Source organism: Lytechinus variegatus, chromosome 4, assembly GCF_018143015.1.
Source record: "Lytechinus variegatus isolate NC3 chromosome 4, Lvar_3.0, whole genome shotgun sequence".
Classification (NCBI taxonomy): domain Eukaryota; kingdom Metazoa; phylum Echinodermata; class Echinoidea; order Temnopleuroida; family Toxopneustidae; genus Lytechinus; species Lytechinus variegatus.
Window position 1 is genome coordinate 25819495 of NC_054743.1, and position 52140 is coordinate 25871634.

The window sequence follows — 52140 nt, forward strand, 5'->3', positions numbered from 1 at the left end:
AACTTTAGAATTTAGAGTTCCCTTTAACCTGCATGTGTATTACTCGTTCTCCTTGGATAAACTTACTTTACCTGTTGATAGTTTTCAAATGCTATGTTCCAAAGTAGGTTCGCAGACCGGCCGTGCAGTGTGTGGGCTTATCAGAAAAAATAGATGAGTAATCATGAAAATATGCAATGGCGACTTGACGGATCCAAAGAATATTTGAGTAAATCCACGCATCAATTTTCAAATCGGTCTGCATTAGGATTTGTGGTGTAAACTTCTTGAGAGAGTATGGATCGTACTGCTGTAATGTTTTTGCAGTAGAAAGATAGCTTCATTATGATTAACGCTTACTTATTTAGATGTTATCGTTTGGATCATCGTTCTATTAGATACAAGTGTCAGTGTAGATGACAGTCGTAGATGGGATGACATACATAGTCATGTATATTAAAGCATTTTAAGCAAACATGAAAATTATGCACTCAGTCGTCGTATCTATATTACGATATCTCATCTTAGATCGTTATATATAATAATTATTAATCTTCGATAATAGCTTTAGATTCTTCAGATTTAATATTTTATTAATATTTTTTTTATAAGATCACATCATTAGCAATTATGATGAAAGATCTCATCAAAGAATAATAATTGAAAAAAGTAAGATTATAAAAAATCTATTCTGTTCTGTGTCTCTGTTCGTTGCATTATCTATAGTATGTAGTCAAACCATATAAACATTATAATGGCAGCGTTATAGATTTGGTCATCTCCGACATTATCGTGTCAGTGTGTTGTGCGGGGGGGGGGGGGGGGCACTTTAGAAAAGAATCTAGCGTCGGTCGTTAACATGGTGCGAGTCCCCCCTCCAGGTCCGCGTCTGCGCTTGGAGTAAATTCCTTAGAAAAGACCATTAAAATATATCCTGTCTAGAAAACGGTCTTAAGGATTTGTTTTGTCTACCATGTAATTCTGCTATCGAGGGTAGATGTAGACAGAGTTTCACTTTCTCTCATAGGGAGAAGGGACTGAGAGTAGTGGAAAAGTGCATGATATGGACTGAAAGTAAATGAGGAAGAAATGAGATTTTAACAATTTATCTTGTAAGCAAACTTTCTCAAAATCTCCCATGTAATTTTGATATCTTCGGTAGATGTGAACAGAGTGTAATTTCAAAATTACACACACTTACATAAAACTTTGTTTTTGCGATCGTAACTGTTTTAAGAATCGTTTTCAGTAAGCAATATGACATAGGCGGACATAGAATAGAGCATAGAATTAGAAAGGAAAAAATCTTAGAATTTATCTTATCAGCAGGAAGCCTTCAAAGATATTTTCTTCAGACATGTAATTTTCTTTGATATATTGAAGATGTAGACATTTATCATGCATGTATTAGAAAAAAGAACTAAGAGACATAGGATTCAAATAAATGAGGTATGGAAAATTTAGCATATAAAAAAGCTCTCAAAATACTCTTCCATGAAACTTTGCTATCTTGAGTAGATGTGAACAGAGTTTCATTTTGGAATCATACACGCGTTCAAATGAAAAGCATTTTTTTCAATTTCAACTGCTTTAAGAGCCAGTTTTTGGTAAGATCGAAACCTAATTGTATAGGAATACCTTTTCATCTTCAACTGGTCCATCGCTATCTATGTTAGACATTAATATAGGTTGAAAGGAACGAGCACCGCTTGTGAATTTAGGAAACTATTTCTTCCAAGGTGACCATCGCTACATGTGATTGTATGACACGTCGCATGAAAAGAAGTGTATGAGATGATTTTTTTAATCCATATTCTAAATTGGGAACGATTCACTCTTAAAAAAAAACAACAAAAGCTTGTTTAGCTGTTAAAGAGCGCGTAGAATGACTGCACTTCGAGTGCTGATTTTTCTCGTTTGAATGTGAACTCATCACTATGAAGTGCAGTCTCTCTGCGCGCTCTTAAAGAGCTATATATTGGCTCTTCTTTTTATGAGTGTTGAAAGGAAAGCGCGTAGAGGCTAAATACTACATGGATTTCACAATCAACCCTGCTCGACAATATGGGAATTCTTTAACCGTATATATGAGTAATATTTGATATTTTCTGCACAGTAGATATACGGCGAAACCAAATAAAACCTTGAGATACTGTTTGAAGATTTAAACAAAGCTTTGGCATTCAAAAACATCAATATGCGATTTCAAATATCTTTATTGCGAGATGAACATTGTTTTTTAAGTTTTTAAATCATTCGTCTAAAGTTTATTTTCATTCTAAAGAACAGAAGTGAGCCCATGTGTGGTGATATACTACGAATCGTGGCTCTTTAACTCGCATACTTTGAGAGATTATAGCAATAATCTGGACCGATTGAAAGGACGAACTCTAATTCATTATACATGATTTATACTTAACCAGTCATAAATTTCTTTCGACGAATGAAATCATCATATCACTCATTTCGGTTCTTTCCTTCGTTTTGCATAGTCATGATCTCATTGTCGTCTACGTACATGTATTTAATAAACCAGATGAACTGCCACTATCTTAATACTAGTAGACCAAATAAATTACATGTGACAACTATGCATTCTTTTTCTTCTAAAAAGTCCATGTGAGCTTGGAATTTTCTTAATATAAAATGAGGTTCTTTCTTTTTATCGTTTTTTTGGGGGGAAAGGGGTGGTGTTAACATATTTTCTTGTTTTGTTTTGTAAGGAAAGACTTATGCGCGTCAAAGGCTTTCATTTTCTTTCGACCATCCGTTGACCAAAATTGCAATACATCGATGCCAAGAAGACACATTCTCTTTCTTTAAAAGAGGAAAAAGACCATTGGCAGACCATTTCCCGTAATTGACGAGTGTATAAGCTAAAATAAGTAACTATGTGTAATATTTATTAGACTAACGATACCTGCAATGGCTGATATTCAGATTTCCAAACGATCGACCTTGCAGCAATTACATTAAATATTTAAGAACTATTCCTCTCGTTTATTTCGTTAATGGAATTATATCGATTTTCGCCACAATACATGATGCCTTTTTACACACGAAGTAATAATATAAACCATCTCAATTATGAAATGTAAATTTGTGTTTTTTATTAGATTGGTATACAGCGGTAGAAATAAAAGATATAGATCTGCATAAAGAATACATTGTGCATTATGTGAAATGTTTTTTTTTAAATTGTAGAATTGTTTATGAATAATAAAATCCAAATGAAAGATGCATAGATTAATAGCTTCAATGATTGTCATCATACACTTAAGCTTCGCTTAGTTTTTTGTATCGTGCTTTTTCTAAAAGGAATAACTTGTAATTTAAGTGTGTGTTTGGGAAACAATAAAATTGTTAAAACAATAAAATTGTTAAAATGATGTAGAAATGATGTAAATGAGATTTAGTAGATCACGAGTAGGCTATATTATTAAGCAATCCTTTATGTGCCTGGTGGATGTTTCATAAAGCTGTTCGTAAAGTTACGCAAGACTTTACGCACGACTGGTGATCTTTCTTGTGCCACACTATCCCTATGTAGCTTACTTAGCACCTAAGATCCTGTTCCAGTCGTTCGTAAAGTTGTGCGTAAATTTACGAACAGCTTTATGAAACACCCACCAGGGGCCTGTTGCATGAAGCTTTTTACCTGAGAAAACTCAGGTATCTTTACCTGAGTTTTTGCCCTGTTTTAAAGTCAATGGCAGAAATCAGACTAGCCTTAGTTTTCAGTTTTTATACGGAGTTTTCTCAGGTAAATTTTTTTATGCGACAGGCTGCAGGGCTACGTAACACAAAGATTAGCGACCAATCGCTAAATGAACTGACCAATCAAGATCAATATTACATGCGCATTTGGCGCAAATACTGACCAGGAACCTATCAGAAGTGTCCTCTCATATTAGCTTTTTTCATCGCTAACCTTTTTCTTTAACGGCACCCCGGTGTCATAAGATCAATAAGGTCATCTCATCGGTGAATATTCAATACTGATTCCTTGAAGTAAAAGAACTACTTCCTGTTTTTGCTGAAGGCCCGGTGAATAACAAATTCACACAGTGTATACGAGTACAGGCCGATATTATGAGATGGAGGTCGTTCACTGCCATTCATTTTCCCGCCACGCATCAGATGCTACTTCTTATGACTTACGATGAGATGGGGCAGGATTAATAAGATTGGACACTGGGTGCAAGCGGGGGAATAGCGATTTAATGTTATCTACTTGAAGTGGGATGAGGGGAGGAAAGGGGGAGAACCGCTGTTCCCTCCTTAGGGATATGCTGTCGTTCGTATCACTATTGACTCTTTCTTATATTAACCCACTCTCTTATATTAGAATAATGAGTATACTCTAACAGTCCTAATCTAAGTGCATCATTAACGATGAAATAATATTTGTGATTTTCAATTTGAGTAATTGAGGAAATTGTCACAAATGGGGTACGACAGATTGCTCATAATGTAACCAAGAACTGGCGTTTGCTGAGTAGTAATATAATTGCAAAGACGTCCCCAAAACCAGTTCTTACAGAAATTCCCTTTACTTCATACTAACCATGTATATGACTACACACACATTGTAGGCCCAGCAGATTCAGCTGTTATTTTTATATTTTGAGTGTTGGAACGCTGGGAGAGCAACCCATTGGATTACACCAAATCATCCTCATATTCTTCCTAAATATAATGAAAAAAGTGTATTGCAACTCACACTGATTCTTTTCATTTTTACAACAGCTTTCATTTACCTTTAAGACATACAGGAAAGAACATCGTATATTCGAAATCACCAGGATGGCACCTGCCACATCATGTAATCGAGAAGCAAGTTATACATTAACAGCAGAAAAACCCGTCTGTGACACGGAATGTGATAGTAGGGACTTTTCGCTCCACGACGCACGACGAATTCAAGAACATAGAAGATATATTGGCCAACGCCCTTCACGACAAAAAAGCAACCAAGAAGTCTTTGTCGAAAATGGGTGAATCAACGCAGCAGTTTGGTCGTGGACTCTGGACCAACGACATAATTATTTGCACTTTTTCGTCAGCTCCTAGTTTTCAGGGTTTTAGGACGAAACTACTGTTCCGGTTCACGAATTTTCGACAAAGACCTCCCAGCTGTCCACTGTCACTTGACGGGCATTTTCAATACATTGACTGTGTTATTGACAGCATTCTGCGTCCCCGTGCAAAAACAAAATCCCTAACGTCATGGATTTGAGACATTGTGAAAGGTGAAAAGTGAAAATGCCGTGAAAGCATCCTTCATCTTTGTGAGTGAAAGCGATGTGTGCTTATAGAAAAAGAAACGAGTTCCTTGGAGCAATGGAAAATTGGGAATGTACACATTGATCACTATGGGGAGCTAGTAATTGGATTATAACTTACGGCAGGAAGAGAGAAAGCCAAAGGAAAGGTGAGCGGTATATATACCAGCACAAAAATTTGATTCGTGTCACGTAGTTCTATATCTTTTTGCTATCATGAGATCTGAAAATAATGCTAGCCGATGAATAAACGGAAATCGTAAAATTCCTGGTCATTATCGGACAACAGCACCAACAAATGAGACCAATTCCATCTTGGCATACTGCTACGTGCATGTTGTGATGATAACATCACCCTATAACGTTATATTTACGACGCGGCGTTTACGCCCTATATACGTGCGAGCAATGTTGTTTATTATTGCGAGGTGATTGGATTCGTGTATGTAATAATGATGATTATGGGCAGCCCGAATTGAGATAGATTGTGGCATATCGACTCGGGGCGAGTGATTAACATAGGTGCTGACACAAACAAAAGTGGAAACGGGGTATAGAGGAGAGGGGACGGGAGAGAGATGGGGAAAGGATGAGGGGGTAGGAGGAGGGCTCAATAATTCGGAAATAAAGAGAGGAAATATGTGTCATTGCTAGACCTAAAGCACTTTGGTTTCATCGCTTTGCACTTTTTATTTTACTTATAGAACTACCATTTCCTTACAATTGATAACGATAATAACATGAGGAACACTAAAAAAATATATAAATGATAATAGCAGTTCAATGTTTTCAGAAAAAACGTAATAATGATTAAAAAAATCAGTACAAATATTAACACTGTCAATACTAAGACTGCTTCTAACGATGATTAAAATGATGATGATGAGGTGATGAATAGTATTATGATGATTATTATTATTGTTGTTATATTATTATTATCATCGTCGTCATTACCATCATTATTATCCTCATCATCACCACCACCGTCATCATTGTCATCATAATTACCTAAAGTGTCATCATAGTAATCATGATTATGATAATTCAGATTTTATTGCAAACATGTGCTAAGAGCTCCCCCACCCCCACACACTCACACACACACTCTCTTACTCCCTCCCTTAATCTAGTGAATCTGTTTATAATGACGCACTTCAACGCATGATTATGAAGGAGTGACAATTTTTCTCCTCCATTTATTCTTTCATTCCATTAGGCTTCATTCAACCATCTATACAAGCGTATCTGGATGCCTTTTCGTCTAAATATTTTACATTCGACTTGGTAGCACTTCAAACTCTATCGATCTCTGACGCTGACCCGAACTCATTCGCACAAACACGAATGATTGTTGCTCGTTCATTTATGGCCTCAAATTCTTGTTTATCAATAGTGTAAACAACGTCAACTTTTAGGCCTGCTCGAGAGTGAAAGTCGGCCATGCTGACGTTTGGGCATGAAAGAAATGCTCCTGTTTGATTCTTTGCACAGTAAAAATAGAAGTCGATTGTGGATCACGTTGTCGTTGCGTCAAAGAAATAGGACTTGGAGTCTTTGAAGGGGGAAAGGGATATCAACCAGTGGCAGGAAATAGATGAAAAATGGATTTAACAAAGAGCATTTGAGACGTGGATAGATGCTGGTAGATCCATGGTACTTCATGGTGTTGGTTCTTCAGTCAGAAATCAAGAATGGAATAAAACTCGTTCCCTGAGGAGAATTGAGGGGAAGAGGGGAGAGAGGGCGAAATAAAGCAAAGTGAAGTGAGGCAGAGTGGAAAATGGAAATAAGGAAGGGAGAGAGGAAGACAGAGAGAGAAAGAGAGGGGTGAAAGTTAGAATGAGAGGGTAGAGAGAGAAAGGGGGAAGGATGGAAAAGAGGCACATAGAAATACACAAAGCTTTGCGGAAGTGTATGACGTCACCCCCGAAGCATCGTCTGCTTTTGCATCGCGAAGCGGCGCTGGCGAGAATAACTCGATAAGTTCGACTTAAACGATGACGACGATGACGTCAAAGATATTTACAAGCGATGATAGACATGCACATCAATTAGGATGACGACTGAATGGAACGAGTGCGTGGTCGACAAATATTCGGGCGAGGAAAGTCGAGAAGTGGGTGGGAATAGGAGCAGGTCTATTTGCACTCCGTGTTTCTTGATACTAGCAACAAGATATATACATCTTCTTTCTTCATTATATGATGTTGATTGATTTGTTGAAGTAAACAGATATTCTATTGCTGATAGATAAATGCGAAGATGTTACTTTGCTTCTTATAGCGGGTTTATTGAAGTTCTGTTTTAACTCTTCGATGATAGTGAGCGAGTATGATTCAAATGTCACCTATGTCAGGTTTGTTTTCCCTTGTCGTCGAAAATGCTGAAGAGTTATTGTTTAGGTTCGCAGAAGATTGATGTTAATAGAAATAAGTTTAAAACCTTCGAGATAGATGATGAAATTATGTCAAGAATCTATTGAGGTATGACGTTTTGCATGATAATTACGGGTATAGTGATTTCCGCAAACATTGCAGAAGAATTATGGTGTCGTTGCTGCCTCTGTTGATTTCTTTTCAAGATTACTATCAAAACTACCATCTTCACTAAGTAGATTGGTCGTAACTCGCGCACCATTTCTAAATCAGTACTACTCAAACTTAGTCTATCTTTCAATTCACTTCTGAAAAATTAGCAACATTTGAGGATATTAATTACATACTGCATATTTATCAAGACTGCACATTATATGATCGCGTTTGCAAAACAAATGACACTTCGTTGTAACGAAGAGCTATAAGAGGTATCCCGCTCTTTTATCGCGTTAATACACGTTTACTTTTGGAGCCATAAGACACTACCTCTCAAACCTGAGTAGCTTTACAATTTTAAATGTTTGTAAATGTACCTGGATGTACCGTTTGCTCCACCAGCATCAGCCTCTTCCTTCCGTTGATACCCTCCAGAATAACGTAATATATTTTTATAGAAAAGCAAAAAGTACCAACACCCTTAGCCCTTAAGTCATCCCTCCATCTCTTCATATATTCACCATTTTCTCGTACTAATGAACGCTCTCCCCGAAAAGGAGTTAATTAGCACCGACCAGGGAATGCAATTAAAAAAGGGACCGTCGGTAATTTTCAAACCATCAGCAAAGCGAACTTGCCTTTAGGCAAAAGCTCTAAAAATTAGATGTTCTCGCCAAATGCAACACGGTTTTATTGTCACGTGTTTTTCAGAATATTCCACTGCCACCGTAGCGAGGAAGTCCGAGCAGCAAAATGATTTTGTTTTTGTCGGATAAATAATCATTCGTAAATTATTTGATTAATTACTTATTTATATATACTTTTAATCAAAGATGTTTTTATTAAATTTGCATTATCAATGTTCGTACATGTATCTGGTTCTCATTTTCTGTCAGACTTTTTCTCTCTGCTGCTCTCTTTCTACCTCTCTATCTCTTCCTCTTTTTTCACCCATCCTCTCTGCTCAGTTTCACCATCCCCTCTCTCTACCTTTAGACTGAAAAAAATATCAATTACTACACTATAAAACTTCGGTGTTAATTCAACATCGACCGGTATACAGAGCAACACTAGGAAAATGTTGATATATAGTCCCAGATTGTATTTAAGCTTGCACCAGACAACACCAGTCATTGGTGAAATAACATTTATTCGATTCTAAACTGGTGTTGCTTCTAGATATCAGTTCTAGGTTCACAAACACCAGCGGTTTTGGAGAATGGGGATTGCATCCATTATGTACAATATTATCTAGCACCACTGTCATGACTATTCCACTATCCATCCAATAATCCGATTTGGGACTCGTCTGCACCCCCATATCTATTCCTCATTGAACTACGTCCTAATCATCCCCGATATCCAACCTGCATAAATATTGACTCGTCACTCTCTCCTTGGCCTCGGGTCTTGACAATCGGTCTACACACCCCAACGTTCTCCAGGAAAGATACCCTCTCTTGTAAATAAAGCACTGGCTTTCGAAAGAATCCGCTTTTCATTAGCTAACGGAGCTCCCTTAAGCTGTTGATAAACCCCATGCTTTTGTAAGATGCTCATGTAGACACACCCTCAACGATATTTTATTTTATACATGTTGCACAACTCTTCTTCTTCTTCCCCTCTTCCTCTGTTTCACGCGAGATCTCCTACGCTACTATGTCTGCAGGCCGAAATCTTTCTAGCTCAATTATCTTGGAGAGGTTTTGAGGAGATCCTTATTTACTGAATCCTCTCTGACTGTACCTCACGAGGGCGATACGCGTGTTTAAAAATTCATTTGAAAGCGCCTTTGCGTTTGTTTACACCAATCCATTTGGGAAAATGAAGAAAATAGGAACGAGAGGCCTGGGGGAGAGAGAGGGAGAGGGGGGATGCGAGCAAGATTGAAAGACTAAGCAATAAGGTGCAAGAAAGTCATTTCATGAACTAGCAGTATATTTTTGTCTTAAATGATCAATTTATATCACTGCATTCCTGTTCAGTGAAAAAAACCAAGGCATTTCATGGATTTGCTGGCTGCAATAATTCTATTGGAGTTTCACAGAACAAGACTTCGAGTATGAGATACATGTCAACATTTCCGGAATTTGGCGAGCGAGCGAAGTGAGCGAGGCCAATAGATAAACTTGAAAAATTACACGTGTAAATCCGGTGGGTGTTTCATAAAGCTGTTTGTATTTACGTTAAGAGCGACTTCAAGAACGATCCCTTGTTGTGGTAAGTGATATGCACCAAAATGCTCATTGGTGATGGTTTAGCGCGTAAGAAAGGATCACCAGTCTTTCTTAAAGTCACTCTTAACTTACGAACAGCTTAATGGAACGGACGTTAATTTATTCTTTGCTATCAAATATATCCAGCTAATGCCATGCATATGTTGCCCCGGTGATTAATTTTCTTTACGCCATACAGACAAAAAAAAGAGTAAACGGACGTCCTACTAAATCAAATGTTATTCAGTGTACTGTATATTATAATATATGTTCATGTATATGTGTGTAAAATAGTTGAAAGTCTACCCTCGGATGAATACAACATTAAATCACTGAAAACGTTTATGCAACGCTTTTCCTTTTATATTAGTATGATATAAAATAATATAGGATTTATAAAGCGCATGTTTCCACCTTGTTAGGTACTCAAGTGGCTCCTATATTACCCCCAGCTAACCTAGTCTCCCGATTCCTTCCTGCCGGTACCCTTTTACCTCACCTGGGCTGACTGCAGCACAATGTGGGTAAATTTCTTGCCGAATAGAAAACACGCCATGGCTGGGAATCGAACCCACGTCCCTCAGATTGAAAGAAGAGAGTCTCAACTACTAGACCACGACGTCCCACATACATGATTATATCGAGAATAGAAAATCACTTCTGTTTTCATATCTACATTAGATTGTTCTACCCACAATGTAGAGTAACTACGTATGATCTGATTCATCTTTTTTATTCCAAACTCTCTGACCACTTAACCTCTTAAACATGTAACCTAACCACAATCTCGCACCTTCTGTATATCGTATACACACATGAAAAGCCCCCAACACACACACAGAAACACTCCCTCACACACAACCCCACCCACACACACCCTTACCATCACCAAAGCCAAATAGACGTTAATCACGAGACGTGCAAATTGTGGGTGGCAAGCATTATCTTATGCAATGCATTTACGTATAGTCTTTAAGAGATGAGAGAGATGCTTTGTCTTTGCATGCAGATCCTGGTTGATCCAGCCGTATTTTCAGAGGACATGGGAAAAGCAATTCTCATTTTATGTCAATACTTGTGAGTAATACCTATGAGACGCAAGGGCAAACAGGATAAGTGTTGACCGAGTGGAGGCCAGTAGAGTCTACCTTTTAACACACTTGGGACAGGAGAAACAAACAACCACATATCATGTGCCTCCGCTTCTCTCCTTCTCTCTCACTCCCACACACACTCCCAATCCCACAAACTCTGTGTGCGTGTGTGTGTCTCTCTCTACCTCTATCTCTCGCTCCCTCGGTCCACCCCTTCACCCCCCCCCCCCCGATCATCTGTCTGAATCCCACCCCCACATCTTTCTTCCCCTCGTCCTCCCTTTATATCACTCCCGTACATAAACGTTTTGTGGGGGTCTCGTCATGTAACCATGGACTTGTAAGCCCATGATTATAACCCCATCCTTTTTCCAAATGACAAAATTATAGTTTGAGTATCACTGATCAACGAGATTGAAAATTGGTGTTAGAATTCATAATACGGTTTGGCAATTTTTATCCAATCAATATGAACTCAATTAACTCAATTAAAGTTTGATGCATAAGTAAGATCACGATTGGCTTGTATGCCATACAAGCCAAACGTGATCTTACTTATGCATCAAACTTTAATTGTGTTATCTTCACCTTCAGTATACACCTGAAAATTTGAATAATTTTCCGAGTATTGAAGAATTAAAAGAAATCAAATATTGAATTCAATCGGATGTAGAAGAACAGGAAAATCATTTCATTTGGTCAAGAAAATATTCGATGAGTTCATTTTGATTGGATAACAATTGCCAAACCGTATTATGAATTCTAACGCCAATTTTCAATCTCGTTGATCAGTGATACTCAAAGTATAATTGTTGTCATTTAGAAAAAGGAGAGTTTCTCGTTATGCAATTTTGTCTTTTATTCTTGCCTCACCATCCCCACCCTTCTGCCTTTACCTATCTTATTTTCTTGTTCTTTTTCTTTCTTGATTTTTCAAGAGTTGATCCTCGAGCTATTCCCATATTAAGCCTTTGTTGCAAAAAATATGATTATAAAACTCTGCGTCCTTCTTAATGTATCAAGGTGATCTAATGCTTTTCAATATTGTTCGTGACGATCACCAAAGATTCAAAATTACTAAGAAATGTTCTGTTCGGATTATATTCTCATTTCTGCCTTTCGTGTAAAAAAAATCAATTTCGTTTGAATTAAAAAACAAACGACCTTGCCAAAGGCGACAGTTTTATTACATACACATGATACACGTTCTTTGAAATAGAGCAAACCCCTCAAGTGATTTTAGTTTTTCGGCCGCCCAGCTATTTACAAAAAGAAAAACCTCAAAATTTGATACACAAGAAACTGTCACAAGGATGAAAAGGGAAATGATTACTATAACAGGGTGCTTCATCGAAGGAGTTGGTGGAGGCGGGGCTCCTTCACATCTCGCTTTGAAGAGGAGATCCCAACCCCAGTTTATGTGGTGCAAAAATAAACGAGTCAAAAGATATCGAATCATGGAGCACTGACGTACTTTCTACTACTCCTTAATATCGATGAAAGCATGCTAGATGCATGTTTCCCTGAAATTTTCAACCTCTATATTTAGTCATTTATTTGCATCCGTTGCTCTTATAGTGTGTGACTCTTCAACGCCGTTCATTTTCTTTATTAATTGTTTTGCGTTTGAAAGTTTGAAGTTCCTTCGACAAACACTAAAACCGTGATTTGCTGCCAGCACAATTCGATTTTCATCTGACGTCAAACATGTCAAAGGCATTTCCACCAATCGTTACTCAAAATATACCTCTTCGATACCCAATCGGGTTGTCGGTGTTAAAACAAAAATTGAGATTTTCGTGCGGTTCAAAAATAGATGTCAAATATTGCTCCGGCCATTGTACTTGTGATTGCCGCCTAGATAATGAAAAGTCAAATCCGACAAACATGCTCATAGTTTATTTCATGAAATTCAATCAGCAAGGGACATGAATAAAATTTTGAATGATTGATTCTTTTTTATGGTTATCATGATTATACCAAGAGGTCTTTATTCTTTTGACTTGTTTATGCTGTTAGTCTGCATTATTCAGAAGAAATTAAAAAGAATTAAAAAAATGTTACAATGGGTCGTGCTGCAATGAGTAACATGCAGTGACTTGTCAGTGCATATTCTATATATTTAATGTCAAACTCTTGAAGCGCCCCCCCCCCCTCGCTTTTGCTTTGGAACTACTGGCAAGGCGCGAGACCATTAGCTTTAAAGGTTAATTCCATCCCAAAAATGTTGATTTGAATAAATAGAGAAAAATCTTACAAGCACAACACTGAAAACTTCATCAAAATCGGATGTAAAATAAGAAAGTTATGACACAAGTTGCGCATATTTTTCTCAAAACAGTTATATGCACAACTCAGTGATATGCAAATGCGAGAGTCTATGATGTCCATCACTCACTATTTCTTTTGTTTTTTATTGTTTGAATTATACAATATTACAATTTATACAGAACTGACAATAATGTAAAACTTGACTGAAGTACATAATGTTAAACAATGTTAATTCCACAAGTTCCGGGAGGAATAGAGCTCGATCAAATAACATGGGTGAGAAAATCAGAATATTTCATATTTCAGATAATAAAATACAAAAGAAATAGTGAGTGCGTGAGGTCAGCAGTCCCCTCATTTGCATACTAGCCAGGATGTGCATATAACTGTTGTGTGAAATTAAGCGAAACTTTAAAATGTCATGACTTTCTTATTTTACATCCGATTTTGATGAAATTTTCAGTGTTATGATTGTTGGATTTTTCTCTTTTTATTCAAATCAACTTTTTGTTGGGGTGGACTTGTCCTTTAAGAACAAAATGAAAGTTCTCTTTTCCTTTTTTATTACAGTAAATAACAATTATTGGAGTGTCAGTTCATCTTGCATGTTCTATTTTTTCCCCACTCTCTTAATTCCTTGAAATATCACCGTGCCATCAAAAAAAGTTTTCATACAAGCGATTCCATACCCCGCCATTGAATATTTGATAAATGGCAAGAAAGACGAGAAAATTGACGTATTTATGTATCCCCTGCAGGCTGCACTCAAGCCCGGGGCTTACATGTTTCGACAAATTTTCGACTTTTTATTTCGCTGGTAATTTCATTTTTCATGATTACTAATTGCCATTAATGAAGGAGAGAGGAGCATCGAAAACCCCTCAGGGGATAGCTCCGATCTGCACAGCGAAATATACATGGAATAAACAAAATCAACACATTTTACTTTCTATTTGCCATTGAGGGGGTAGAGGATATTATCCCGAAGGCATTTGTGATATTTAGGCAAACAAGATATGAGCCAGCAAGGGCATGAAGACTAATGAATAAAATACATTTGTTTTAAATTCAACCACCGTAAAATTAGAGCATTTTGACATTTAGAGAAAATGATTTTAATTTTAGAAAATGATTAAAAGCCATTTTCTTCATTTTAATTCTATATTTCCTCTTCATGATAATTGAAGTTTTAAGAACACACAAGGAGAATATATGCTGCAATTACCTATCAAGAAATATATCAGAGAGGAATGTATTGTTCTCTTAATGCCAATCTATTTCATAAATCAGAGTAACTATAATTTCCTAATTGCTATATGGAATTAGGATGGCGATTGAATTTAATTTAAAAATATCAGTCATGAATGTACGAAAACACTCATGTTTAGTTTTTAATACTCATTAATCGTCTTTCCATGGGACAAACTAAATCACTGGTTTGAACAAAAAGAAAGAATCAGGATTTTAAAAAGCAAACAAAAAGAAAATATATCTTTCTCAATGCTTAAGCTGAATTCAAATAGTCGAAGTGAACAACATATAAGATCATCTTTAAATAATTTCTATACCTATATAAGAAATTACTTCAGCTCTAAATCTAAATCCAGTATTCGGCTGGTCTACACCCAATCTTAAGTTACCAAGGTTCCTGTAATTTAGAATTGAATTGGAGTAAAGACGCGTCTAATTAGAAAAATACCACGTTTTTGCTAATTGCTGACAAATTGCCCACTTTCAACCAGAATCATGTGCTACACAAAATAAACTTCTACATACATACACGTGGCAATTATTTTTTATTCAAAAATAGTGATCATTGGCAAAACAAAACTAATGGCAAGGACTGATTTTAAAAGAGGCATATGTTGGCTGTATTTAATAAAGTTGAAACCCAAGTAACTCCAAATATGTCTTTGATAGAAATGTCACGTCATTTGGTTTACTAAACACAATTCATTACGGCTTCAATTCTTTATCTGATTATTCGTTGATTGTTGATTTCCGATTATTCTTCCATTTTAGATTTCAATTTTTAGAAATCTATGAGGTTAGTAAACTCTGATATAATTGCACGACTAAGCTGAACATCATGTACATACATACGATAAGAATTAAATGAATAACGAGCATTCGCAACCCATATGTTACATAAATGAAAACATAGTGTGATCATAATTCGCGCTTTTCTATATTTTGTGCACGGTCGCATATCTCAACAAGTAATGAATATTGTAAATATCTGATAACACTAACAAAAAGAGTGACTTCAAATTACCCAGAAGAGTAATTTTTATAAAGATTAGATTTCTCTTTGTGAAAATACATGTAGTGACAAAACATCGGCAAATTTTGTTACCTTTTGCGTCCTTTCCGATAAAATTCGAACTTCTCGACAAGCATCAAGAAAACACCATTTTGACCCCAAAGAAATAAGATGTTATACCAAAAAATTCTATGGCATTTTAACCTCCATCTGATATAGTTATCTGACATGATGTCTGCTTGATTTCTTTTTTAAAGCATCGCAAAACGATCGTGCGCGAATTAAGGTCACACTTTTCTGACGCTTTTTCAGTCGAGCAGTTGATCGCCATTGAGACCGTAATACCAGCGAAACCATTGACCTACTTTATAATTCCTTCCAGCGGTTTTTAATAAAGGATCTTTTCCTCCGTTTGGTATTTATGATTTTGATTAATTTTGTGTGAACTGTTAGTATATTTCGTATGAATTGCAATTCATACGAATTTCTCTCACATGTGAGAGAAATTTGTCGAATAACAACTTCATTGTAATTCGTTGCATCCGTGTGTGCTCTTAGTGTGTAACACTTCAATGCCTTTCATTTTCTTTTATTAATTGTTTTGCATTTGAAAGTTTGAAGTTTCTTTGACAAATACTAAAACCGTGATTTGCTGCCAGCACAGTTCGATTTTCATCTGTCGCAAATTATGATCACCTCATAATACATTACACAGAAATGAGGAGGAAAGCGTACATGCCATAAGCTTTAGAATTCATTTTATTAAAGTAGGTGACGTGACGACATACTTAAAATTAAATCAAACCAAACTAAAGCTTAAACAAGATAAACATCATGATGGATTTTTTTTTTCAAAATCACGATGAAGTTGTGATACAGCGTCGCCACCTCTATACAAGTAAAGCGTTTTGCATGCTTTTCTTGTGCGGTGCTAAAGCGCATTGTGCGATGTGCCTGTGAATAATGATGTTTGTAGAAACTTGTTGTGCAATATCGTGTCGTATTATGTAGTCTTATTGAAAAACGATCATTGAAAGAAGTTATTATTTTCGAAGATTTTTTTTGTAGGATACCACACACTAGAGGCAATATTTATGGCATGCCACTGTGAAACATCCAATGTAATATAAATATCATACAATGATCGGATTATGACCAATTGCTCTGTACATAAAGCACTCCGAAAAATATACATTTATTGAAACGCAAGTTTACTGTTTCCGAACGACACCGTATTTTAAAAAGGTCAACGTTTTATTTTACCTTCTGATCAAAGATCAAACAAATTACAACCTTCTATATTCAATGAATAAATATTGTCTACTTGAATCGCCGAATGCAAAAACAGAGAAAATTGAGTATATGGATCCGTTACAAGTATGCCTATTATCTTACGTCAATTGAAAATGTGTTATCCAAATCATTCTGTTATATATCCTTTCTGATCCCTTTCTTTCTTGAACTACAAAAATCATAAATCGTTACTGACGTACAGAGTCTTAATAAACAATCTATTTTTTGTTGAATAAATGTACTTGGAATAAGGACATCGAGAAATCAATAATGTTTCCCGAAGGAATTTTTTGGGGGATATGCTGCGTATTTAGCCCTATTGCCTTCATTCCCCTCGAATAATCTGTACTAATTGCAGGTAAATACAATGCATTCACCCCCCCCTAAAAAATAATAATTATTATTATTATATACATATATATATTATAAAACAACAATAACAATAATAAAAAATAATAATAATGATATATATTTTTTATATATGATGTAATACATAGGAAGCGTTCATCTAGTATCTGCTACAATGAAGGGATCTCGCCAATATTAATAATTCAACACGTCATACGTCTAGTGTATTTTGCCGCATAATAATATTTCATTATGGCCTTCATAGTTGAAGGAAACATGAGCCCTCGAGAAAAACAACATTTTCGCTGTATTGTGTTGAGGAAGGATACCAACTAATTGTAAGCAAAATATAAACCCTATTTCAATAAGCCCACGCTAATGCATTTTCCCGTATATTCCCATGTCTTTCACTCCAGTACGTTATGCTTACGTGTTTACCTTGCATGCGTCCGTATTGGCTATAACGCCGCTGTCACGTGATCATGGCGAGAGGCGCCGCGTACTCTATGCATCGTGTATCAATTCATTATTGTTGGTGTCGGGCGGAGAGTGCTGACGAGTTACTTCTCCCATTGACACTACTCTCCTAATGCTGTCTCTTGCCTGATCTGAATATTTTCTGTGCTCTAGCTTGGATATTATACGCCTATTATTGCTTTGAATTTTCCTCTTCCCTTTTTTCTCCTGCAACAGATTGAAGTGAAATCCACATAGATGACGTTGTGCTAGCTGGAAATCAATTTTTGTGAGTACTTTTAATTGAGTATATTTTTCGTGTTTTTGACGATATGTTTAATCATGAACTGGCGAGGGAGGCGTGGATGTGGCGCCCAAGACATGAGAACTGATTTTCACATAGATTTTGTAACCTGATATATATTTTGTACTGTATTTTTCAACATCATCATCCTCAACGGATTTTCTCAATACCAGGTAGATTATCTTTTACATACCAGATAGGAGACATTGAAATTATGAGGCATTTTCTATTTTCATAATCCTGGTTTTCTGAATAGCGCGTTTCGAAAATTTTCCGAAATGTGCGCCTATTATATGAAAAGCGGCGACTTTGTCTCAAAATACTGATATCGACCTATCTGTGTAATCTAAAAAGCAGAAATAACCGAGTTTTAAATGGGTTATCATTTTTCATGAATGTGATTGTCGCCATCGAAAAAAGGAATGTACTTTTTATTATCACCACCTTCTTCTTCCTATTCTTCTTCTTCGTTTCTTTCTCTTTTTTCTCCTCCTCCTTTATTTTTTTCTTTTTTCTTTCTTCTTGTTCTTCCTTTTCTTCTTCTTTTTCTTTCTTTCTTTCTATCTTTTTTTTTCTTTCTTTCTTTCCTTCTTTCTTTCTTTCTTTCTTTCTTCCTCTTCTTTTCCCCCCCTTCTTCTTCTTCTACTTTTACTTCGTCCTACAGCTGCTGCTTTTTACTACTCGCTCTGTCTCTCCATGTATTATCAATACTGAGTCGTCATGTACAAGCATATAAATCTAGTTTTTATTCTGATGTGCATATGTCTCGCCATGTCTGACCTTTTCATTAATGTTAGAAAGCCCTCATTTTCAATGAATAGAAGAAGAGCATTTGTAAATCCAATTCGTCAGATTATTTGCAACGAAATTTAAAGTAGAGACCTGAATCTACAAAAAAAAAACATTGCGGCAGAGTTTTGCTGACCCCCAGACACGTATCCGATGTCACCCAGGGACTGAATACAAACAAGTAAAGCAGACAAGATCACGCAGATTATCGACAACATCTGAGGTTAGGAAACGAGATTATGGTGATCTACAAACTCTCGACCCCGATCGGCTTTTGTTCAGTATAAAATCTAACTAATAAAATGCATCTTTACCATCGTTGCTTTGCTATAATGGAGAGGTTATAACGTTTGAAAATTTAATGGGAGTACGCCTTCTCACTCAATATTTAATCAGATAGGGATCAGGTTACTCAAGTTTACCAAATACGTTTGTCGTTAGGATGTCCTGTATCAATGTACTCTAATAATAATATAGCTTGCCCAGGATATTACCAACGCTAGTTTTCATGTTTCATGTTATGGACATATTGTTGAGGAGGTATGATAAGCAAGACCAAAATGTAAAAGTTTAGAAAAACCTATAAAGGTTTGAATTGAGTATTCTCGGGGTTTTGTTTTGGCAATAAGAAACATGGTTTTATATAACTTTGAATTCTACATCATGAAGACATTTATCATTCCATTGTCTATGTTGTCCTTTAATATGCGTTTTACCTAGCTTTAGCGTTGTCATGTCATTTTAAGTGATGTTTTTCTTCCTCTAACATTTTCTCAATAAACACGATGATTATTACGATAAACCTTACATAATCACATAGGTACACCCTAATACATATACACACAAGAACACACACACACACACACCTTCATATCCCCACCCACTAACGCGAGCATGCCCTTTTACACTTAAAATGATACAGCAAGCAAACTTATGCACTAAAAATGCATACATATATGGCGTTCTTTTCACCTATACACAAGCAAGTACACCACACCCTAACACACACTCTTTCACACACACCCACGCCAATGTCACACATATCCCACCCTCTCATCAAACAACCCACACGTGTCTCCATTTCTCTAAAAATATCTTTATTTCTGCCTACAACGACGAAGACATCTACACTACTACTAACTACTACCACTACTATAGTAGTGGTACTACTACTACTACCACCACCACCACTACCACCATCACCACCACTATTACCACTATCTACTACTCTTGCTAATGCCTCAACAACTACAACTACTGCTACTACTATACTGCTACTGTACTATCAATACTACCTACTAATACTATTCCTACTACTGCAACATCATCAACAACAACTACTACACTGTTGGAAAATCTATCCTTAAAATAAAAAAGTTCCAGCAGCAGAGTCTCGAGAACACCTGTAATCTTACCAGATTGCGAAATCTTACATTATATCATGTGAAATTACAGGAAATTGGTATTTGGTGTATAGAACCTTACAAATTTCATTAAATAAAACACCCTATTCCCCTTTTTAAACAGACCTGTTCTCTTAAATTGCAGACAAATTCCTGTTTTATGAATTTACAGAATGATTCTGTTATTGCTTTCTGCAATTTTTTTTTCAGTAAAACAGAAACAGTGAACTTCTACAACAACTACTCCTACTACTACTACTACTTCTATTCTTTTGCTACTATACTACTGCTACTTTTGTTCTAGGCCCTTTTCTACTATTTATAAACTGAAGGCCTACTTTCTTTTACGACTTATTTTACCAAGTAGCAGAAGCCAGACAATCCTTTTATCAGATTAAGATATTACCATGATGGTGTGGAGAAAAAATTCTTACCCTATGCACATTTTTTTTATTTAAAGGTCAAGTCCACCCCACAAAAATGTTGATTTAAATAATCAAACTAGCAAAATGCTGGAAATTTCATAAAAATCGGATGTAAAATAAGAAAGTTACGACATTTTAAAGTTTTTCTTATTGTTCACAAAACAGTGATATGCAACTGAAATAAGATAGTCCACGATGTCCCTCACTCACTATTTCTTTTGTTTTTTATTGTTTGAATAATCAATATTTCATTTTTTTACAGATTTGACAATAAGGACCAATTTGACTGAATCATATAGTATTAAACAATGCATATTCCAAATGTTCAGGAAGGAATTAATGGTTGTTTAACTTGACAATTAGGATAAAAATAGGAAATTCCCTATTTTATATAATGAAATACAAAAGAAATAGTAAGTGGATGACGTCATCAGTTTTCTCATTTGCATACCCACCAGGATGTGCATATAACAGTTTTGTGAAATTAAGCAAAATTGTAAAATGTCATAACTTTCTTATTTTTCATCTGATTTTGATGAAATTTTCAGTGTTGTGCTTGTTGGATTTTCCTCTTTTTATCCAAATCAGTTTCTTGTTGGGGTGGACTTGTCCTTTAATAGGATAATACCTGCTTTTCCTTATCAAGTAAGAAAAAAAACGTATATTGCAGTCTTTAGCTTAATCCTCGCCCTCGACACGATTTGTCCGATCAGATTAGCCTTTTTTTTCAAAAAACCTTACTTATCCATCAAGTATCTTTTAATATTCTTTTACGTACAACTCCCACTGATAACCTTTGGTTTAATCACTTAGCACGTACTGATCGGTTTTCCACTGAACTTAATTAAACCTGACCGGATGAACTTGGATTTGATCTATTACAGCGGGATTACACCACGCTATTACATGACTAGAACATTATTAGATTTTTACCATCCTCCTTTCTCCATCTCTCGGTACTATGCTTCTTACATGAATGTCCTTTCGTTTATTTTCTTTCTTTATCGGTATTTTTGTATTGGAATGGTAATTTATAGGTTCTTAGTTTTCCGTCTGACTTGAAAATTGTTCTTTTTCGGGTATAAGTTCCTTGTCATTTTATATTTATTCTGTTTTCCTTTCGCAGCATCCCCCATCCCTCTCTCTCTCTCTCTCTATCTTTGTTTGTTTCTTTCTTGTTTCTGTTGACACTCCTTCACTCCATATTTCTGTCGGTGTACTTTCGTACCTTTTCATATTCCATCTACGCCTCCTACTCAAAATCCTCGCCTCCAACTCTTTCAGTCTTTCTTTACCCCCTCGATCGTCTGTCTCCTCCTCCCCTCAGTCCATCTACCTCGCAGAAAAGTGCCCATCTCACAAACTCAATCAAACCCGCCCCAGTGGACGCTACTTTCACACTTCAATGCAGATCATTTCCCGCGCATAATTTGTGGTCCACACCTCGCGGTGCGCTCCGTGGCGTTGCCTCGATCGCCTCGCAGCGCAGACGACACATGACTATCGCGATTATGCAGGAGCTAACCACTTAGTTATGACTCAATAGCGATTAATCGAACGCCCGTGACAGCAGACTTTAGGTGTTTCACACCATAGTTTACCTCGTAAAAACTCCCTGTGGTGCTTATATACCTACAAAAAAATACGGTGCACCCTAACCATCATCAGTATAACAAAGTTAAAACTTTGGTAAAATCTGTGTTGTAAGTTGCATCGGATATGATTGTAACATTCTACTCTGAGTGTAGTGACCGTGATAAACTTAGACATTATTTTGTAAATTCTTTTTGAAAACACAAATTTCAAAATTGGAGAAATGCCCTCTTTTGGTAAAGGTAAAGCCCCTCCTAAAAGGGGAAATTTTGTGAAATATACTGCATCTAACAAGCAGAATTACAAGAATATATAGTGGCCATTCGATCTTTTATTTCTGCAATATTTCGTGAAAAATCGAAGAAAAAAATAGATATCTAGCGCCCTCTATCGGTGATGTCTTTATTTGTCTTTAAAATAGTAGCTAACAAAGGGATTTTATTTCTCAGCGAGTTTCCGACAAAGATTATGTCCTGTTATGCAAACCCCACTCCATTTTGGGGAAGAAGTTTTGTGCCAGGAAGACAAAAATACGCAGATATTTTATTCTTAATTCTAACTAGATTTTCATATATACATCTTATCATAGTTTGTTGATATTCTCAGCAAATCAGCGAAGAGGTATCTCACTGACGTAATTTTTTGAGAGCGGGAATTATGTGGAACCATAGATGGCATTAATTGCATCTACATGGGAATTGGACAACCTGGGCTCCGTAACACAAAGGTTTGCGATGGATTGCAAATATGAAAGAACCGCACTGATTGGTTCCTGGTCAGTATTTTAAACCAAATGCGCGTGTAACATTGATATTGATTGGTCAGTTCATTTAGCGATTGATCGCTAATCTTTGTGTTACGGAGCCCAGGATACGGTTTTGGCGGTGCGTGTGGCTGTAGCAGAATGCTCCTCCTAGACTTAAATATGGGATGGTGGAATCTTTTTGTTATTCTGTCATAGAAATAGTTTCACCAAAAATATCTTACTATGGATTCAATTTCCTCAAGAGATACATTGACCAGGCACGTAGGATATCTCTGTTTCCGGACGAGTTTTAAAGCCGCTGGCGTCTGTCACTTCTAATAGTACAACCCCGCGGCCTAAACTACTATTGAATTCACCAGCTCATAAACCATCATGTCATGTTTCCATCAGTATATGCCCACTCGAATAATAACAAATTATTTTGAGGTATTAGTTTTTAAGCTAAAAACAATTCAGCAACTGCGCTTTGATTTATTCTGATGCACTACGATCTATTACGTTTTTATGAAACTCGTAGACACCCTGGATTCTCCAGGAGTGGCACTGGTTTTTTTAATGTCTTATACATTATATGAATGTTCAATTTCAGGTGTTCTGGCTTGAAAGTAAGTGAAAGGAGCAATCAAGAATCCACGGAAACATGCAAGGTTATTACATGAAAAATTCAAATTGTGATGAAAATGAGCAGTTAATGCTAGATGCTCCCGAACCCTTGTCAAACGTGATTTGAATGGAAATCGATTATTTGATTTGTATTCTCCTTGACGGCAGCAAATACGGGGAGATATCACTTTATCTATGAGTATTTCATAACGGTATCCATATTGCATGATCTGGGGTGCGTATAGATGTTACATGGTGAAATGTAATTTCATGTTCATTGAGTAAATCAATTTATTGTTGCCAATTCTTGGAACAGCATATACGAAACCTTCCGGAAAATTGACAGTGAGGGATATGATTGTCCTGCAAAATGGAGCTTACAGGTTTGTACAGATATCATGGTTTCACAAAGCAAAAGAAATATTATTGATGCTAAAGTGGTGTACGATTGAATTTTTATAATAAATTAAGATTTCATACACACTGAACAGGTATTCCCGTCACTCGCTTCGCCCTCTCGTACATCAACATGATTACAGAAGCAAATAACTTGACCGCAATAACATATTAATTTTAGGTGTATCGGGTCACGATCGGCAGTTTATTTACTAGATTCGCTCCCCCACGATCCGTCTTTCCCTTCTCCTAATTTGCATAATAAACAAGTGCCCCCCCCCCCGTTTTGGTCTTGGACCAAGACTGTCCGTGTCCTTCATCCTTCTAGTGTTACTTTTACATTTCATTTTATCCAGTAGTTTCCCCTCCATCTCCCACCCTATTCATTTTTCTATCTGATATAAGGTTCAGCTGGTGGAGGCCGCCGAAAATTTACCCCAAACGTTGAATAATTGTATCGTATTATATTTTTCAACAACAAATTTTTTTTCATATTTCATTCCCTGGCTAATTTATCTTTTGCACTCATGATATATTACAAATCAATTATTTGCTCTGTGAACATTATTTTGTTTAATTTGGTTTGCTGGCTTCGCTCGCTTGGAAGTTTCCAAAATAGTACTCAATCTGCAAGTTTTAGTTTATATGAAACGCAAAAGAAGGTGTTGGGAAAACGATATCATCAGCTTGCTCAGTTGTATATTCATGATGAAAAACTATTAAATTTTAAAACTTTGTTTAAGTATGTGTTTTATTGGTTTTGCAATATACATAATCACAATATTCACATGTCATTGGTAAGTAACAAGAAGAACATATATTTCGATAAAAAGAAAGAAAAATAAAATGTACAACTTAAAAATTACACAATGTCGTTATTTGTCCACCCGATTATGATATAATTGTCTTTACTTTGTTTGGTTCACTTCAATCTCACCATGTAAAGAATTTAGTTAGGAGAAACAAATTAAAGGATTTATTTTATATAATTACCTTTGTTTCTCGAACCTCCTTACTGAAAGGAATGGTATTCCATTCAAACCAAAAATATTGAGGAAAAATGAAAGAAGTGGGCGAGAGGAAGTGATGGATAAACTCGAGAGTGAAAAAAATAATAATTTTCAGCATTGCATTTCAAGGATATTCAAAATATACATGAATGGGATTGTTATACTTGTTCCATTTCCCCTCCACTTCGATAGCTCTTTCTCTGTGCTTAAAAGCTGCGTGGGAGTCAAGTTATTTTCCTATATGAACCAAAATGAAATACTTTCTAGCGATATAGCAATGACCTATAACGGTTGTACGACGATTTCTAACTAATTCATGATTCCATATTCAGCTTTTTATACGTGGTCGGGTCTGTTGATTAATTGCCGAGCAACAACTAGCGAGAACGATTGATGTGGATTTTCAAAGTTGTGGTTGGAATCTAAAAATAACTAAGAACAAAATCCAAAAATAAAACATACCACCAAAGGAAGTGTTGGTGCACAGATATATAGGGGTTCAAATTTGAACCCTGTAGTGGTTCGTATAATAGCAGCACCCCCACAGGTTGCTAGTGAGTGCAATTATTGTGCACCTGTAAGCAGGTAAGGATGTATTTAGCTATATTGAGCACCCTATAGAGTACAGAGACGAACCTTGTGACCAATTTGAACCTTTCTAACGTCCAGCATTATGCACCTTAAAAGATGAAAGTTACACCTTTAAGCATTTAAAAGAGCATCTATTAGTGCAAATAATAATGAAAGGTGCATTATTGTACCCTTTTCCACTTAATGTAAAAAATTACAATCCAAAAGAATGATACAAGTGTTTCATTTCATGGTCCCAATATTATTTAAGATTATTTTCTAAATGATTTACTTTAAAAAAATGAACCGGGGCCCTAATTGCTGAGAAATTAGCAAGATAAGCATATCATTCTTACCATCATGTTACACTTTTTTCAACAATAATACACGTTTTTACATGTTGTTTTCTGTGCCATCTCTCTGTTGTGAAATAGGATTCATTCTTTCACAGTTGTGCAACTTACTCGAACGAGATCTAAGGTGATAATAGTGGTAAAAAATAACCCTGATTTTACAGATATTATCATGAAATCATAGGTTGGTGGAACTAGAATCGCAATTTGGGGTCAGGCAGGTCCGTATACTATAAACCAATCCATAAACTGCAAGAAGACTGGATTAAAATATGTTAATGTATCAGATGCATTGCTATGCTTAATAATGATATCACTAACTATATAATTGAGGATGCACGAACAAGGCAAATCTTAAATCACAAACACAATACGCCTTTTATCCACGTGATAGCGTGGAATATCTTTTATGTCCTTTACATAATACGCCAGAGGGACATGCGGGATGTTTGCATTTATTAGCAGCCCTTGAAGCTGGCACTCGTGTCACTCAAGTTTCTACTATTTATTTATGGCATTTGTGGACTGGAGATTAAATCCTCAAGCTCGGTGTGAACTTGAAAATGTCACACTGCTTTCGGCAGTCTGCAGCATTAACGGAGCAAGTGAGTGAAAAGGGCCATGTTTCATAAAACGTGTTTTATTACCAAATTTGCAATAACAGTTAAAAGCTACTGAAATCATTCATTGCGATTTGCTGATAGTAAACATGCTATAGAAATTATGCCTTTATCGCGATATATCATAAAACAGGACTCAGAATATAAAAGTAAAATCGATCTCTACCTAGTCAAGTACTAGACAAGTCTAGACAACGGCGATCTTTGTATTGGTGGAGTTATTCCAGTCACCAATTTTGACCAAAAGAAGTTTTAATATTTTACTGTACTTAAAAATAACACTCATGATTTTAGCTTATCTTGACCTTACTTGTTCGATGAAAAACTAATATGGGTTCAGAATGTGAGAGTGGGACCTTGGGGACCCACGACAGTGAAAAGGAAAATAAATTTAAAAAAATAAAAATAAAAGAGGCAAACGATGACATATGAAGTTATTGATTGAGTTCACGACAGTGAAAAGGAAAACAAAATAAAAGAGGCAAACGATGACATATGAAGTTATTGATTGAGTTCTCTGTCGAATTCTCTCACAAAATAATATATTAATGAAGACTTTGTTGCTTTTTTCGCTTACTTCGCTCATTCGGAAATGGTGACATCTATTCGGGCATTTTTAGGGATAATTTCTTTTGCTATTTTTAGACGTCTATTTTCTTCTATTCCAAAAAATTTATCATTCCAGTTTGTTAAAATTGGCTAAATCTGAAGGTGTGAAATGGGTTTGAATCTCAATTTCGGATCTCTTCAAGATCCTTTAACTATTGACTGGTCACACACTTAAGATTTTCTTCTGACGCCTTTCCATTTTAAGTATGATCACGGTCATGATTATAATATCATTCTGACGTACTTTATCGCTTTTTTAAGCACACAAAGAACAAAAAAAAAACGCTACTGTAGGTTAGAGTGGAAAATTTTGGAATGCCTCCAAAACCGTGATCACTGGTTTAGCTTTACATAGCGTAATAATCCACAAATTTTCAGGGGCCCAGACCTAATGAATGGGGTCAAAAGCGAGCGACGGAAGCGAAGCATAATTTTTACGTTTTTATAACAAATATATATATATATTTTATAGATTGTGACATAATATTCAGAGCACATAAAGTATAATGTTTTCCTTCCTTTTTCCCCCTTTTTCTTCCTTTTTTAGTTGTTGGGGTCCATGGTGCCCCCATCTGCATGCCAAAGTTACACACCGTAGTATCTTTCGCCTCTTTGACTTTAATAATTTTTCTGTCATAGAATTAATCCTAAACTCTTTTAAGAAGTACAGTCTGTACAACATTTTCTTGATCAGTAATTTCCCAGACATTTGCAACATACTTGTTTCTCCATTGATGGAGGGGTAACGCATGGATATTTGGGCTGGGCAAGTCGTGTGAACGAAGAGAGGGTGGATTTAACCGTGAGGTGGTGGGCCATAGAGAGAGAAAGGAAAGTGTTAGTATTTGTTGATAATTTTATGATTTCGTTCATTTCTATATTATCTATATCCAGCTTTAGGTTTATTGGATTTTTTTTCTTCATTAATCCCGAAATTCAAGACAAATCTGAAATATCAAAGATTTCCGTCATTCTTTGGTTTAAGGAAGTTATGGAAATATTTATATCGAGAAGAATGACATTTATCAGTAACGTATGCCACTCCTCTACTTGTTCATCCATGTAATATCCCCTCCCTCCTCTCTCTCTTTCTGTCTCTTTCATTCTTCCTCTCAAAGGCCAAGTAAGATATTGCGGCATGAAGACACATCACGTTTTGCTGTTCGTGACAATTCTTCACCAAGAACAAGCGCCTATAATGAAATCAGTTTTAATAGGTCGTTCTCTAATTGCTAACGTAACCAAAGGGATAATGGTTAAAAATACTCCAATCGTGTCAGTGTGGTCCAACAGCAGACGGTCGACGGATAGAACTCAGACCAGGAATACGTTCTCCTGTATACCATTCCTGAGCAGTTCCTTTCATCCGCCTCATTACCATGGCAACAGGTAAAGGCCGTTCTCATCAATCCCTATATATCATTCGTTACTCCAAGCAATTAGAAAGGTTATGACGTCATAGCGCTTAAGGCAAATAGTCCAGTGAACCTCACGTCATCATAACATGTTAAATTCCGGTTAACTGACATTTTAGGTTATGCCAAAATAGATTTCATGTTTGTTTGTTTTTTGTTCACCCCCCCCCCCCAGAGTCTAAGAGGAAATAAAAAGAAAAATGTGGTACTATCTCTAATTGCAGTGCAATCAACAGCAAGCAACATAGTTTCCAGTGTCAAACACAACATGGCCGCTATTTCACAGCCGGGTATTATACTGGTTCATACTCAGTCTAGCTAATTAATTGTCAATCATGTCATTCATCGTATTCATATCTTTGATGAATAGATACATGAAATGTGATATGTTCCTAGCTGCTGCACATTATCAACTCCGGCTTGCCCTGATCCAACATTCAAGTAAATGCTTTCTACCGGTTACCCATTTACCACACCTTGGTGGAGAATGGCAAATGTACATAGACAGACGTTTAAGGACGCAAGATGTGCAGTGAGATTTGAACCTCAGACCTTGTGGTTCAAAGTCCGAAGATTCATCCACTGATCGATCACAGCAATTCCATAGTATTCTTTCTATATAATCTGACAGTCTACCTTCCTTGTTTCATTAATGTAAGTAGTGCTGCGTATAACTCTTTTTTTTAATCACTACAGAATTTCTAAAAATTAGACTTGAAGTATCCGTCATCCTTTAATTTTAATCTGTAGCTAATGAAAAGAAAGTCCGAATTTAAAATCGGTCACTTCGCTCTATCACCAGCCCTGTATGGTGCTTTTTATGGTATTAATGGTATTTTTGCTCTTTAGTATGAAATATGTACACATTTCAAGTCCCCCCCAAAAAAAAAAATCAGGTTCCATCGGACCCATCATATTGACCAGTCATGGGCTCTGACTCTCTCTATTTGAAATGGTGATCTTGTTTATCTTGACTAGTCCATTGAGTGATTTTTGTGACGTCACAATCGCAAGCCTCTCAATCGACCCATGTCTATCAGTCAAGGTTGGATCACTCGCTTTCTCTCATTTTCCCCGAAATATGCAATCAAGCATAGGCCGTGATTTCTTGAGGGGTTTTTTATGGAGGTGACCCTCTTCCATAGGCTACGAGTGGAATATCAAGAGAGAATACACCCCCTCCATCTCCCTCCCCCTCCATCTCCCCTCCTCTCCGGCGTGATCGCCGGCAACATCACGCCCTGGAGCAGCGAATGGAGTTGAGGCATTATAGCAGCTTTACTTGCAGCCTTTTCTTTGCCTTAAAACGTAATGTTACTAATTCGAATGCATGTATAACCAGATGACTGAAATCACAATTAGCACTTACTCTAAACAATTAATGCTCTTAACCACCAGTAAATTAATAACTGAAGGTTGGCTTTCAGCATGTTCAGGTATTCAATAATTTATTCATTTTTAGAAACAATGTTTATGATTTTTTTTTCCTGTATCGATACTACTCCTTTACAACTGTACACTCATTTTTTTTAATCATTGATTCGCATTTATAGTGCGAAGGTCATTATTTTAAATTAATGAAATCAAAATGACTTTGCAGGGTGATTGGAGGGTCTCAATCCTATGTCTTGAATATGCTTATGCGCAGGGCCCTTGGAACAATTTTAACAGGGGGTAATGGCTTGTCAAGCAAAAAAATAAAATAAAACAAAAGTAACGGAACACAAATAAATCTGATTTTGGTTATTTAGAGCATACCTACCCCCAGCGCCCCCACTTCCCATGGCCATGTACCAAACGAACATTGAACCAAATGAAGTATGTTTTGGTGAATGTTCATGCAGAGGTCATTGTACAATCCGCCAGTCTCATAAATCATGTGACTGTACATATCCAAAAGTACTATTACCGCATAACATGAATTAATGCTTCGTTTAACCTTTTAAGATGTTGCGCATAGTTGTCAAGACTAGATGTACAAAATAATAATCCTTCTTAAAACATGTAACTGAACGAGCTGTATTTAGTCTTTGCTTTTTCCTTCACTCTCTTTTTCTAATTTTGTTTTCCCTCCATGAGAAATCCACGTATACAAGCTTTGCTTGAGTTGGAATTTGTCGTTTCATAATTTACATGTATATTACCTTTCCTTGAAAATTGATTTTGTCAAACAGAGAAGTATCTTAATTGTTGATTTAAAATATTGTGTTTAAAACGGAAGAAGGGACATAGCTCGCGTTACGTTGGAAATAAAACCGTAACTGGATATTCTTAACCGACAGAATAAGTCGCCATGATTGTGCGTTGTTCTTAATGCAGCAGACAATCAATGATTATACCCTTCATGTCACTGTGAATGCCGGGGGGCGGGGTATTATAATCCTATTTGCAAAGTTTGCATAACTCACAACTGACTGGCATATGAAGCGCTGAAATGGCGGCCAATATTGAGTCTATGGAAAAAGTATTTTTTTTAAAGAAATCATTACCCTATCATTTTTATATTCTATCCTGGTGGGTGTTTCATAAAGCTGTTCGTAAGTTAAGAGCGACTTTAAGAACGACTGGTGACCTTTGTTATGTGCCAAACCATCGCCAATGATTATACTATTCACCACAAGAAAGGATCACCAGTCGTTCTTAAAGTCGCTCTTAACTTACGAACAGCTTTATGAAACGGCCCCCAGGATACATAGAATGCTCAATATAACTGAAGCTGCAACGATTATCATGCATGAGCCAAATGATCACAACATACAACTTTAATTGTAATTATTACTCGGCCCCTTCTTGCATTTCCAGTTGTTCTTTTGGCATATTTGGAGTTTGCGCTGTCATATTTTATCCGATTTCCAATACAGGTGAGTTTCAGTGGATGAAAAACCTCAGCTTTACAATTCATTCAGAATGCATTTTTGTTTAATCTCATGCATAAGTACTAGTATTCCATTTGCTGAATATTCCAAAGAAAACGAAATATACAATATGCTACTAAGATTTGACCAATGGACATTATATTACATTGTCGTAATGATTAGACTATAATTACAAATCCCCAGTTTGGCATTCCCGGATGTGTACGAGCCGCCAATTCAAAATTAATCAATATTCCATCTGCAACCACGAATTTATGAAGAATTGGGAGTAGGCAATGTTAGAAACAAATCGAAACCCGAGGGTAAAATTAGAATATAAATATTGACGAACTCTAATCACTATTGAGGACACGTAAAGTGGCACCAATCATAACAGGAACGTGTTTTGAATGAAGAAGTCAAAATGTGAGTCTCGGATTTTTTTTTTTGGAGCGGTATGAGTGGAGAGATGAACTTTGTGGATTTGAATGAAATCGCTCAAGGAGACGGAAGATGAGCAAATGGCTTAAGATCAGACAGAAGATGAGCATTGTGATTACATTCGTCCCAGAACTTTGCGGGAAAAAATAATAATGATTGTCTATCTTGTTCGAGTCACTGTGATAATCAGATCATATACCAGTAATTGTTCTTCGCCTTATTCATTTACTCCCCAAAATGTCTAGCCCACTTTATGTACTTAAAATTTTCAACTTAGAATTTACACTGGAAGGAAGCACACCCTCCAGAAATTTTAGACCTAACCCTTAAAGAATTGCTTTCATGTTATTTTATCCTAATATCTATTATATCGAATTCTTGATTTTGATTGACTGCTAAGGTCTGTTATAGCTATCATAGTGGTAATATTGTTATTGTACATTTATATTGCGCATTTTCTATATGTATACTCAACTGCGCATTACAATAAGTTATTACTAATATATTACCCCGGCTATAGCCTTGCTGCCTATACAGGCGCTCTGGCCTACGAGGAATTTCTTCCTGCCGGGTACCCATTCACCTTACCTGGGTTGAGTGCAGCACAATGTGGGTAAATTTCCTGCTGAAGGAAAACACGCCATGGCTGAGAATCGAACCCACGTCTCTCTGATTGAAAGACGAGAGTCATAACCACTAGACCACGACGCCCCCACATCTGTACGATTTCCATATAATGTTCATAATTTTGTAGTTATTTTTCGTATGTTTTATGCTCCCAAATTGTGTTTGTTTTATTTTACTTTCTTTAATGCTCCCTGTATCTGATGAAAAGCCGCTATATAAATGAAGTGTTTTATAATTATTATTATTATTATACAGGGCATTTACGAAACAAGCCCAAGTTCACTTCCTTCTCGATCGCTTTGCTTTCTCGCTTGCATTGCACGTCGAATCTCACATTATTGACCTGTGCGCTGCGTTCACATATTTCTTTTGTCACAAATGTCAATGAAACCTGGTTAACCAGGTTTCATTTAGACAAAAGTTTTCGCAACGCCATATTTTGTACAGTTTTCCTAATTTAATTCCCAGCCGGGTCACGAAAAAAATAATGGTTCGCAACGATATCAAATTTGCCTAGTTCTTCTTGTTTCATTGCCGTATATGCCTATTCCTAAATCGTAATCTTTGATTTTATGTAATTTACCAGTGGTACACACAACATTCGTGGCAACGTTGTGAGTGACTTCGCACGATTGGCTAAAGAATTGCGTTAAGACTTGATTATCGCGAGAAAATTGTAATAAATTTTGTTTGATTAGTTTCGGGGCATTCGAGTACTTTATAATTTGTTCCCGTCTCCCGTGAATCCTATTTGAATTATAATCATTGATTTAGTTTATGGCTCTCTACTTTTAACTCACCATGCCCATCACAGTTTTATGATATCATTCAGGTTTCTTGTGTTTTTGTTCGATTTTTATTCAATCATACGCATGGTATAAATGAACATTATTTTGTTCACAAGTCGTACATGTACCGGTCATAATGCTTTTATTGTGTCGCATGTTATATACATAGGTACATCAAATCATTCGAAATAATTTGTGTGCGTGAAAACAATGTTGTTGTCTTTTTTACCTCACTTTGCGACGTTTAGAAATTTGATGAAGTTGAAAACTCGCTCATGCTTAAGATATTTCGCTTAAAGCCTGACAATTGATGATAAAGACATGACCTAAATTCAAAGCTGCGTAAAACTGGATATATCTTGCACTTTCTCGGAGCTTCTCTTAAACCGCATTCGAAAGGTGAAACTCCTTTATTCCATTCACAGCCGTTGGTCACCGGACTGTAAACTCTTCTGTATGTCACGTTTACATTGGTCGGGGAATGCGCTTTTGTTATGTATACTGCTCAAAATTATTCGCCAAAGAAAAAAAATCTGTTTAAGGTTTGTATTCATTTTGCTATTAAGCTTGAACGAGAAAAAAAATGTATTCGATAGAAAAAAATCTGTTTAAGGTTTGTATTCATTTTGCTATTAAGCTTGAACGAGAAAAAAAATGTATTCGATTTAATCATCTATTTTCCATTTAAAAAATCATATCAATCGTTTTTTTTATTTAGGGAATGTGTCTCTTTATCGTATTACTCTAATTATTTGTAACTTGGCCGACACGCATTTTTTTATCTGAGGTTGTACCGTAAACAGAAGAAAGCGCGTTGTGTTCCAAATCGTCGATTTTTGCCACATTTTACTGTTATCACAACTGATTTAAAAAAACACTTCCATGGTATATTTTACCCATGTTATCTGTTTAATGGGCTCTTTTCATTGTACCATTACTACCTCACTCCTCCCCCTCCCCCCCCCCCCCCATCTCTCCCTCTCCCCTCTCTCTCTCCGTATTATTTACTAAGTATGATATGTATTCATTCCTTGTCATTACCTCCTGTTTTCAAAGATCATCTCTCTCCCTTTCTCTTTCTCTTTCTCTCTCTCTCTCTTTTCACTTCATCTTCCACCGCGCTCCATTCTTCCGAAGCTATCTTCCAAGCAGGGGTAACCCAATACACCTCTCAGCGGACGGTATCCCCGTATTTTCACGTCCTCGTTCACCTCAAACTTTTTATACTTATCCCCAGATCTTTTCAGATTTTCAGACAGCTCATCTTCTCTTTCATCTTACCAATTGCCTATATCTGTTAGAATTCCCTAGGCATTACCGTCCCTTATTTGCATGATACCTGCACTCCCCGGTCAATTCCCCCGCGCCAGACTAGCAATTTACGCTGTTTCCGCGGTCTTCGTTCCTCTTATCGTTAATAATCGCATATTCTCCTTTTTCCCCGTTGATGTAGTACTTTGTTTCCCGGTTCGCAATGTTAATTTAAAGCAGCATAAAGATAGATAATGCACCCACCTAACTCGGAGATACCGCACATCACCATGATCAAACTGAATACATCTGCATTATCGGCCGAGTTATTTCCATCTAATGTTTCGATAATGTAGTTCGGTTTCTCGGGTCGTTTAGTGGACATTGGTTTAAGTTCACTCATTGTTGGTCGATAGTCAACCCAAGTCATTTTTTATGCCGGGGACGTCTTTGATCAACGTCCAGCCTACAAAACAGAGGGCACTTATTCATCCATCCTCTGAATGAAAAACACGGGGAAAAACAATTAAACATTAATTAATAAATTACAAAATAAATTAATCAATAAAAATTAATTAAAACAATTAATTAGTTGAAAATATACTTGTGAGCTTTTTTGTGTCTATGTGAGGTAAAGGGATTGTTGTGTGGAATTATAGTCACGTCATATTATTGCATTTATTGTTTGCTTCAAATCAATTCAAATAATACTTTACCCATAATACAGACATAAATCAAAAAGTGCTTTTGCAATGATCATAAACAGTAAAATTTGAAAGAATCCTTTAACGTGCTGTATGATAGCTTAATTAACCGGAAATTGAGAGTGATAATTCCCTCGCCTAAATATTTGACGAATATACACGCATAGCTAATTTGCATGTTGTTATCAAATTGAGACTGAAATTTAAAAATAAATTTCGATGTCTAACAATGACAATTGAGCGTCGGTCTGGAATACTTAGCTTGGAGCCGTGGAGCCGTAAGAAGACAACCAATACTTATTTGTCTACTTGAATTACAAAATGAAGTTCGGCAAATGAGTCATAACAATATTTGATTCTTCGAATTCTGTCTGAGATTTTCTTCAACTTTTGTTCATGCGTCACGACATAGCTTAAGCCCTAAAATACATTTTTTATTTGTGTGCTTTTATTGTTGTTTTTGGCCATTTGATTTGTCTCGATAATGTTCTTTTACACTTCCGCAATTCAGGCTATAGAGATTTTTTTGGTTGTTTTTTCTATATTTTTTAGTTTCTTAGTAATTGTCATTTTATTTCTAAGTTTTTTATCTAACAAGCAAGTTATAGGGAAATTAGATCCTCTTTACTGTTTATGAATTCGTCTTAAGTGGTCCATACTTGATACACAAGAATACGACGAAGTCTGCCTCTTCGCTTTCTTCGTTTCACTCTCATCTGCGTTGAGAAAAGATTTGTATCAGGGTATTTTTCGATTGCGATTAATACCAAGTGCAGACACACGGAGTGCATGTCTGTACAATATGCCATGCATCACTATCATATACAACAAAATATGTGGTGTACCCAAGGGCGGAAATCTCTCCCCAAAGGTAGGGGGGCATTCGACCGAATTAAATTTGAAAAGCAAAATATGCAAAAAAAGTTATCCCCCAAAGAGTAAGGTAATCTCGACCAAAATATGTTTTATTTCGATTTTGAATGATGTATACTTTCCATTGGTAGGGGGGCGCGTCCCCCCTTCCCACTGTGTTACTTTATTTTACTTTAACACTCTATATGTTAAAATGACCTCTTGGGTGTAATTTTAACACCTAAGGGTTTGTTCCTTGAGGTACAGCAACTGGTATCGGATTTAACACCCATTTATTATTGTAAATGCATTGTATTAACTATTGATGAACAATAATGAACAATGAAAGTTCACCGAAGTCAATTTTGTTTACAATCAAGGTTCGTGACTTTATAATCTCCTGAAAGTCTTCGTTATTTATTCAAATATGTTCGGGTCATTGAAGACGAAAATATCTTTACATGGGTTGAATTCCAATTTCTACCTAACGCCATTCAATTCTGCCAAGCGTAGAAAAGAGAATTTGAAAAAGGACACAGGTTGGCTGTTTGCATGCATGATTACGTAAATTGACTCATAAGGTGACATGTAAGCCAATATAATGTTGCAAAATTGACGCCGTTATTATTCCAAAGCCCTTTTTTCAGTGATTATCACAAAGTTTCAAGCTTGTCAAAGAAAGAGTCTTGACTTGTATAGTATATTATGGGACAATCCAGTTTATTTCCACTTTTGCATTGAATTCAAGAGTTTTGTTTTCTTCTCTACTATACTCCGATAAATATCGACTTACTTAACTAGAGCATATTTCCAGTTTCTCGTAAAAATGAATAAGTTAGCTCAATAAAATGTTTTATAATCTTTAGGGCGGGATTATAAAGCGCAAGCAATATTTGAATTCAGTCTCCTAATATAATCTTGGAGACAGAAATACTGTCTTTTATCTAATAAAAAGAAGTTTTCTCGTTATCTCTAAGTATAATTCTACTCTGAATGGCGGAGACGGTAATGACATTTAAAGCCGGCGGATTTGATCTAAAGTCCAGACATCATCAGAAAAGATTTAAATGTGAATAATTTGTCAATTAGGGGAGGAAATCTATGTAGTCACATGTACCGATTAAAAGTAATGCCAATTCAATCAGATTTAACGTGTGGGTTGTTCTAAGTTTATTAATGCAGTATTTATATTTTTTATTCCGCAATAGTAAAAACTCTCAAAGCAACTTCTTATTCGATAACAGAAGAATTATTTATTTGTTGTTGTCCTGGTAAAGATGATATTCATTATGATTATTTTTACATGACATTTGCTTATTCAATATTTGTTTTTTCTGTTCCACAGAACGGAGACCGTAGAAAGACCACTGAAAGACTTAAAATTTGTGAAGTCTTACAGCGGTCTTCAAGGTCACTGAAATTTGTCATCTCTATGGAATGGCTCAGAAAGACCCCTCTGAGAACTTTGAAAGGCTGATGGACATTTCTTGTCTTGCTGGTAGAGATCTTTCAATGGTCTTTCAGAGATCTTTCCATGGACTTTGCCTAGTCTTTCAGTGATTTTTGAATGATCTCTCATGAGCATGATGAGTCTTACAGTAATCTCCGCAAAAATCTTGAGAGACTGCCGAAAGAACATTGAAAGACTTTGAAGACTTCAGAAAGTTCATCGAAAGACCACTGAAAGACTGCTGAAAGTCCACTGTAAGACCATTTCCTGTCAGATCGTTGTAAGACTGTTTTGAACCTTTTCAAAAAGTTTTGGAGCCCATGAAGACCACGAACATCACGAAGACCAATGAAAGATTGGTCAGGACACGTGCAAGACCTCAAAGACCATTGTAGGTTCATTGAAAACCTCTGAACGATCAACCAGAATTCATGGTCTTTCAAAGGTCTTTCAGTGGTCTTGATCTCTATGGAATGGGGGTTTTAGGTAAAGATTTATCCAGTTTGTTTAGAGTTTGTACAAGTATGATGGACAGTCTTCCTCTTCATCATCATTTTCTTCTTCTTATTATTATTATTATTATTCAGCTTCTTTTTCTTCTTCTTCTCCTCCTCCTCCTTCTTCTTTTATTTTCTATTTTCTCTTCTACTTCTTTTACTCCTCCTTATTTTCTCATTCTGCTTCATCTAATGTTTCTCTTCTCATTTTTTTTCATCTCAACCACAGTACCTCATAATGAAGGTTATTTGTGCCCTGGTTTCCCTGTTGCTCTTCGCGGGCGGAGGGTACACCGCCCCATCAGGGGCTCCTGACCAAGGTCAACCGGAAACGGAAGTGCTCCCTGTCGATGACACTGAAGGTATGCATTTTTGCTTGGTGATATTCAACACGATATGTCATTGTTGTTCTGAGAGAATTAGAAGAATTCTACAGATTAAATTAAAGTCCCATTAAGAACCGCTCCTGTAAAGGCGATTGGCGTCAGCATGGAGGATTATCGGGGGGGGGGGGGACAACAGATGTCATCCCCCAAAAGAAAAAAAAAGGGATAAACACAATAATCTGCATATATTTGATGTGTTCATTTTTGGTTTCGTACTTATTTTCCGTTGTTTCCAATCTACACTATGTCGTTTCGACATTTCCCTCCTTTCACTTAATAATATTGGCTTGAATTGCTTTAAAAGCAGTCAAATGTGAAAAGGAGGATGACGATAAAATATTGTATGTCTGTTTGGTGGGCAATAGCTATCTAAAAAGCCGAGAAATTCTTTTGTAACTGGTCACTATAAATTGGCGTTATCAAATGGATAAACTAACTGTTCGGTGTTTTTTTAGAATCACTTAGCACCGCCAATGTAATTTGGCAAAGATAGTACATTGCCTCGTGTATAAGTAATGTGAGCAAATCGAATGTTGCCACTGGGAATCACAATGCAGTGACAAAGTAAATTTTACACATTTGTGGAAATAAAAATAGATTCTCAAGTTCAAATTGATACTGTTGTTTAACCATAATACTATGGAGCATTTAGCTCCATGCTGATAATATATAACGAAGCAAAATAATCTATTTTCGGTTTATATTTAGCTTTCCATACACACAATAAATCTGATTTTGTTGGATAATATCTACCAAAGGGCTTGATTGTTTAAATCCATACCGCCGATATTGCTTTTATTCTTCGGATAAAATGTAGCTGGTTATTAAATGTTTCATAAAGTTCTTCATAAAAAAGGTTACGAACGACTTTCCGAGCAATAAAGATCTATGGTCATGATGATGTAGGCCAAGAATTTCTGCTGAGGTTTTGTCAAAGTTGGACTATATTTCAAATTCGTTTCAAATCATACATGCTCCGCACTATTAAATTGAATAGTTAGTTTTACTCACATAAAATGTTCATCAATAAGATTTGCATATTTCAATTTATGTAGCCCCAACTTTTTCCCCAAATCGTTCGACGTATACACGTTTCATCATGAATTGGCGCAATTGTAAACATTTCATCCGAGCAATGTCATTAGAGTATTGATCGAAGCAACTCGTTTTTTTTTCAATACTCAACAACAATGTCGATTCATTTGTCTGAAAAGAAGGGTAAAAACCTTCAAGCTATTTTCTTACCCGACTGCTAGAATATGACGAACATTATTAGTCGCTTTCACTTATGTTTTTTTTTTGTAATTACTTCCAAATTTGCAGATAAAGGCCAACAGCCTTTATCCAACTTGCCCAAGCCAGGGGATGGGAAACTGATACCTGAATTCGCATCAGAAGAACCTTTGGCAGACAAGATTGACGGGAATGAAGAAGGAGACGATAATAAAGAACTGGAAGATATATCATACGTTTCTGCAAACGATGAAGATGACATCTCTGAATACTCAATGTCCTATCCGTCGTGGTTGCCTGATGGGTTTTTCACAAGTATCAACGACGTAGACGCCGAACAGACCGAGGAAGCTATCCTGGATGGGATCGAAGCTGCGCTTGTCAATGAGAAAATTGAGCCGCTATACAGATCGATATCACGTCTGAAGTCGCTTCTGCATCAGCTGCGGGAGAAGGCCAGTCAGGACCTGGAGTCGGCGTCCGGGGAGGAGAGTTTTTATTCATCTTCAGGGGAATCCTACGATGATTCAGCCACGCAGGGCGACGACGACTTAGACATGATGGCCGGGAACGGATATGGTGCTGTTTCAGATGATAGACAACGCTTCCCCGGTCAGGTAATCCAAGGTAACCAAGAAGTGCCAAAGAACGGCTCAAAGGCAATACCGAAGAACAATGCCATTGAGTCAGCAATGAACAACGTTCCTGAAACATACAGGAAGGCAAATCACATAAAGCCTGGTCGACGTTTCAAGAGAGACTTAGGTTGGGGACGCCGGGGCAAACCAAGGTATAACAACTTGGCAGTTGCTGATGCAGATGATGACAGCATATCGTCTGCGTTTGCAGATGAAAGCGTTGATGGTGACTCTGCGCTAGAGTCATCATGGATGAGTTCTTCCGATGCAGGGGACTCCGTTCTTGAGCTCAACGATATTGGGAGGAAACCGCTGAACTTTCAACAAAGAATAGAAATTAAACCAAGAGAGGAAACAAACTGGAGAAAGGTCTTTCTTAATCTGCGCGGTCGTCTTGGAGCGCCTATACAAAGGCTGGACAGAAGGAGAAGAAATAAAGAGGATCTGAAAACATTCCTCAACAGCATGCCAACTTTGGAAGGTCTCCGGAAACGCACATGTAAGTGAATGACAGCATTGACTGTCACCAAATACTGGTTGATTGATGTGGCAGAGAGAATCCCCAATATGTGTGGTCGAATTTTTTGTCAGTATAGTCCTGATGATTAATCCTTTGATGATCTAAAAATATCAACAGAATTTAAGTTGAGCTCAAATTTATATTCGGCACAATGCCTTTGACAGAATGGTTGCCCAATTCTTTGCCTCTACTAGATCGCAGTTATCATGATTCCAGCGTCAGTAATATCATTTAATTGACTACTTATTTATTTGTTTCTTCATGTTTCATTAATTGTAATAACAAGCAGATGAAAGAAGTCTGGTTCAGTAAGATGAAACAACAGTTCACTTTAAAAGACTTCTTGATTAGATCAAATTTAAATTATTGAATTCAAGGGGTTTTTTAATTCCTAGTTCAGCTATTTTTTTTCAGCATCTTGTATGCGTCGTGGTGGCGAACATTCTCGACAGAGGTATATATTTCATAAACGTACACACATGAGCTAGACAATATGGCCACATCTGGGCCAAAGCCGTGTAAACATCTTAATAGTGTATATTTCACTCTGCAAATGAAAAAAAAACGCATTTTTTTCATTATAATTGCATTCTGATTGCATTTCATTTGTATTCACCAGTAATTCCCGATGAAGATGAGGACGAGGAGTATGAAATACCAGACCCGGGACCGTTCTACCCCGAGCCGCTGAATCTTCCACCACCAGACAACGTTATCCGCCCAGAGCTACCACCTGATGATACGTTGCCATGGGAACTGCCTCCTGATTTCGACGAGGACAACGCCTTGCTGGAAGAGCAGACGAATGGCCTTGATATGATCAACCATTATAATAAACGATATCGGTATCTTAGGGTAAGTTCTGCTGATTAGCGCCACAATCTCCAATGACACCAACTTAAAATCGTCATGTGATCTGTCATTCGAATTTTATTTCGGTTTAGGGTCGGTTTGCCATTGTGTTTGTAGCACGAAAGTCAGTCACTCGAAAAGATTTAGACAATAGAACGAACCGATCGCTAGCGATGATATATATTTTCAAATTTCCGGACAAGATTGTTTGGTATTTCTTAATAGAATAAAACATTTTCGTTAGCGAGATCTAACAACACTTTTGCGATAGTTATTTAAATTCGTTATATTTTGGACAGGCATTGCGTTCGATGTCTAGGCTCAATCGTTTTGATACAGATTAGTTCTTGTTTTGAGTATGTACTGCTTGTGATAAAAGTCACTGTTCTCCGACACTTCACACTAAATCTTAACATTTCCTGTCACTTCCAAGACAATTGTTTAGGAAAATTTTGCGTAATTTTGAAAAAAATATATATATAATATCTTCAATTGATAAAATAGTCCAAGTTTTTCAAAGCAAATATTGATAATTAGTACCGTAGCCGATATCTAAAGACGTTTCGTATAATCTTTCAGCGTTGTTTTTTTCACCACAGGATGTTGAGCGTTCCATCATGGATGAATCCCTAGAAGACTTGGCCCTACAGCTAGCCGGAAGGCAGCCATCGAGGTCTAACGCTCTTAGGGTTCGGAGAGTAATGCAGATTCCACCACCGCCTCCATACGGAAGAAAGGTGGTGAAATCACTCTACAGGAAGAAAGCATATGGCTATCCTTTCATGGCAGACGAGTTCGCTGATGAGTTGATTCCCAACTCATGGGAGTCCGGTGGAGAGGATTTCAGTCAACCCTACAATGCCTTCAACCCGCAGGACCTGGACGAACCACATTCGTGGGGAGAGTACCTCCAGTTTGGTCGTATCGAAGGTCCTGATGAAGCCTCGGATATGGTATCCCGGCTGATGTCCGCAATCAAGACCAAGGAAGCCAAAGATACCATCCTCGAACATCTATTGCACATCAGGGACGCGTCTCCAGAACTCCAGAGAGAAATTCTCCTCCAGGCATTGATGGCTGAAGCTGATCCAGTGGATGGCGGACCCAACAACGCCGTTGGCTATGACAACCAGCAGTTCGATTCGGATGAGAACACGCAGTGGGGTAACTTCAAATCCAACGAGGAAGCCGACGACGATGGCGAAAATGCAATATCCGACGACCAGACTGAAGGCGAAGGAAGCCATGACACTAAACAAAACGACGCAGTAGGAAACACCGTGGAAGTGGGTGGCTGGGACAGTTCTTTATCTGGAGAGGATAAAGGGACGAACGAAGCCGAATATTTTTCAGATGCTTCCGAATCAGACGCCTCAGTTCCCGACTGGGAGGATATCCCAGACGAACTCCAATCAAACGTAAGTGGTAAGGACCTGCATTGAAGACATCATCCTTTGTGAATACGTAAATAGCCTATCAAGAATGAATTAACCTCGTACCGTTACCAGTTACTGCATGCTACAGTCATACACAACAACAAAATTGATTCCAAACCAACCGATGATATGGGTGATAAGTCTCAATATTGATAATAAGAAGAATAATGATAATAATAATAGTTACTATTATTTACCCAGGGTAATTGCTATCCGTTGTAAGCTGCTTTCCAGCGAGCCATGCCTAACATAATGTTATTATTACCCTTCTATATTCTCATACGTCAAGCGCCTGACAAGAAGGTCACAGTTTCAAAGTTTTTTATATGACTCGGCCAGAGATCGAACCCACGACCTTCCGTTCGTGAGGCGGGCGCTCTACCACTGAGCCACCATGCCCATCTTTCGAAATAATAGCTTTGATCGGTCTGGAGTTGATTTTGTTGTTGTGACTTTAGCATAAGCCAGAGTAAGTAGCCAAAATGGTTATGTATCTGTCACCTTTAAATCACATAGAGCGACATCTACGTTCATTACCCATGTTTTTCTATTCGCTTTTGTTTTTGTTTTTTCAAAACCAGAGACACTGTCCAATAAGTAGCAAAGATTTATTTTACTTTTCCTGATTTAATTTCACTAATTCATTCCCAATTTTGATTAATTTCTTATCATTTTCATTCATGTTTAATGATCTTCAGCAGATTTCAGCCTTCATTAATTTTTCTCAATACCAAAATGAACCTACTGGCAGCCGCTGTAATGCAATCATGGTACTGGATAATATTTGGTGGATTATGATAGCTCAACGGTATATTATCATGTCTTTTTATTTCTTCCGTCGGGAATGATTTACTCGTATCCTTCTTATCTTTTTTCTTCTTATTTTCTTTACTTTCTGTACAGATTCCTCAACTCTTTGAAGAGATGAAACAACAAATTTTGATCCAAAAACTTGCCGAATTTTTACAACGTACCGCTAGCAGTGAAAACCGAAGAATATAACTTCACTCTTCTTTCAAATATTGATTACTAGTTATTTTTATTTCAAGTTTTATCAGAAATTATCCCGATAGATTTTGATTCAGACGCAAGGGTCTTAAAACAGACATAACCGATATCAACACAATAGGGGTTCGTGAATCGATTGATAATTATATTAACATTTACATTGATTCATCTGATTTAAGAGAAATATTCTAAGACTACCATCAGTAGTAAACAATATAAAAAATAAAGCAAATTAAGATTATCAATGGTCGCAAACTAGCAATCATGGTTTATCTATGAAAAACTAAAACTAAAAATTTTACTTCTGTTTTTCACGTTGATGGTGTAAACAATTTTGAATTAATTGAAAAGGAAATAATAGATCATTTCTGTTTTCATCTTAAATGACTGTCTGATTGTGGGCCATCGGGCGTTGTCTTTATTAATTACAAAAGTTGTATATTCATGATATCTGATGAAGGGGGCCGGGGGGAGGAGACTGATTTACCTTCTATCGATGAGCGACGAATGCTAACGAACTTGCGACTTTTAGATTCACCAACGAGTGTTGCAAACCCTCACGAATGTTTGCTCGCAGTATCAAAATTTATGTTCGAACTGTTTCAAAACAGAAAATAAATATGTTAGCACACCTTAGCTTTGACACACATCTAAAATAATTGTCGATCTGATACAGAAGCCATGTGGTGAATTGGTCGCTAGTATTGGCGAATAAAACAGAACTTTAGTGACACGGTCTTAAAACCGTTTGCCCGGGCAAAGGCTTACGACTGGTTTGCAAACGGTCGCAACTGTTTGAGGAAAAAATAAATATATTTTCTCGCAGCCTTTTACGAAGATTTTACAACCTATTTTATGAACCCTGGCGGAATCTCAAATTCGCTACGTTCGCATTCGCAAACATTCGCCGGTCAGTGAGATACCCCTTTAATCACAATATTATTCATTCTTTGAGCGAAAACAAGATCTGTATTATAGTCTTCATGAAAGTAAAATATTTTATTTCGTCATCATTCCAAGAGGGCGCATCTGCAAAGTATAATTAAAAACGACAGTCTTAAATTATTGATTCTTCTTTGGACTCACCTCACTGGCATGATTGGTATTCCCTCAAGAACATTTTCAGATTATCCTCTATAGGACACCTTTGTGATCTTTGCTACCTAATCTACCAGTGCCATTTTAAAATGGCTATCCAAGGGTCCGGTGCAGAAAGAGCTGCGTTTAACCCCAAGTCAAAAGATCAATCGCAAGTCCCAAATGCGCGCTGTTGATTGGTTGAAAATCAAGCTGCGCGTGATTTTTAGAGCTGCGTTTAATTGCATCTCTTTCTGCGACGGGCCCCAGGGCGGTTTATCCAAGTTTGAAATGGATGATGCAATAGTGCAAAAAAGACAAAATACTCTCAAATTGAAAAAATGTATATACCATTGTTGAAGAGATACTTGTGATACTTGACATGAGTTTAATTGACTACCTTCGTCCTTTATTTACTTGAATGTGAAAACAAGTAGAGGATTTGGAGAATTCACACCGGAAATCTAAATGAAAATTGGTAAGCGTTTCATCAACATTTGTCGTCCGACAAAGGGTCAGATCTGACTATTTTTCCTTGGTTTGCTGAGATGCATAGTTGCATTACTGTTTGGGGGTAGCTGTCGGGTAAAATATCCGACAAATTCTTTCATGAAATTCTCAAAAGGTTATCGTATTTCTATTGTACAAGGCATTTTAATTCAAGTGTAATTATGTTTGGGGCGTTGTGGTCTAGTGGTTATGACTCTCCTCTTTCAATCTGAGGGATGTGGGTTCGATTCCCAGCTGCCATGGCGTGTTTTCCTTCAGCAAGATATTTACACATTACTGTGCTGCACTCAACCCAGGTGAGGTGAATGGGTACCCGGTAGGAAGAAATTCCTCGAATGCCAGAGCGCCTGTATGCATCATAGCTATCTGGAATGATAATATCAGTACTTTGTATGGTCAGGCAAAAAGCGCTTTAACAATCCAGCCATTATTATAATTATTGTATGTATGAAATATACAGAGATATGATTATATTGTTTCACACATAATTTTAGTCAAATTACCTCGCTTGACTTTGAGAAATGTCGAAACCTGATTGCAATATTGACAAAAAAGTGTTGTCTTGAAGAAAATAAAATGACGGCACCTCTCTTTTTAGAAAATATGATCAGATGTATTGAAACTTTAATTTAAGCAAATTGATGACTGCTACATGCAGCTGTATGGAGGATTTTATCATAATTGACCTATATCGTTTATGCCATCTTGCCTGCCGTAAAATATATGGGATAATTAAGTTATGAATATATTAAGCCAGGGAACATTGCAAATCTATTCGTATGTTTTAATTACAGTACTTATATATTTGTAAAAAAACACATCGACGGAGATTAACAATCATGGGATCTATTGAATAAGCAAACGCAGTTTTTCTGCGGAAGCAGAAACTCTGTCGATCGAATATTTCATGTAAAATATGTTTTAATATATTTTGTGCAATTTCAAACTAGTTCTATAGTGTTGAAATGTAGATATAGAGAGAAAAATATTGTTTTGTGGAAATTATTTGTTGGTGCACGATGTGACTTATTCATGTGTCTCAGATAGATCATTATTTAAAATATTAAAAGCTTTCTTCTTCTTCTAAATTGGGAGTACCTGTGAAATTTATGTCGGTGTCTGGATTTTTGTATCGTTATTGTATGGAAGGGTGTGTGCGTGTGAGCGTGTGTGTCGATTCAATTCTTGCCATTATCAGATGACTGATTCACAATCAAGGCCGGAAATCTCTCCCCAAAGGTAGGGGGACCAGGGGCTGGAAAATTTGACCAGCAGAAAAAAGTTATTACCCCAAAGTAAGGTCATCTCGTCGAAAATACATGTTTTATTTCGATTTTGAATGGTGTATTAATTTCTTTCCATCATAAAAGACCAAAAATAGTAGGGGACATTTGATATTGTGTCCCCCTTACTATTTTGGCGAGGGGACTGCGTCCCCCCTGCCCCCGGGATTTCCGCCCATGTTCACGATCAAATCTCACTCGGTGTTATATGTATTTTCTGTAAAAGAATGGAGGGTACATATACAGAGAATACATTAATATATTAATTGCAATAATTAAATCGGATTGACCTTGTACATTATTTCCAGTCCTTCATTCGCCAAATTTTCTTTCTTGTTTATTCATCATACCTTTGTAAAAATTAACCTCTCCTGGCTGTTTGGCTCTCGCAATCATTACGGTGCCCAAATGTATTTCTTTGTACTTTCCTTTCTCTTTTAACGTTCAAGATAATTGCTACATATTCCATAATGCTATTAATTCCAACAATAAACAGGTTTGTCTATTGTATTTTCATATTCCAAGTCCTGATAATCCTGAATAAGGTCGTGCAGGTCGTGGTGAATTTTCCTATTCGAAATTAAACAAAATAAATTTAATTACAGATATAATAATAATTTCAGGACGTTAGCACCCCCTTGTGCCTTCAATTTAATTGGGCGTTTGTTTTTGTTCTCATTTACGGAGAGTGGTAAATCAGGGTATAATTGTTTAATTATCGTATCATAAAAAGATACTATACCAAAACAAAATCATTCCGGATAAAATGAAGGAATGTTTGATAACTATCAAATTTTACAACGAAAATAAAAGGACCAAAATGTCAAAAGAACTTTCTCAGTTTTTAATAGACAAATAAAAAAGTCGTGATCTTATATAAATGTTATAAAAAGGGGCAGAACTCGGCAAGGGAACGGAGTGTGTTCCTTATATAGATTCAATCTTGATTCAGTATGGATTGTATTATAGGGACGAACCCAACTCTTATTAAGATTTAATGTATTAATTTATTGGCTAAGTCCCGGTAGGCCTACGTTTCTTTCCCAGAAACCTGGATTATAAACTGGGATACTTAAAGTGAGAGTTAAAGCAAAGGGAATACATGTGGAGGGGGAAAAGAGAGACCACTCTACAAACGAAGAGCTAATTTCCCTAGAAAAATCAGCACTACGATCGAAGTGCAGTCACTATCTAAGAGCTAAATTAGCTCTTGAGAAGAGAGGGGATGTGAAACGAGGGAGTTTAAAGGAGTATAGAACTTAAAGGGGAATGAAACCTTTGGAACAAATAGGCTTGTGTAGAAAAAGAAAAATCAAAGAATAAGAATAAAGAAAGTTTGAGAAAAATCGGACAAATAGTGAGAGTTATGAGCATTTGAATATTGCAATCACTAATGCTATAGTGATCCTCTAATTGGCAATGTGACAAGGATGTGTGATGTCACTGATGAACAACTTTCCCTTTGGTGGACTATAAAATACCCTCAAAATGTCTCTTTTTACTTTTTCTTATGATGATACGAACTCTTTATCCATGATGTATTCTTAAAAAATGTGTTTTACATGCCCTCATGTAAACAGAACACATGATTTATGGATAGATGTGATAAAGAGGCAATTCTAGCGAAATATATACTGAAGTAATGGGGAGAGTTGTTCACAAGTGACATCACACATCTTTGTCGCATTGCCAATTTGCTATCTCCATAGCATTAGTGATCACAATATTCAAATGCTCATAACTTTCTCATTATTTGTCCGATTTTTCTCAAACTTTCGTTGATCTGATTCTTTGATTTTTCTGTTTTCACACAAGCTATCTTGTTCCAATGGTTTCATTCTCCTTTAAGAAGAAAAAGACAGGTGAGCTTTTGACCCATAAGTTTGGGAAGGGGCGGGCTCTGTTTACTTTTTTTCTTTAGAAAATACATAATTATTCTTTCCAGGTTGTGGGAGGGGGAACGTAATTATTTTGAAGAACTTTGAGGAGCAACAGGACGTCGAAGCGACCGAGTGTAAAGAAGTTACTTTGGCGTGTATGATAGTGGAATTGAAGGATTTGGTCACACATTTTGTAAAGTTTGAATTTCCTAAATTGCCGGCAAAAAGTACAAGATTTCCTTTTTTGAAGGGGTGTGGACTCCTATTTTCGCCTATCGAGTATCGGTATCAGAAGGTATAATGTATAATCTTACAAGAAAGGGCGCAGAAAGCGGGGGGGGGGGGTGGCTGTGAACTTCACCCCCACAAAAAAAAATGAGGGGAAACTGATGGGAGGAGACGAGGATAAGGGAAGCAATATTCAACAGTGCTGTATATACAATTATGAAGAATACAAAGGAAACTGATGTAAAAAAAAAAAAAAGGCCAAAGCCTCTATAGTCAGTCCGCAGCATACAGCCACTGGAAGTAGTGGCCAGATGCCTCAAGAAACGTGTATTGTTGGGTGTTCACTAATGATGTTGTAATCAGGATAATTCTGAAATACATATATGCCTATACATAAAAAAATGTACCCATGTACAGCGGCGTACCCAGGATTTTCCAAAAGGGGGGCAAATTATGTGGAGGATATTTCGTCCGCGAAAAAAAAAATTGACAAGCAAAAAAAAAAGTCTTCAAACACAAATAAAGGATTTCGTGTGAGACAAAGATGACGAGAAAAAACGAAAAAAGGTGGGAAGACTGTTCATGGTACACAGAACAACAATATGGCGACAAAAAATGAGAAGAAAAACAGTTATTGAATTGATATAGTTAAAGAAACACAAAATATACGTTTTGATTATTAGGATGCATCAAGGTAAATTATTACAAATACAAACACGATATGGGGGATGGAGAAAAAAAATAAGGTCTTTAACCGCAAACTGCAGCGTAGGGGTGGGAATCTTCTGCAAAAAAAATAAAAAAATAAAAATCTTGAAGCTTACACATTTTTGCTTATCTTATTTTTATTAATTTCCACGCAAAAGGTGCACCAAATCATTAAATTTTACTATATGGTGTATTTGCAAAACTGCCGTCATGATAAGAGTAATTTTCTTTCAAAAAAATATGCTGTGTCTCCTTAAACCCCCTCAAAAAAGTTTGAGAACGACATATGTCGTGTTGCCCGATATTTCCCCATAACGCGAGTCCTTTTGCCCATTCCTCCTTCACCAATGTGCTATTACTTCCGAATTATAGGTTGATCACATAGATCCAATTTATCTTTTAACATGGGAGGGGCAAACATATTTTAAGCAGTAACACATTCACTTCATTTCGTTATGATGCGGGCCCATGGAAGAAGTTTCTTGGCATTCAAAGTGCAAATATACATTAAAGGTCAGTCAAGTCCACGTCAAAAAAAAATGTTGATTTGAATAAAGAGATAAAAATAAAATCAGAACGCAACACTGAAAATTTCATCAAAATCGCATATGAAGTAAGAAAGTTATTGCATTTTAAAGTTTCGTTTATTTTCACAAAACAGTTATGTTTATGCACAACTCAATGAATAGATATGCAAATTAGAGAGTCAATGATATTCCTCACTCATTAATTCTTTTGTATTTTATTGTTTCAATTATGAAATATTTGACTGAACCATAAAATCAATGGTATCGTACCGTGGGTCACGGCATGGGGGGGGGCTCAAGTTCAAAATTTGAGTCATTTAATGGGCGCCCAAAGCGCACCGAATAGCCAGGTGTACTTACCAAAGAGACACTTTAAGGACTGTACCATTAAACGGACAGTGTATTCCACTGATCAAACAACACGAGCGCGAAGCGCGAGCTGAAAATTTTTTATGTTCACATCTAAAAAAGGGATATTATAAGCAAATTTATGTAATCATGATATATACCTGTCTCACTAAACAGACGATGCGAGCGCGGATCGCGAGCTGAATTTATATATATATATATAGTAACTAGTAGTAGTAAAATACGAGCTGTGATTGGCTGGATTTGTACCACGTGACCTCCCTTCAAAAAGTTATATTGTACATATGTACAATATAACTTTCGATTTTTGGATGGCAAAATCCATGATGGGGGGGGGGGGCTTAGATTGAGTGATCTATTTACTATAATAAATAGTGAACGTTCTATCATACAATATTACTGGACTATATGAACTCCAAATATAAAATTATCCCTCGTGCAAGCCTATTTCACCTCGGCCTTCGGCCTCGGTGAAATAAACCTGCACTCGGGATAATTTTATATTTGTCGTACATATAATCCAGTATATTGTACAATAGATTGTACACTATTTATATAATATATATATATATATATGTGTGTGTGTGTGTGTGTACTGACCCCAAACAGAGGTATTTTAAGGACTTAAGGACTTTTTTGGGGAATTCATAAAGAGCATACATATCTCACCATAATCATCTACTGCGATCGAGCGCCAAGCTCTCGCTGATTTTGTTAGAGTTATAACACTTGAAGGACTTTTTATAGTCATTGTAATCATGATCATGACGATACGTATCTCATTTATCAAATATTGGGAGCGCGAAGCGCGAGCTGAAAAAAAATGAAATTCAGACCTGAAGAGGGGCATTCTAAGTTTTTTTGGGGTAAGAATTCACTAATACTATGGGTATTTCACTAACCGTGCCGTTCCTAATCTCGATTCCTATTCTTTTCTTGTCTTTGTGTTAATCCCACTTATCTAAACAGTAAAACGTGTCGTGTTTTTTTATTAGTGATAAAATTACCAAATTATGTCTTCCGCTTGGTTTTCTTATTCCAAAATTAAATCTATTGTGTAATACATTGCTTTAAGTTTTAACAATCATTCATCTTTTTTATGTTTTTTTAATAATAATCACAGAGCCATGAGGAAGACCAGCTTTTAACGATTGTATTTTGCAGCATGTATCTTGCTATTTGTATCTCGTATTGTTCTCGTATATATATATATATTTTCTGTATCTCATAGTGTCTGTTACTATGTTTTTCGTATACTAGTATTGTATGTTTTTTGTGCTGATCAGGCCACCCTGTTTGAATATTCGAGAATAAATAAATAAATAAAAATATACCAAATGATGTGAGCACGATCGAAGCGCGAGCTACGATATGTTTGCCCCCCCCCCCCCAATATTAGAGCGATCGCCCCCCGCCCCCCCCCCCCCG

The 52140-nt window shown here is 36.6% G+C and overlaps 1 protein-coding gene across 1 annotated transcript; it reads left to right on the top strand.

Moving 5' to 3' along the window:
- Positions 1–17781: 17781 nt before the first annotated feature.
- On the top strand, positions 17782–45506 carry LOC121413694. Its single transcript, XM_041606619.1, has 6 exons — positions 17782–18025; positions 38287–38419; positions 39767–40813; positions 41454–41689; positions 42286–43104; positions 44026–45506. Exons 2-6 carry the CDS (start codon positions 38296–38298, stop codon positions 44122–44124), a joined length of 2325 nt encoding a protein of 774 aa, XP_041462553.1. The 5' UTR covers positions 17782–18025; positions 38287–38295; the 3' UTR covers positions 44125–45506.
- The last annotated feature ends 6634 nt before the right edge of the window (positions 45507–52140 follow it).

Coding starts and splice junctions, on each gene's coding strand:
- LOC121413694 (XM_041606619.1), top strand. CDS start 38,296: ATGAAGGTTATTTGTGCCCTGGTTTCCCTGTTGCTCTTCGCGGGCGGA. Junction 38,420..39,766: donor CCCTGTCGATGACACTGAAG/GTATGCATTTTT, acceptor CCAAATTTGCAG/ATAAAGGCCAACAGCCTTTA. Junction 40,814..41,453: donor AGGTCTCCGGAAACGCACAT/GTAAGTGAATGA, acceptor TGTATTCACCAG/TAATTCCCGATGAAGATGAG.